Here is a 72,089-nt window from a genome sequence, read left to right on the forward strand (position 1 = left end):
TTGGCTACAAGATCTGCGAATACAAAAGTGCTCACATATTTTGCAGCAACATAGGGCTGTTGAAATTGCCCCCATTGAGGTTTCATATACCAGAAAAATCTTCATATTTAGCCAGTATGGAGCCTATAGATATGAATCTGTCCTTGTTTATTTATAGACTTTTGATATTTCGCCTTTTATGAAGAATGGCCTCAAGGCATATTACAATAATTAAAAGTAAAACAGACAAAATGCAGTTGAGATAAATTACATTGGTGGCTGGTTCTACAGTTGACATAGGAAATCCAGGATATATAACTTCAAGCAAGGAATTAGAATAGGAGGAATGGGTAATAAACAGTAAAAGATGTAACAGTTGGCAATAGTTGACCAAAAACTCAATTATTTTCTGTGGAATGCCAGAACAACGCATATTTCAGCTAAACTCAAAAATACTTTATATTACACTAGAAATAAATAAGAAACAAACATAGGCAGCATTTTTTTGCAAGACACAATTAAGCTGCAAGTAATTGAAAGGTTTACAGGAAATTTCAACCAAAAAATGTTAAGACCTATGCAGTGATCAGCCTAAAATAGTAGAGGGGGAGCCATTCGGACATTTCCAAGGCATCGAATAAAACTAGGTGAAAGACTGAAGTAAGACACATGTTTGGCTTTTAACGTTTTACTTAATAAAGAACATCAGCCTGGAAAAGGGGCCCAAAAATGCTGTTTCCTTGGAAGCTTTAGATGTGGGTTGCATGTTGGGAGGCATTAAAGCTGACAGCTTGTATTGCTATAAAACAAACTTGCATGGCTGGTGATGACATAGTTTGTGTGTTTCTTCATTGACTTTCATTTATTCAAGTTGGAATACAAGCTTTGTGCATTTTGTTTCTGTGCTGTGTCTGGATTTTAGTGTAGATTTTAGTTCCAAAATTAAAATAATTTTCTAGTAGTGTGTAGAGGAGCACCGACGGCTCTTTGACACGCTGGAGCCAAGTAGGAGCAGTGGGTTGGTAATGATAACATTTTCTGTTTAGTATGTGCTTTTGTAAACGTTCTCTGGAAATGTTTGTGTGCGTGTATTCACTTTTTTACTTGTTCCTAAACGTCGTTCATTAATCTTAACTTTGTGATTGCCATAAAACATTTTAATAATTTCTAGGCCGATAACAGGAAGAGGTACAAGGAAGAAGACAATGAGATCGCCGATGATTTCAAAGCAGCAGAGCAGGCCTGGCTTAAACACAAACAGCTCAATGAGTCCATCATTGTAGCACTTTTCCAAGGCCAATTCAAATCCACAGTGCAGTGTCTTTCATGTCATAAAAAATCCAGAACTTTTGAGGCTTTCATGTATTTGTCTTTGCCACTTGCATCTACAAGCAAATATTCACTGCAGGTAAGATAATTTAGATGAGAAATTACTTTCTGTTATTTTCTGTTTTGCCCTAGCAAATTTCTCCTGCTCTTTTGGGCTTCCAGCTCAATCAGTACCCATTCCTAATGGGGCTTTGATGCTCTATCTTCCACCTAACCCTGAGTTTTAATCCTCTTCCCCCCCCCCCCCCCCATATCTAATTAGGGGGTGTAGAGTCATTAGTGCATATGTACCATCATCAGTGTGAAAAAAATGTGCCATGGACCACCAAAGTGAAGGTCAGTTTCCAACAACCACACAAACTCAAAGAACCACTGCTGTTCCAAACTTGCTTCACATCTACCATGTGTGAAAATAATCATCTGGTCACTAAGGGGATTTCTGGAACATATAGTCTTTTAAATAAAGAACTTAAACTGTCCTATCCACATATTTTGAGTTGGGAGAAAGATTTGTATTGTGAGTTGGGTGAACGGAGATGGGATTTATGTTTTGCATTTGTTTAAAAGTGCTTCTTAGCGTCAATAGTAGAAAACAGTAAAAAAAAAATACTATACCGATGGTATCTCACACCTACCAGATTATATTTGTTGTCCCCCACCTTGGATGAGTCCTGTTGGCAAAACTGTGGTTGGGAAGGTACCTTTTTACATACGTGGTGGGCCTGTTCTGTGATAGCTGGATTCTGGGATGATGGGTGAGATTGTGGGGACCACTCTTTTTCTACAGATCCCGTGTCTTGTTCTGTTGAATATACCCAATTTTGAACATGAGTCTGAGATGGTCCCATTGACTCTTCACATAATCTGGGCTGCTAGATAGGAAGTGGCCTTCGGTTCCGCCTCTTCAGAGTTATTCAGCGCTTAGCCCGGATTTATTATTTAAATTGGCTCACTGCAATCAAATTTAGGAAGCTGTTTGCGCTTGAGAAATTATGGCACCGATATGTATGTATGGGAAAAGAAGTGCTAAATTGCTGGCCTGTGAGATCTGTGAGGATGTGCAGTAATGCCTCAGGGTGGGGAAATACAGATAAGGAAAACACTCATGAGTCTTAGTCTTCTACCTGTGTAATATGTTCTGTCTTTGGGCCTCAGATGATATTGATATTTTTTAGGATGGCTAAGTGTACAAGAGGGGTGACAGGTTTGAATTGATGGAGTGGATTTTTGTATTGTTTTCCAAGCAGTGCTTTGTAATACAATTTCAATTAAAAAATAATAATAATAATCAGCTGCAGCAAGTACAGCTTTTCATCGTGGTTTTGTCTGTTTGGGTTTTAGTCTTTGGGTTTGTCTGCCATTTAATTGGTTTTGTCTCGCCACTTCTGCCAGGACCACTGAGCTGGTAACTTTCCTTCCGCTCTGCACAGTTCCAGCTTCCTGGGGCTTAGGGACTGAAGTGAAGTTCCTTGTGAAAAGGCAAGGTGTTAGACAAGTTATATGGGCTAATTCTCAAATGGCAGTCATGAAAGAGAGAAGCATCTAACAAACTGGATCACTTTGTTTTCTCTGTTAACATCATTCCCCCTCGGGTTACCTTTTCTTTGCTCTGACAGGAGGATTCAAAAGAGCGGCTGCTAACAGGGGTTGGTCTTGTTTTGAAAGATAGTGCACCTTTTTTTTTTTTTTTTTTTTTCTTCTGCTGAATTCTTGGGGAGGGGAAGCTTCTGGGATGTGGGCTGCTGCTGATCCTTCCTGCTGTAAAGATTGAGAGAGAGACAGGGTGTGAGACACTTACAGACTTAGGGGAGCAATGCAATGTCATGCGCGCAGAGAACGGGTAGCCCAACTGGACGCTGGTTTTTTGAATGCACGCACATCCCCTGTCTTGGGCGCTCGATGTAATACTCCAATGAGCTGACACGCTAAAAGGGACATGCAGTGGATAAATTGCACATCACTAGCGCGTCCATGGCATCGAGCGCCATGGGGAAGTGGCTGTGCGTAGGTAATGAAAACGGACACTCAGTTTCCGAGCATCCGTTCTCCTAACCCGTTCTCCTAACTCCTAACCACACGGGTTAGGAGAAATTGACTAAATTGAGCTTCCCTTTTCCTAACCTGATCCACTGTCAAGATTCCCGCCCCCCCCCACCGCCATGTTCCTCCTGCTTAGCATCGCAATGATATTAAGTAGGAGGGACCACAGAAAAGCTGTATTTTTTGCTTTTCTGAGCCTAGCTTGGGGTGCCTCAAAACTTAATGCCAGCCCAGAGCAGGTGTTAATTTTTGAGGGTTAAAATGTGCGCGTCGGGTGCACATTTATTTATTTATTTTTTCATCCGGGGATGGGGGGAGGTACTAACTAATTTCTCATCAACATGGCATTTGCATTTGAGTGCTGTTAGCTACGCACCGGTATGGACGCGTGTTTTGGACGCAGTTATCCCATATTGCATCATCATATGTCTAGCGCATCCAAAACGCGCATTTAGCAGCATGCTGAGCTCAGCACCCGATTTTACATCAGCCCCTAGGACTGGGAGCTGGGTGAGAGACAGAGAAAAATGATTTTGATTATGTGACTTTGAAGAGTTGTAAGTTTAATATATTAAAAACAATTAAAAAATATTAGTTGTAATAGACACCAGATGTGTGAAAGTGCCTTACTTATGTGTTCACTCTGTCCTACAGTATTTAGCAAATGCCTTTTATATGATTTTGCCATTTTTGTCCTGAAGCAGGGCATTGTGTACATTGTAACTTTCAGTTTTCATTGCAGCCCTGCTCTGGCCCACCCAGCGCTTTAAACTTCACAACACAAAATTGGGCTGTCTCTAACCAGGCCCTCTGGAACTGCCCTCCTTCCTCAACCTTCCCAAACTGCTTCCCCCTACCCCCTTGTAGGAGGGAAGGTACCTGTCTCTTGCTGGATTGCCCATCACTTTCAAAATGGTGCCACTGTTTCACACTTTGACCATACATGCAGTCAGTGTTAGATGGCAATTGGCACAATTTTGATAGGAATGAGCAAGCCAGCAAGAGATCAGCACCTCGCCTGCTTGCGGAGAGGCACAGAAGCTATGTGATGGTTGGATGAACAGAGTCTAGGCAGCGTTTGTTGTGGGAAGGGAGTTTTCTGAAGAGGCTGGCATGCCGACCTGTGATGTAGGGTTGGCACACTAGCTTTTCTCCCCCTCCTTTCCCCCCCTCCCCCCCCCCAAATCTAGTATCATTAACTTCCTCACTACCATGTGACTGTGATAAGGTCAAAACATTTGTTAATAGGAGATATGAACTTAGATGTTCATTATTCCCCTCATTTAAATAATTAGCATATGCTTAATTTGTTTTTAAACCACATAACTGCAGCTTTTCTGGTGCACCATCAGATTAAGCAGTCTCCTTTCTTTTGCCAGTGTGCTTTAGCTCAGCCTTTGTAACAATTGTTCATTGCTAGGGGCCAGAGACCACCCAAGTACTCCAAGAATGACCCCTAGATGTCATAGTGCAGTGACACACTCCCTCTCACTGGGGACTTTTAACCCTGGCTAGCCAAAGAGCAGAATCTAGATTCAGAAAAGAAATTGAGATATCCTATATGGCAGAACTTAGCACATTCTCTCTTTAAATTTACTATTTCAGAGATAACATTGTACTTCATTTTTTATGCTATGATTTTCACATACTCGTGGTGGATAGGGTACAATTTATAACAATTGAAATGCATTTGCTCTCATAAATCTATGACCTGTGTAGTATTTTATATAACTTGATGAATTTTAAGCTTAACTTTGAAATTAAATTACTAAAAATGTAGAACTAATATACCTTTCAGAGCTTCAAAACTTAATAATGTATTTGTTTTCTAGGATTGCCTTAAGTTATTTTCCAAAGAAGAAAAACTTACAGATAACAATAGATTTTATTGCAGTCATTGTAAAACTCGAAGAGATTCATTGAAAAAAATAGAAATTTGGAAACTCCCACCTGTTCTTTTGGTGCACTTGAAACGGTAAGACAAATTTCAATCTAACATGGAATAGACTTAGTTTTTGGGTACTTGCCAGGTTCTTCTGGCCTGGATTGGCCTCTGTTGGAAACAGGATGCTGGGCTTGATGGACCCTTGGTCTGACCCAGTATGGCATGTTCTTATGTTCTTAACACAACTTTTAGAACAGTTAAATCCAGAGGAGCTCTGCAAATGTGTTCCATTCAGAGGATCTCCTGTACCATATTCATCAGGCTATAAAAGGCATCATGAAGAATGGCCTCCATAGCCTGCACAGGAAGGGCTCTGCCAGTTCTGAAGTGCCAATCCCCTCTTCCCATGGAGCCATACATGAGACTAGACTAGGCAAGCTGCCATTCTTATAAACAAAATCACTGGCCATATCCATAGTCATGACTTAATGGAGGAAGAGTCAACATGGTTTTGAAAAGAAGTTTAGATTTTATTTTTATTTTTTTTGAAGGTATAAATAAAGGTGAGCCAGTTGACATAGTGTATTTGGATTTTCAAACTGCATTTGACAAAGTGCTCCATGAGAGAATCCTCAGAAAATTACAAAGTCATGGGATAGGAGGCAGTGTTCTGATGTGGATTGGTAACTGGTTAAGACCGGAAATAGAGGGTAGGCCTAAATGGTCAGTTTTCCAAATGGAGAAAGGTTGTTAGTGGAATACCACAGGGATTGGTATCGGCCTGTGTTAGTTAAAATTCATAAATGATCTGGAAAAGGGAACGACAAGTGAAGTGATAGATTTGCAGATGACACAAAATTATTTAAATTTTGTTAAAATGGCAGTCAATTGTGAGGAACTGCAGAAGGACCTTGTGAGACTAGGATCCTGGGCAACTGAATGACAGATAAAATTTAATGTGGAAGAGTGGAAAGTAATGCACATAGGGAAAAATAATCCTGGCTATGGGTACACAGTGCTGGGTTCTATATTGGGAATCACCACACAGGAACAGGACCTTTGGAGTCCTTGTGGACAGTGCGTTGAAATCCCTGCCTCAGTGTGCAGCAGTGATCAAAACAAATAGAATATTAGAAATGATCCAAAAAGGAAGAGAGAATAAAATGGAAAATATATTGCCTCTGAATTGCACCATCGTGCGACTGCACCTTGAGCATTGTGTGCCGTTCTCGTCACCCCATTTCAAGAAAGACGTAGCAGAACTGGAAAAAGTGCAGTAGAGAGTGACAAAAATTATGATAAAAGGAGATGGAACATTTCTCCTATGATAAGAGGCTACTCAGGCTAGAGCTCTTCAGCTTGGAAAAGACAGCAGAGAGGGGACATGATAGAAGCTTATAAAATCACGAGTAGAGTGATTATGGGTAAATAAAAGGGGACATGATCAAGGCAACTAGTATAGTGGAGTTTAAAGAGGTTTGGAAAAGTTCATAATGCATTATTAGCCAGGTAAATTAAAAAGGTTATCGCTATCCCTGGGAGTGAGTAACAAGAATTAAATCTACTTTATGAGATTGGCCAGGTTCTTGTATCTTAAGAGACAGGATGCTGGACTCTATGGACCTTGGTCTAACCCAGCAAGGCAATTCTTATGTTCTTATGTTTCTTGCCATACTATTAGTTTGCTCCGCTGCTTCTGTGTTCTGTTTTATTGGTACAATGCATCTACTTTGTTTCATGCTGACAGGAACCAGGACTTAGGACCTAACTGATGAAATTATGGGTGGGGTAAGCTACTTGTAGGTATTTCCTTATCCCCAGAGGGCTTACAATTAAGCTGGTGCCTGAGGCAGTTGAAGATGAAGTGACTTGCCCAAGCTCACAAGAAGTTGAAAAGTTAATTGCTGGTTTTCTTTTTTGATAATTACAAATTCCTAGCGTGTAGCCAGATGGACTCAGGACCAGTGGGTTATGTGTTCCTCTGCTAGCAGATGGGAGACAGAGTCAGATTTCAAAGCTGATGTCCTCCTAGATATCCCCCTGCTCAGTAACTCTCCATCTCCTAGCAGATGCGGACACTATCCCACACACTAGCACAGTGTTAGGAAAATTACTGCAAGAAGACAAAATTTACCTTAAAGAAGATCGAGCCCCGCTCTCCTGCGGTGATACCGAAGGATCCCTCCCCCAGTTGAGAATTCCTGAGGTGATTTCCGATATCCCTCAGAGGTGTGCCTTGAACTGTACATGGGGGATCATCAAACGAAATTAACATGTTGCTAATTCATTCTGTACTTTTTTGTAGATTTTCTTATGAAGGAAGGTGGAAACAGAAGCTTCAAACATATGTGGATTTTCCATTGGAATCTCTTGACTTGTCACAGTATGTTATTGGCCCAAAGAATAACCTTAAGCGATACAACTTATTTGCAGTATCAGTAAGTAATCTTAAAGAACTCAACTGATAAGTCTGGAGCTATTTTCTATATTGTGTTTCATGTCAAACTCTCTCAAAAATTGTCTTAGTCGGAAATGTTGCAGTAACATTGCCGTCAGCTGCTGATTTAATGGGAAGCACTAAGAAGCTGCAGCCTAAGACAGTCCCCCTATCCCTGTGAGCAATATGCCTTCCTGCAGACTGTAGCTAGGGATTCACTCGTGTGAGGACTACCAGCCTGCTCGTCGTGTGAGAAAGCAGAGTTGCTTTACCTGTAACAGGTGTTCTCCAAGGACAGCACGATGTTAGTCCTCACAAAACCCGCCCGCCACCCTGCGGAGTTGGGTTTCTCCTATTTTTATTTTAATTAATTCTGTGTTTAAGACTGGAGAGGGACCACATGTGGACGCGTGGTATAGGGCATGCTGGGCGTGCTCAGTTTGCCTAGTCAAAGTTCTAGGAACTTTGACATAAGTTTTCCACATTGGGTCTCCATCTGATGTCACCCATATGTGAGGGAATACCATCCTGCTGTCCTCGGAGAACACCTGTTACAGGTAAGCAACTCTGCTGAAGACTGGCATGGGAGAGATGCCAGCCTCAGTCCTACAGAAAGCAATTCTACTATTTTTGTACCAGAGACTCATACCAGAGATTGTGGTTTCAAACCCTTCAACCTTTACATCAACAGCAGTTTCAAAAACAGACCGTGTAATAAAGAAAGGCCTGAATTAAAATCTGCTCAGCAATGAACCCAAAAACCAATACTTCATGTTTGACTACAAGCAATCCTTTTCAACCAAATACCTTCCAGTGGGGAGAAGGCTGCAATTTGTCTGTCACCACCAGGGACCATTTGGTCCTAAACATTATTTTCAGGGTGTACAGATTAAACTTCCAGACCCTTCTGCTTAATGTTTTCCCACTCTACATTGGATTGCCAGGGGACAGTTGCCCATACTAAAATAAATGCTGACCTCTCTGCTGTTGGCATATACCATAGTACCAGTTTCAGGAGCAGAGAGGAGCAAGGGATTTTACTCAAGATACTTTCTAATACCCAAGAAATCCAGGTGATTTTGTCCTGTCCGGGACTTACGACAACTAAACACTTATCTCAAGAGGAAAATGCAAAATGAATGCTCTTGCTATAATTCTTCCTCATTTAGAAATTAATAATTGGCTAACCACATTGGATCTCAAAGATGCATGCATGCATAATCCTTTCCAGCCAAGCCACAGGAAATATCTCATATTCCCACTAAACGACAAACAGTTTCAGTGCAAAGTTCTCCCATTTGGCCTTTTGGTACTCCCAAGGGTATCCATAAAATGTCTAGCAGTGGTAGCCCCCTATATACAGAAAAAGAACATATCAGTTTTTCCATCCTTAGCTGATTGGCTAATATGGAGCATATCCTTAGAATCCAAAATATGTGCAACATTCACAGTTCACACACTTCTCTCACCAGAGTTTGTCCTCAACTACAACAATTCCCATCTAACACCATCTCCATCACCTGGCGTTCATAAGAGTGTGATTGGGCAGCTGGCTACACTCACAACCCAGGAGACTGGACAAGTTCTTTGTCCTGCAGGACTTTTGCCTTTGAATTGAATTTTCCCGCGATCCCTGACTAGAGGGGAGGAGCCGGAGGGCATTACAAAATCGGCGTCCTTGCAGCGCAACGCCTAAGCCGCGTGCGCCCAAGGGGGGGCACCCGGCTTTGCCCGGAGTAGCTCGGAAGTGATCTGAATTGATTGGGGAACCAGCTGCCAGGAGTCCATTGGTTAACAACAACGGTAGACAATACTGCACTGATAATTGCGGACATAACTCTCCCGTGAGTACTATACAATAATTTTAACTTTGCTTGTTGTCCACTAAATTATATATTTCCTCTCTGGGATGCCCCATACAAAGAGGAAAGCTAAAGTTAAAGCTTCTTCATCTACACCAAAAGTGGATTCGTATCAAGCCCGGATAGAGGATTGTTTCGCATTAACACCATCTTTAGCACCAGCTGGGGTCGTGGGAGGATTCGGCCAGGAGCAGGAGCTGAGCCTCCAGATAAATGGAATATCATTAAGCCCTGGTGCTCCAGCTACACCTGCGCCTCCATCCGGTATGGGAGAGAATGTGACTCCTAACGAGGAGTCCTTGATAAAAAAAAAAAAAACTACGTACATTCCATTAGGTGACCAGAGGGGAACAGAAAGTTTATCCTGCTCCCCGGTGATCCCTGGAATACAGGGCCCCAGGAACCAAAAATGATGTCCCCCATACTTAAGGATGATATTAAGAAGGCTCCAATGGAGGAAGGAAAGGTGGAGACCCAAATGGGAACAATAAGTGGAATTTCAAATACAAGACCTCAAAAGTTTACTTTAGAAGAGATTGGGACAATGATATTGTTTATGCAAACATCAATAAGCAAATTAACATCCAAGGTTCATAATGTTTTGAATAAGAATGTGGAAATACAAAGCAAAATAGAAGAATTAGATAAAATGACAAATGTACTAGAAGGGAAAATTGTTGAGTTGGAAAAAGTTCAAGTCAATTTATTAAGATCAGAAAAAATGCAAGCAGATAAATTGGAAATGTTGGAAAATCAAACTAGGAATCTTAATCTTAGAATATTAAATTTTCCCAAGACTAAATTGGCACCTCCAATGGATCTGTTTAAAAGCTATCTAATCAATATATTAAAATTTTCAGAGAATGCTTTACCCACTATCTCAAACATGTATTATGTTCCCCAATCACAGCAAACAGAAAGGCAAGGTCAAGGAATTCAGCCTGATGTTGATTTAAATTTGAATCTTACTCAGTTCTTGGAGAGTTCATTTGAAATGACCATAGAAAATAGAGCTATTTTAATAGTGCAGTTTGCTTTCCAGACAGAAAGGGATTCTGTACTAAGAATGTTTTTTAGATATAAGAATATACATTTTATGGCCAATATATCAGGATATTTCCTGATATAGCTCGCTCTTCACAATTGAGAAGAGAGAAATTTATGTCCATGAGACAAGAAGTTATTGATAGAGGGGCAAGATTTATTTTAAGGTTCCCCTGCCACTGTTTGATTATACATCAGGAATCCAAATATTTGTTTAATCTACCGGAACAACTCAGATCCTATTTGGATTCCCATTCCTAGAAACTCCATGGTGAAACAGTGCATTTAATTAATGGTATTTTTTTTTTTCTTTTTGAACTGCTTCATTTGACTGTTGTTACCCTTATTTTGGACTCTCTTTTCCTATGATACACATGGTTAATAAAATTACAGAACAATAGTTTGTACTTTAAAATTATGCTATATTGATGATGATTTTCATTTCTGTAAAATTTGACCATGTTAAGATGTTAAAAGTAATAAAAGTTAAATTAAAAAAAAGAAAAGTGTGATTGGATCCTCAAGCACAGGAAAGCCTTTCTTCCTGTTCAAAGAATAAACAAGCTAATACAATTAAGTTCACTTCACAATGAGAGATATCAGTATCTGCATAAGAAGATATATGGAAATATTTGGTCACATGGCAGCCACAGTTCTTGTAACTACTTTTGCATTGCTGCACATGAGAAATTTACAGTGACATCTAAAACACCATTGGCATCAACATCCCCCAACCATTGTCATGCAAGATACCAATCTCACATCCCCTCATGCACACTCTCAAATGGTGGAGCCAACTACCCACAGGGACCTACCTTCCATCCTCAAATACAACAGTCTTGTAAGAAATTGTCTTGTTTCATGTGAACAGCATGAGTAGCGTTTGGTATGCTGCTTATAGGGAACAGAGCTCTGAAGTTAAACAGTGATAAAATGGCATGGAAAAATGATGGTATATACGAGAAAATGAGCTAATGGAAGTGGTAGGAAAAAACCTATTACTCTGTAATTTGCAAGCTCCTTTGGGCACGGAATTAGCTGATACTTTGACAGAAGTGCACCAAGTGGGTAGCAGGTCATTGAAAATGTAGAGGTACTGAGACCTAGGTGGGACTTTGTTTCTCAGACTGACTGACTGCCGAAGTAATGTGTGTCTGTGAAAGAAGAGATCAGCTTTGCTCTTACAGGCAAAGAATATCTCTGAATCGACTGGGGACAGGATCCATGTTCATCAACTGCAGTTTTCTGTTTCTGCAGTATTTTGTTTGTAGGTGGGAGGCAAGAGAGAGCCTTTTGAAGGCTTTTAATTTATATCTGATTTGGAATCAAATAAGGGGAGTGACTTTTCAGGAAAGCATACACTAGTTTCTTGATGAATTTGCTGACCAGTTTAATTTCTCTTACACAGAATCATTATGGAGGGTTGGATGGAGGACACTACACAGCCTATGGGAGGAATGCTGCAAAGCAAAGATGGTTTAAGTTTGACGATCAGGACGTGTCTGAAATTTCAACGTCATCTGTGAAGTCTTCAGCTGCATATATTCTCTTTTACACATCTTTTGAACTGCGAGCTGCTCATATAGCCACATAAAAACACCCTTGGTTAGAAAACTGGTTACGTCATAAATGCTGAACAGAGACTGCAAATGCATAGTGAATATGCAAGATGTTACAGCTGTATGGCTACATAGAGAAACTACTTAACATAGTTGCTGCAGTTTCTCTGCAGTAGTGTATTTCAGTTCAGTGACATTTTAAGGGTGTAAACGGACCAAGAACACTGTAACTGAAATATATATAAGAAAGCATATCCAGTATTTACTAATGTTTCTCAATTCTCTATGCTCCAGCATTAAATTATAGCCTCCTCTTTTGATGTGTATCAACAAGTAGAATGTCCTGATCTACATTTCCTGAAATTCATGATTATATGTTGATTTTCTAGTCTACTGTTATGGCCTTTTCACCTTTATAACCTTAGGCTTGATACTACTGTGAATATTCTAAAATAATATAAACAGGTAGGAATGTACATACTGATTGCCTAATTGCACACTAAAAGTATGTATATATCAAAACAGTGCTCTTTTTGTGAGATAATCTATTATAGCTCAACAGGTTGCTTTCATTTAACAGTTCATGCTAAGAAAACCTGCAGTGCTGAATTCCTTATGTCAAGCAGAGCTGTATTTTTCTGTTGGTCTTTTGCAAAACTTGTGCACTCAATTTTCTTCAGAATAAATTTTATCAGATTGTTTTTTCTTGTTAGTACTTTATTTTGTAATTCAAATGCTGGGCAGAGATGTCCAGGTTAATGTTTTTTGCCACCTGTGAAATCCTATTTCAATTTTTTAAACTTATACCATTAAACTCAGTTACCTTAAAAACTACCCAAAACTAGCCGCTTTTGTTTTAAAGTAATTTTCAAACACACATACAGGCTAAAGTCTGCAGGTATTTTTACCCACTGACTATCCAGAATTTTCAAAGCAGATTTATGCGCATAAATCCACTTTGACAACTCGTAGGCGTGTGCAGAACTCTCCACAGTGTACATGCAGAAAGTTACACTGAAGAGCAGGTATAACTTTTTGTGCCTGTGGATTTTCATGCATAGTATACCCATCTCCATACCGCCCCCTCCTCTGCCCCCCGGAATGTCTATTTACTATGCACTTAAAAGTATGTGCTCAGTTGTGTTCTGGGCATAATTTTATGCACATACCTGCCAGGGCTATTTCCCGTCGATAGCAGGATGAATTAGCCATACTGTCATGGGATCTGTCAATCAGATCCGGGAGGCGGAGCTTTACCAAGCAGAGATTTAGATTTTAGCTATCTTCGGCGGACTACCTCAGCAGAGAAAGCCTAGATCAAGGAGAATGGAAGCTGTCGACCACAGCATTCCAATTGATAGTAAACCGTTGGGGAACACCAACCATGGACCTTCTGGCAAACCGGTCCAAGTACCCAGTTTCTTCAGCTGCAGGCGGGAACCCCAGTCCCAGGGAATTGATACCCTGGTACAGACCTGGCCACAGGAGACTCTTTTATATGCCTTCCCACAGTGGCCCCTATTGGGCGCGATCATCCATAAGATAGAACACCACAGGGGACCAGTACTTCTAGTGGCCCCAGACTGGCCAAGAAGACCATGGTATGCAGACATGCGAAGACTGCTGACAGGGAACCCCCTGCCGCTACCTCCACACAGAGACCTGCTCCAACAGGGACCGATCCTCCACGAGGATCCAGTTCAATTCTCTCTTACAGTCTGGCCATTGAGAGGACTTGCCTAAGGAGAAGCGGATACTTGGGGGCAGTAATTGACACCCTACTCCGAGCACGCAAGTTCTCCACATCCCTAACAATCATAAGGATTTGGAGAGTATTCGAAGCTTGGTGTGAGGACCACACCACGCTCGGTCAAAATTCCTGCGATTTTTTTTTTTTTTTAAATTCCTGCAAAACGGCCTACAGAAGGGATTATCCCTCAACTCCATCAAGGTACAGGTGGCTGCATTGTCATGCTACGGAACCGAGAGTGGCAGCATAGCCTCTCACCCGGATGCCTCCCGCTTCCTGAAAGGAGTCAAGCACATCCGACCACCCCTAAAGTGGCCAGTGCCTCTTTAGAACCTCAACCTAGTCCTAGATTTCCTAGCAGGAATCTCCTTCAGATCTCTCTGCGGCCTGTCTCTCCGACTATTAACACTGAAGACAGCCTTCCTGGTGGCAGTCTGTTCAGCCCATCGTATATCCGAGCTACAAGCACTGTCCTGCCGAGAGCAGTTCCTCAGACTCGCCCCGGGAACCATCCAGTTACGCACAGTTCCGTCGTTTCTCCCCAAAGTGGTGTCTCACTTTCATCTCAACCAAACCATCTCGCTACCATCGCCAGATGAGCATAAGAATTCGGAAGAGGCTCGAAGTCTATGCCATCTCAACGTCGGCAGGCTCCTAGTCCGATACCTGGAAAAGTCGGAATCCGTACGAAAGACGGACCATCTATTCATCCTTAGCTGGGGGAAGCGGCCTTGCGAGCAACCATAGCCCACTGGATCAAAAAAGTCATCAAGGCAGCCTACGTAGAAGCAGGCAAGCCACTGCCTTTATAAGTCAAGGCCCATTCTACTAGAGCCCAGGCAGTGTCCTGGGCGGAAACCAAGACACTGTCACCTGCCGAGATCTGCAGGGCGGCGACATGGTCCTCCCATACACACCTTCTCCAGGTTTTACCGCCTGGATGTTCAGGCTTGGGAAGACACAGCATTTGCAAGGGCAGTACTGAGTGGGTCACGGGCAGCCTCCCACCCGGTTCGGGAGTAGCTTTTATACATCCCATTGGTCCTGAGTCCATCTGCTACACGCTAGGAAATGGAGAAATTACTTACCTGATAATTTCGTTTTCCTTAGTGTAGACAGATGGACTCAGCATCCCACCCATGGCTGCCGATACTCATGGAATTCTCGGGGGACATCCCCGGGAGCGAGTGATTCGCGAGTAAGCCATGCTTACCTTCATCTAGGACACCTAGCCTTCCGGGTGTCGACGTTTCTAGGTTGAGGGCACTGGCGGTCTCCAGCTATAGCCAATTCAACCAGTTCAAGTTATTCAAATTAGTCAGTCACTCATATATCCACAATGCTTTTCGAGGAGAATACTGAAGAGCTGCACTTCCTGCAGGGGTATATGTACTAGGGCTGAAGTCAGATTGAAATGTGATCCGTCTCCAACTGCTATCAGGAGTACACTATACCCATTGGTCCTGAGTCCATCTGTCTACACTAAGGAAAACGAAATTATCAGGTAAGTAATTTCTCCAGTGTGTTCTAGGTTTCTGCTTAAATAGCACAGATATGCAGATTGATTTAAGAAACTTGTCAGCTCAACAGCAAGGGGCTTATCAGGAATAGGCAATCTAATTGCTTCAGGGGGGGCATATCTTGACTCCAGTTGTGAACAAATGCCTCGCCTCCAACCTTTTTACCTCAGCAGCCACTGAGTTGCTAGAGATTGTCTGCTTCATTTCAGCATGCAAAGCAGCAGATAAGTTGGTGCATACTGTACAAGGCCAGGTCAGATTTGTTAAAAATGTATATTTCTTATCATGGGGTGAATTATTTCATATTTATAATTTGCTCCTCCCCAAAGGCCCAAGCATGAAAGTACATAATATAAAATAATTCCCAAAGTATAGTATTGGAAGATTTCTTTAATTTAGCAGCATCAAGAATGATTGATTGATCTTGGATTTTATAGCAGATTTAAGGTTTGGCACACTGAGGGGCTGATGCAAAAAGATGCACGTTAAAATGGGTGCTAGTATTGAACGCCTGTTTTTTGTAACGCACGCACAGCCAGGTCATCTGGGCACCTGATCAAATATTTAAATGAGCTGCTGTGGTAAAAAGGACACGCTAAGAAAGAATTGTGCATCCCTAACACCTAAATGGATCAGGTACCTACAATTGCAACAGTTCAGGTTCTATAATGCAATGACTTGATGGAAAAAAACAAAATTCTGGACTCACAATAGCAAGGGGCAAAATCGGCCTGAGCATGTCTATTGTGCATCCAGAGTGTGGTGGTTTGTTTTTTTTTTCATCAAGCCATTACATTATACCATTATTCTTAAACACCGCAAGCAGTAGATTTAATATTGCAACCACAGAGGACAGAATTTTTAAATTTCTCTTGAGCCCTTGACTCACAGATTGACTTAATACCAGCACCACGTTTGCCACGTTAAAAAGTGTGCCATTAGGTGCCCAGCGATTTTTCTGAATCAGGGGTAATAAATAATAGCCTCATCTCCATGGAACTTACATGTGATGAGCACTATTGGCTATGCATTTGTTTGGGCTCGGGTTATGGACACGCTAATCTCCTTATTGCATCGGGTGATAATGTAGTGCATCCAGAACACCTCTCCTACCGTACATAAATCTGGGTGCTAGGCTGGGTGCACTCTATTGGATTGGCCTGTGAGCTCTTTCACTATGTTTTCTTACTTTACTGTATTTGACAGTATTTCCATTAGGAAAGTCACTATTGCTAGAACTCGGAATTCAAGATAAGTATTGTAGTTTACAATGTCCAAAAAGTGTTGCATCTTATAGGTCAGAGGTAACAAAATCCCAGATTAATTCAAACAAAGTAAAATACCACTATTTGGCCCTAAATGTGCTTTTCAAATACAGCAGATGCAATGAAGGATTTTATGATGGGCTCTAGAGTCTTTATTTTTCTTGTACCTTTTTTTTTCTTAGATGTTTTAAACAATTGAATTCCTCTTCACAACCATTCTGTACCTAAACTGGAGTCCTTTCATGCCCTTAACTGTAGGTTAGTTTAAGCCACTGCAGAATCATCCATTGCTTTCATAAGATGTGCCTAGCACAGATTCCATAAACAAATACCTCCTATTGATAGTGGGGTGCCTTACATTTCTTTACTATTTATGTGCATTTTATATTCTGCCTTCACTCAATCAGTCTCATGACGGATTACAGATGCCAGGAGGCATGGCCACACAACCTCTTCTAATCTGTATTGCTAAGAGTATCTTCTGCAGGTTTGGGATGGGTGACTTTGCCCTGAAAAGTCATCTGGGTTCTGTGAGTGTAGAGCAAGAGAGGTGACCTCATAAGAAACAGGGCTCTACTAGTATTACCTTCTCCAGAACCTGCGGGGAGCAAGCTACCTCTTACCTTTAACTACCACATTCTGGCAGATTGATCCTTCATCTAGAAATGAGAAGAGGCGGCATCTGCTATAGGGTAGTGTTCAGGTCTAAGAGGCTGACTGAGGAACACAACAGAACAATATTTTTTTTTAACATTCAAATACTCGGTACTGGTGGTAGTTTTGTGGCATCAAGCATTCTTGAGTACATTCCAATAATGTTTGTTTATCCAGCTGCAATTTATTTAAAATGTATCACCTGCCTATCACAGCAACTTGCCAGCCTAAGCTCGTAACACAATCAGAATGAAATAGCTGTGCATCGTATAATGCACAGGAGAATTTATGCTGCACAAAGTACGGTAAGAAAGGTGAAACGTGGCTGAAACCACAACCAATGACTAGCAGAGGAGAGGTGCTTTTTAATGATAGAACTTAACTTATTCACACAGCTGTGCACATTTTCTTATAATGGTGGGGAACATGTTGGCACATTAAATGGCTGACAGGTATAAAAGAGCATGTAAGCATTTGATGTTTGTACTGTAGACTCTGGAATATTAAAGAATCTTGTGTCGTCAAAAGTGTACCATCGCTGTGTCACAGGGTTTTTACAATATGCAGTATAGTGGCCCCAGTCCAGATCACCAAAATGATTCTGCAATAAAAAAATAAATAAATAAATTACAAATATTGTTTTTCCTTGCCTTAGGCAGGGTAAATATTCAAGCAGCCTGTAGCATGAATTTTCAAAGTGCCCTTATGTGCATAAGTCTGCTTTGAACATTCTCAGATTTTCCCAGTACCTACATGCAGAAAGAAACACGCTGCTCGGAGCAGGTGTAACTTCCTCTGTCCCCATTTGCATGCACACTTTTGAAAATTGAAAGTTATGTACATAAATCCTCCCCCACCCCAGAATGTCTTTTGTGAGTGCATATAAAAAATATTAGTGTAATTGGGTTTTGTGTGAAGTTTTACTTGGTCAAACAAAATGGAAATGCAAGAGTCCTAACACTGATCTCATCATAACCCGCCCTGACCTACTGTGCTGGGGAGAAGTGAAGGGAGAGTTCACAAACTGGGGTCCTGAGATAAAATGCTATTTGTGGTAGCTCAGGCGGGAAGCTGTAAGTGCAAAATTATTTTAAACCTGCAGCATGAATGAAGTAATATGGTTGCTGGGTAAATTAATGAAAATACAAAGCAATAATTATGCTAATTTTTATGTCCACTTATAAGTATAGTTATTAAAGACACAAAGTACATTTCTGTTTTTTAGGTCATTTTATGTAGGGATAGGTCTTGGGACTCTGTTAGGGCTGTAGGTGGGATTTGAATGAAAATGTTTTGCAGTCCCTTTATGCCCAACTTTCATTTCACACAGCGTCCTGAAGCGGGTGAAACACTTGTGCACTATATTTCTTTCAAAGACAACACTGCCCTTGTCAAACTTACCACCACAGCATACAAGTGATATCTTGGACACCTTTGTAAAGATGGAGAAAGAAAAGGCGTAAAGTCCAAATTGTTTACTGGAAAAGTGACATCTGTTCTCAGTTTTCTTTTATATTGGCCTTCATATTCAAACCTGGAAAGAAGGAAGATCTATTATGCACATGCACTATGTCCTACAATAGTGAGTGTCATCTCTGTAGGGGCTTGTGGCAACAGTGATAGGTTGATGATGTTGTATCTGATATTTGCCTTTCATGTTTTTTACATAAAGGAGTCTTGCAGTCTTATAAATAAATAAATAAATAAAACATACACAAAAGACTATAAAGGTGAATTTTAAGAGCCCGGTGCATGTATCAATTAGGCGATGCACGCACAAGTAGGACTTGCACATGCCGACCTAATTTAAAAGCTGCCCAGATGTGCACGTATCTCCCGCAGCACATACATCTTGCGTGTCTGGGCACCCAGATCCAGTGCCACGTAAATTTACTTCTGCTATGGAGAAGGTGCAACAAAAATGAAAAAAAAAAAAAGCCCAGCAATGTTATTTACACGTGTCGCCCTTTTAAAATCGGGCCAACTGAATATACAAGTTCCAGGTATGTATATTGGGTGAAATCAACTGAGCTGGGATAAAATGGATGCTCATATTGAGTGCCCATCCACGGCTCCTGGGCGCCTGAAGAATTTGAGCATTAGGGACACAGAACTCATCCCTAGTGCATCCTTTTTAACGCAGCTCATTTACATATTGCAGTAGCTGCCCAGGAGGCATGGCAGTGTGCACATTAGGAAAATGAGCACTTAGTATGAGCGGTCGTATTGCATCGGCCTCGGAGTGCTTCTGAGGACTCAAGTTTCTTCCTAAGGTAGTTTTTCTCAGTTTACTTTGAATCAAGCTATGGTATTGCCTACTTGTTATTTTTCCAAGTCCTCATTCTAACAAACCAGAGCAATCCCTTCATACCCGCCCCCCAAAAACAAACTCAGTCTGAATTTCAGACTGCAGAGCGTCTTGCTACACTGCTGCAGGGATTCACCTTCCAAATAAAAGTTCACCAAGTAAGAGCAACAATACATTTCTATAGCACAGCTCCGCTTTGCCTTGGATCAGGAAATCTGTGAAACAGCTACCTCTGTTCACACTTTTCTTAAACATTTAGGGGTACATTTTAAAACACAGCGGGCGCGCGAACAAAAGTACGCTGGATTTTATAAGATACGCGCGTATCTTATAAAATCCGGGGTCGGCGCGCGCAAGGGGGTGCACATTTGTGCAACTTGCACGCGCTGCCCGTTCCCTCCCCCCGCACCTTCCCCTACCTAACACCCCCACCCCCCAACCTTTATCTGAAAAGTTACTACTGCCTCCGGGCAATAGTAACTTGCAGGCCCCGACACAGGCCGCTGTGTCGGGGCACTCGGCCACGCCCCCGGACCGCCCACATGCCCCCGATCCAAAACCGCGGCCCCCGGCCGCCCCTTTTTGCAAGCCCCGGGACTTATGCGCGCCTGGGGCTTGGCTCGGCGCGCGCAGGAGGGGGTTTAAAAGGGTTACGCCCCTTTTAAAATCCGGCCCTTACTGTTCAGAGAGAAATTCTCACAGACGCAGTAAATTCTGTCAAGCAGTACTCAAGAGCCTATTTAACCAATTGTTTCAGCTCTCCCACCATCCTCTATTCAACCAGGTTGCGTGTACTTCTAATACAGCTCAAAAAAGCAAATATTTTTATGAACCCTCGGCTCACGAGTCCCCCACTTCTGTGTCTGAATTTTGCTCCTGCTTGTCCACGGAAAATGCGAAGTTGCTTAACCGTAGCAGGGTAAACCAGCCACACAATATAGAAACATAGAAACATAGAAATGACGGCAGAAGAAGACCAAACGGCCCATCCAGTCTGCCCAGCAAGCTTCACATTTTTTCTCTCATACTTATCTGTTTCTCTTAGCTCTTTGGTTCTATTTCCCTTCCACCCCCACCATTAATGTAGAGAGCAGTGATGGAGCTGCAACCAAGTAAAATATCAAGCTTGATTAGTTAGGGGTAGTAGGGGTAGTAACCGGTAGGGTAGTAACCGGTAGGGAAGGGTAGTAATCCCACCCTTCCCCCTGTCCCGTGGCCGCTTTGCACGGGGATAAGACTGAGGAGGCTTGCACTGGGTGGCTGCGTGGAACTCCTGCACAAGCTTAGGAAATCTCTTTGTCGGCACCATCGGATGATTTGTCCTGCTGTCAGGCAGGTAAGCAACTTTACCAAAAACTATTTATTAGAAAGAACTATAAAATATTAGAATACCTTTTATTTATTTATTTATTTATTTATTTATTTAGCGTTTTTCTATACCGGCATTCATGATTAGAAACCACATCATGCCGGTTTACATAAAACAAGGGGTGAGAACAAGAAACGAAAAACAAGTGCAAGGAGAACAAAAGTTACATTACAACAGGGTCTTAAAACTGGGAAGAGAAATTAGAATAAGAATACCTATCCTAATATTTCTCAAGAGTAAGTCTCATTACCACTTTCCATAAATTTTAATCAGTTTTTAGATTTATAGATGCAAGGGTATCAAAAGCTTTATATTTGGCTCTAAGGAAATGAGCATCTCTCAGCTGTATTGATTATTTTAGGCTTGTTACATGTTCTTATTAGGAATGGTTTTATGTATGCTGCCTAGGAATTTTATGATAGATGATTTATAAATGACATAAATATACTGCTTATTTCATTTACCCTGCTTTTTTCGGTTTGTATGCCAAAAAAATGTGCAAAAACTAAATTATTTTAAGAACATAAGCACATGCCATACTGGGTCAGACCACGGATCCATCAAGCCCAGCATCCTGTTTCCAACAGTGGTCAATCCAGGCCATAAGAACCTGGCAAGTACCCAAAATCTAAGTCTATCCCATGCTACTGATGCTAGAAATAGCAGTGGCTATTTTCTAAGTCAACTTATTGCACAACTCTAATTTAAAACCAGGGTGCTATTAGTATGGTTTTAAATTAGCTTCACAAAAGTTTAGGTTTCGCACATTTTTTGTCAGAAAAAGCAGGGTGAATGATATAAGTGGGAAGCTGCTCTCAGCTGAGAGATGCCCCTTACCATATAAATAGCCCAATACAAGGCTTCTGATAACCTTTGCATCTAAAAACTGACAAATATTCATGGAAAGTGGTAATAAGATTACACTTTTAAAATATTACAATAGATGTTTGAGTATTTTACAATCCCTTTTTAATAGTTTGAGAAAACAACTCGCACCATGATAGCATTTATCCAGGGCACCATGGGTGGAGTTTTAGATTCTGTAATTGCTTAGCGGTTTTGCTTTTTGCAAAACAATTGGAGCTCTGCATTTCAGAGTGCACCAAGGTTGCTCTAAATATGTGAAGCATTGCAAGTAGTTATTGGCATGTCTTCAGAAATGGAAATGTTCCAAGAAAATATGAATGGTACAGTACCTTTTTAAGTGCAATATTATGATCTTTGGTGCAGAGGATATATAGGCTTTTACAGAAGTATCTTGCTTTGTTTCACAGAAAGAACAATGCATTTTATTGCCCCAGGTCAGAGTGTCTTGTTGGAAGAAATTGTGAAGACATTCCTGCCAAGTGGAAATATATTTTAAGGAAGAAACTGTAACATAGTATCATAGTAATGATGGTAGATAAATACCGGAATGGTCTATCCAGTCTGCCCAGCAATTTACTTATGATAGTAACTGCCGCTCCATGCAGGTAACCCCCAGGTGTTATGTTAAGGATTGTGTAGAATCATCTTAACAATGATTCTGCATAATCTATATGCTAGCTCTAACGTGGTGTAAAATTACAGTGCAATATAAAATTGGAATACAAACTGCTTATAAGCCATTGATTTCTATGAAAAGGAGGTCAATTAAAATTAATTAGAAAAATAAGAATGGTATCCTAGATACTTAGGAAATAACATAATACAATAGTACATTCACATATTGCCTTTTTTTTTTTTTGCCTACCATTTTGGTGGTTGACAAACAGCATATTTAAATTAAATAAATTATGTAGGTTAAAGCCTGAATCAAATACCTTTCACTAGTAGGCACTGCAAAGTCTTTTGTAGGCAAAGTGTGCCAATAAGCACTAAGGGGCAGATTTTAAAACCTGCACGCGGGCGCAGATTTGTTCGTGCAACCCGGCGTGAACAAATAATCTACGCCCGATTTTATAACATGCGCGTGCAGCCGCACGCATGTTATAAAATCCAGGGTCGGCGCGTGCAAGGGGGCGCACAATTGTTCAACTTGTGCGCACTGAGCATCGCAGCCTGCCTCCATTCCCTCCGAGGCCGCTCCGAAATCGGAGCAGCCTCAGAGGGAACTTTCCTTCCACCCCCCTCCCCCTTACCTTTGTGGAAGAAGTTACGCCTACCTCCAGGCACAGTGGCAAATGGCCACTGTGCCTGGAGGCTCTGGCCACGCCCCTTTTTGCAAGCCCTGGGACATATGCGCGTCCTGGGGCTTGTGCTCGGCTCACGCAGGGGCAGCTTTTCGGGGGTTACACGTGTATCATACACGCGTAACCCTTTGAAAATCTGCCCCTAACTGTACAAGTTAAGTTGATCATTTTGTGATGTAAGCTATAGGCAGACCCTCTGGTTTCCTGCGGCAGATTTTTCAAGGTTCTGGGGCAAGGGTTAGCAAATTCTGTGCTAGATTTAATGAAGTTCTGCTGCAACTGTATGGCAAGTTTGCATAGATTCACACAGGCCTTATGCAAAGAGAGTCCATTTGTGGTTTTGAAACTCTTTAGAGTATATACAAATACAAAACTTAAAATACATCAAGATATATGTGAAAACCTTTTAACTGTGAACTGTCATTTGTAGCATACACAAGCTCCTACAGGGAAAGACAACACGGATTTTCTCTGGAAAGTATAAAAAGGATGGCTGCGCTATTTCAATTCAAAACACAAGTGACTTTGCTACACGTGCCCTCGGCATGTATTGGACCCATGGAACTGGACACAAAAAGGGGCTGAATGAACACAAGCTGGTCAGCAAGGCTTCTATGACGTGAAATGAATGCCCCCCTCGGCCAGCTGTGGGACAGCGGCAGCTGCAGACTTCCAAAAACGCATCCAAGTCTCTGTAGCTGGTGCATGGATGGCCACAGATGGAGGGGCAAAGATCCTTTGTATAAACATATAATTCCTGCATGAGGTGATGTCTCTTTAGAAGAATTTCATCAAAATCATCTTTGATTTGATTTAAGAGATCTTTGCGAGCTCACGCATTCTGACTGCTTTATCTGTCTACTCCAAGTTCACCCCTCCTCTCCCCTCCCGTTTCCTTCAGTAGGCTCTGTATCACCTACACAGACTAAAAGATTATTTATGCCCTATTTCAACTAATGTGTGTAACCTGGGAATCTTATTTGATTCTAAACTCTCTCTTAAGGCACAGGTTACATTTGTTACAAAAGCATCTTTTTTAGGATTTTACCCTGACATATGCCTTTTTTTTTTCCTGATTTTAAGGCTGTATTGCAGGCTATTCTCCTTCCCTATCTCGATTACTGCAATTCTTTATAGACAGGTTTCCCTGCCCTGCTATTATAGTTTATTTAGCATGCAGCAGTGCAGCTTCTGTTGGGTTGCATCACCTTGCTTCTCCCATACTGAGCTGTTTGCACTGGTTGCCTTTTAAATGGCATCTCAATTTTAAGAGCCTTTACGCTATTTATCACGAGTAGAGAAAATGTGCCTGAGTGGTTTAAAACAGTGACTACACACTGTGTTCTGACCAAATGCCTGCGCTCTAAAGGATAGTTGAATTTGGTGGTTCTATCACTCATAACAATTGCCCTTGCCGAGTCACGGTCTAAGATGTTTATGGTGGCTGGTCGTGTTCTGTGGAATGCTCTTCTCTTTGATGTGCAAACAGAAGAAAATAATGTGTCAGAAAAAGGCGTAGGCATTTTTATTTTTCCCAGACCTTTTCTATTGCTTAATATGAGAGCAAGAGTTAGAAGTAGTCTGTGTTAGGCATGGGCAGGATTATTATTATTATTATTTTTAGTATTCATCTGAGCCAGGCCATTTGGCATGTGTGGCCAAGTGAAAAAGTGCACCCTCTCCCTGAACACAACCTACACCGCCACGAGCTGGGAGTCTCGGCTAAAGGTAGGGGGCTTTGAATTTTATTTTAACCTATAAGTTTCCTCCTGCTCCTTTGGCCTTCCGGCTCAGTTGGAACCAGTACAGAGATCCTGGTGCCATGAGCCTTCATTTGCAACTACAAGGGATCTTTTTACCCCCTTATTTTATATCCCCTCCTACCTTTATTTAATCCAGTCATTGCAGTATCAGTCCTGGGCTGGGGGCCATGCACCCCTTCAGAACCCTGCAATCATGGGCCTCCAATCTAACCACTAACCCTCTCCGTCACACCTTCTCCACATACAATTAAACAACATGCATTTATAATAACAGATTTTACAAGAACATGACCATTCTGAGGTAAAAAACAAAATCACTTTCACAACATGCATTGCTATGGGGCCAATCAGAAAACCCTGTAAAAAAAGAAAAACGCATTTGGAACCCAAATGCGTTTTTCGTAATATGTGTTGGGTGTAGACATGACCCTCGCAAAGCCATAACTGAATTACAATATAATAAACCTCCCAGACCAAAACACTGCAAACTGCCAGCACTCAAACAGTAACAACCTATCTATGAAAAGACAACACTGTAAATTTTACATCAGGCCCTAAAACACGAATACACCCCCTATTAGGAACACAGAACAAACCAGGCTGCTATAGATCACTACATAGAAACTACAAACCAGCAGAACACTTCCCCTTGTTCACACATATAGAACACAGATAGATCCTCATCAAATACTGAATAAAGAGAGCATATAGGGCAAATAGAAACATGCAGACAAAAACTGAACTGGAAACTGCAACAAGCCAGACTCTATATGCAATACAACTATGGAAAAACAGAAACATCACCATTCCTCATAAAACATCAAACAATAAAATCAAGAAATATAAATCATAACAATAAAATCATACTAATAAAAATTATATATTTTTTTTAAGTTGAATAGAATAGAAATTTAAAATTCATGACTTTTTCCAAATGCTTATAAAATATTTCAAAACAGGTGATACATCAAACACCCAATAATTAAACTAAAACTAAATTAAAATCTCCTGCTGTCCACATCTTTGATTTCCAGATGTCCTGAGATTTTCATGGCTTAGGTGGAAGAGGGTTATTGCATACATGGTCAATGATACACACACATGCTCATTCAATCTCTCTCAAATACTCAATCATGCACACATGCTTGATTGATGTCTCTCACATGCTCAATTATATACACATATGTTCACTCATGCACTCTAACATGCTCAATTATACACACATGCACACGTTTGTTTGTTCTCTCTTGCTTGCCACTCACTCGTTTGTTTTCTCTCATATGCTCATACACACACACACACACGCTTGTTCATTCTCTCTCACATAGAGGGGTACATTTTTTTTAAAAGCGCTAGCGCGTACTTTTGTTTGCACACCAGACGCAAACAAAAGTATGCCGGATTTCAATAGATACGTGCATAGCCGCGCATATCTTTTAAAATCCGGGGTCAGCGCGCACAAGGGGGTGCACATTTGTGCACGCCGAGCCCTGCACGCGCTGCCCTTTCCCTCCGCCTCTCCCCACCTTCCCCTCCCTAACCCACTCCCCCAGCCCTATCTAAACCCTCCCTACCTTTATCGCAAAAGTTACGCCTGCTCAAGGCAGGCGTAACACGCATGCGCCGATGGCCCGCTTTCATGCCATCACCTGACCCGGGGGCTGGTCCGGAGGCCTCAGCCATGCCCCCGACACGCCCCCCTAGCAAAGCCCCGGGACATACGCGTGTCCCGGGGCTTGCACGCGCCACCGAGCCACGCGCAGGGTTTATTTTTTGGGGTTTTTTTAAGGGTTACGCATGTAACTTATGCGTGTAACCCTTTTAAAATCCGCCCCAGTCTTTTTTCTGCTGTCATGTTTCTATATGACCCATCTAGTCTGCCCATCTCTTCAATTAATTTAGCATTTTAATTCCTATTACCTCCTTAGAGATCCCCTGTATGCTTTCTTGAATTCAGATACTGTTTTTGTCTCCACCACCTCCACTGGGAGGCTGTTCCACCCATCCAACACCCTCTCTGTAAAGAAATATTTCCTAAGATTACTCCTGAGTCTACCCCCGTTCAACCTCATCGAATGAACCCTTATTCTAGAGCCTCCTTTCCGTTGAAAAATGCTCATCTCCTGTGCATGGAAACATTTAAGATTTTAATGTCTCTATCATATCTCCTTTATCTCACCTTTCCTCAAGAGTGTACATGTTTAGATCTTTAAGTCTATCCCCATATGCTTTAGAATGAAGATCACTGACCATTTTAGTAGCCGCCCTCTGGCCCGACTCCATCCTGTTTATATCCTTTTGAAGGTGCGGTCCCCAGAACTGTACACAGTATTCCAAGTGAGGTCTCACCAGGGACCTACATGGGCAGTATCACCTCCCTTTTTCTGCTGACCATTCCTCTCCCTAGGCAGCCAAGCATCTTTCCCGCTTTTACCATCTCTTTATCTACCTGTTACGCCTGGAAGAATTCTGCACACAAAAAATTTAAAATTCTGCACACAAAAACTTCAAATTCTGCAAAATTCTACATACTTTATATTGGTCAAAATAACACAATATACATGACAGTCTTTAAGTAATTAAATCAAAATGTAATACAGAAAAAAGTAATAACTTTTATTACTTGAAGATGCAGAGTTTTAAATATTTTGAGCAGAATCTCCCTAGAAGTTCACTGTAAGATCTTTCACCCTCTTCCTATTCCTTTGGCCAGTCTCCTTTAACTTTGTCCTCTTAGACCCCAGCTCCTTCACCTGCCACTATCTCTCCCCTCCCCCTCTAGACTCAATCCCTTTCACTATCTCCACTCCCAGAGTTTGACCCCTCACACAGGCTCCCTCTGTCCCTCTCTCTCTTTCACTCACTCACACACACACACACACACACTATCTAGGTGCATATACACCCCCCCTCATACATGTTCCCTCTCTCTCTCGCAGGCACACATTCCCTTATACAGGTTCCTTCTCTCTCTTGCACACATACTCACACAGACTCCCTTTCTCTGTCATGCATACAATCTCACACAGGCTACCTATGTCTCTCTCTCTCACACACATTCCTGCACACTGGCTCCCTCTCTCACTCACACCCTCCTTACACATAGACTTCCTCTCTCACACACACACACACACATATATATCCCTTCACACAGACTTGCTTTCTTACACATACACATGCCCTCACATTCTCCCTCTCTCACAAACAAGTACCCTCACATATCAAAATCCCCTTTTCACACCAGCTCCCAATCTCTCACACACAAACACATTCCTCTACAATCTCCTCACATAGACTCCCTCTCTCTGGCACCCACCCTCATGCACTCTCACACATGCCCTCTCTCTCACCCCCCCAGGCTTGCACTCTTACTCACACACACACAGACTTACTCTCACTAGGGCCTGCTCCTTTTTCACTGCAAGAGGAATGGGCTATGCTTGTGGCACGCCAGAGCCTGCTCCTTCTTCGCCACGAGCAGGATGGGCTCCGCTCACAGCATGCCTGGGCCTGCTTCATATTCATCACAAGAGGGATCGGCTCTGCTCGGGGCACACTGGGGCCTGCTTCGTCTTTGCCGCGAGTGGTACGGGCTCCATTCATGGCACTCTAGGACCTGCCGAATTGTGCTTAGAAGAATATCACTTCCAATACTGTACCTTTCTCTTTGATGTTTTGCATCCTAAATGCATTATGCTACATTTTTTTAGCATTAAGTCATCGCTGCCAGACCTTAGACCATTCCTCAAGCTTCTCTCGATCTCTCCTCAGGTTTTCCACACATTCCTGGCTGTCCACCCTGTTACAGATTTTGGTATTATCGGCAAAAAGACAAACCTTCCCCAAAATGTGCAGTCATACCCACACACTCTTATACGCTCCCTCACATGCTCAATCACATCCACACAGTCATGCTCTCTCATATGCTCAATAATACACACACGCTCGTTTGATCTCTCTCCCATGCGCAATCATCTACACACACAGAGGCTCATATGCTCTCTCACATATACAATCATCTACACACACAGAGGCTCATATGCTCTCTCACATATACAATCATCTACACACACAGAGGCTCATATGCTCTCTCACATATACAATCATCTACACACACAGAGGCTCATATGCTCTCTCACATATACAATCATCTACACACACAGAGGCTCATATGCTCTCTCACATATACAATCATCTACACACACAGAGGCTCATATGCTCTCTCACATATACAATCATATACACACACAGAGGCTCATATGCTCTCTCACATATACAATCATATACACACACAGAGGCTCATATGCAATCATCTACACACACTCACACTCGCTTTTTATCTTCAACGCTGGAAGCAAAGGGGCAGCAGCAGCCTCCTCCTCAGCCCTTAGGGCCCACCAGCCTTCCCCTTGCTTGTAGTCTCCAGGTTTGCTGCTCCTACTTCTGATGGTGGGGAGGGGGGGCTGGAGGTCACTGCTTCATGGGTCCCATGGGCTGCCCTGCTCCTCACTGTGGTGGTGGGGAGGGAAAGGCTATGCTTCTTATGGGCTGGACTGGTTCTCACTGCTGGGGCGGGGGGGGAGGCCAATAAGGGTCTGCAGCCTGAGCTGCTCCTCATTGCCGGAGCTGAAAGAGGAAGCCCAATCTTTTTGTGGTCCTGCAGGCTGCGCTGAACTTCCCTGCCAGGGCTGAGAGAGAGCAAAGGAGGCTAATGCTTTTCGCAGCCCCCGTGGGCCAGTCTGCTCTTTATTGCTGGTGGAAGGAGGGGGCCAGTGCTTATTGTGGCCCTCTGGGCCGCACTCATCTTCACTGCCTGAGCAGGAAAAGGGAGGAGAATGGTGACGTTTTTAGCCGCCCCCCTCCCCGTAGGCTGATGTGCTCCTAATTGCTGGTGCAGGAGGAAGCAGGTGCTTCTTGCACAATGGCATGTCTGATGGATGATGCCTATGGCCGAGGCTGGCTATGGCCCTGGTATTCATGTTTTCAAAGAGGATGCGATATGTATGACGATGTTTTTATTGTAATCTGCTGAGGGTATGTTTTCAGGACTGGCAGAATATAAATGTTTCAAAATAAACAAATGAGAAGAGAGGGGCTAGGGTAGGGAGATGAGTGCATCTACGTTCATCTGTTCTGTCTGCTCCAGCCTCAGCCACCGAGAGATAGGCAAGGAACCCTGTGGCTTTCTTCAAATGACTGAATTAAGAGATGGAGAAGCTTCAGGAATATTGATTATGTTTAGGTTGTAATTGATGCAGACTAATAATGCAGTTTTCCCCCTGCCCCCCCCCCCCCCCCCAAATTCCAGCCACACAATTGCGGGAGGCTGGACTCCTTGGTTATAATGAAAGTGCATATGTCATGGCAATGTTTTCACTCTTTGGGTTTGTTTAGAGCTAGCACTAGGCCTTTTGGGTAGAAACCTTTTCAATAAAAATGATTTAAGAAAAGAATACACGACAGGGTGGCTAATAAGCATTAGTCCTACCTCCAGATAACAGTGGATCCTAGAAGGGATAGGGAGAGAGAGGACGGTGAATGCCTCAGTCTTAAAGGTGGGGCTTTGACAGGTGAGACACGTGATCTCATAACGGAGTTGTCCCTGTAACAGATGAGTGATGACTGAGGATTCAGAGCAACAGTGTAACAAGCTGCTACTTTCTTTTCTGCCAGAATTTCGTCTTTTGCGAGACTGTAAATACAAGAAAAAAAGTACAATAAAAGTGGTTAGTTTTTAACATTAGTAAGCAGTTGTAGTGGTGGTCCTCCAGGTCAAGTACGGTTATCTTTCTAAAAAAAAACAACAAAAAATGAAGCTTTTTTTCTAGCTCTGTTTTTCTATATCTGCTTAAGTTTTGTTTTGGTTGGGTTTTTTTTCAACAGCAGGGCTGTGAAAATGTCTATTTTACCCCACCGTGGAAAGCAAGGGCTATGAATTCTACCTCAGCTACTTGTAAATCCTGAGCTTTTGCGTTTGTTTAGATAATTACACTTGATACACTGCTCTTCAAATATCAAGGGGGTTAGCAATAAAAATCATAATCACAAATACAGAAGCACATCAACTCACAGAATAAGAAAACTATTAAGTCTACAAACAACAACCAACACATTGAAATTAATTAAAAGAAAGACTAAAAAGCCAAGCTATAAACATATTTATGAAATTTAGAGTAGTTAGTTTCTGACCTAAACATCAAAAGGTAATTAATGAGTTCCACAAGAGAGGTGCTTGAAAGGCAAAGACAGAATGCTTTGTCAGCTCCAATTTCATGTGAAATGTAATTTTAAAAAATCCTTTCTGTGAAGAATTTAATACTCTAGCAGACAGTAATAATTAAAAAGACTTGAAAGGTAGCACGGTTGGTTCCGTTGGAGTAGTATAAACACCATACATAACAACTTCAACTTAATCCAGAACAGGTAGCCAACGAAGCTGCTCTACATTAGCAGATCTATGATCATATTTCTGCAAATTGTAAATCACCCTGGCTGAGATGTTTTGCACCAATTGAAAGCAATTTAGTTGACTAGTCAGGAAACCTAAGTAAATATTGCAATAATCAGGATGTAAAAAGATCAAAGAATGTACTAACATTCAAAGATCACACTTGTGCAGATATGGATGTAAACAAGATATGATTCGCAAAAAATAGAAACAATGCTGCACCATAGAATAAACTTGTGTCATAGCCAACTTTGTGTCAATGCAAGGCAGTCACATTCTCCTTTAGAGGGATCCCAACACAGCCCATCTCAGGAGGATTAAGGAATGATTTCCTCTGCTAATCCAGAGTGCTTCCAATTTATCTGGATTAACTTTGTTCATGAGTAATGACCCAGTCAGAGATACAATCTAAACATTTGTCGTAATTCATCAGGTTGTCCATCAATCCCAATTTCTCAAACACACTGACCTGAATGTCATCTGCATAAAAAATATGTTGTAGCCTACATTTTCAATAAAAAAGTGAAAGGAGCAAGACATAAATGGTATTACAGCAAGGCTAGCACCACAGACCCTTGTGGAACTTCATAGGCAGAAGACCTAATTCCCAAGACAGTCGACCCCCAGGAAACTTGAGAAGACCTATTTGTCAAATAAGAGACAAACCATGCAAGAGCAGTTTCAGAAAGCCTAATTCTGAAATTCTTTTTAACAGCAAGCCATGATCCACCAGTTCAAACGCAACACTCATAGCTATATAGACAACCAAAGCATCATATCCCTTATCTGCTTCAGCCCTAATTTCATTTAAGAGGGCTGTCTCTGTGCTGTAGCCTGGCCTGAAACCCAATTACAAAAAATGAAGAGCATCTGAGAGAATATAATTTTTTTCTTATTTGCCAAATTGTTGTATTGTGTTTACAATGTTTTTATGTATATTATGTATGTATCCTCTTACCAGCGTCGAATGATTTATTGAAGGCAGTGGGCTATAGGATTTTTAAATAAGCCAATAAGATTTCATACCTAGTGAATGTTTCTAGCAAAGGGAATGAAGGAGGTGGAAGAAGGGAGGGAGAAGCTGTGGGTGCCTGCTGACCTTGTACATAATCTAAGTTGTACTTTCTGTAATACTAAGGGGGGAAAATGTGGGGGATGAAGCAAAAACTGCTTTCTTAAGACTGCAGACAATCATTATAACTATATGATAGTATTTTTCTCTCATAAAAGACATAATCACGTTAATACAGAGCCCCCTCCCCCCCCAACCTGGATAGTAGGATAGCAACACTCTCCCTGACTTGGCATGTGCTGCCAGCCCACATTTGCATTTCAGTCATTTTTTTCAGCCCCAAGTGGCTTTGTGCCTTGGGCAGCCACCTTTCTTGCCCACTACTAATTATAGACCTGCATGTTAGTTCATTAGTGGTTGGCTTTGTCTGGCATTATTGCTGAAATATTATAGCGCTGTTAAATCTTTCCCCATCTGAGATTTAAAAAGGTTATGTGAGATTAGTTGACAGATAAAGGACCCATTGACCCATCAAGACTCCTCAGTTGTCTCTACCTACTATGTCTCTATAGGCACTAGTCCAAGACTTGAAATGCAGCCACCCATGCAGAATTTTGTAATCACAACAGCTGCAGGCAAACAGCGAGTGAAGAGGCCAGTGCAGGCCTGCAAAGGGAGCAGCTGCAGTGAGGAGCTGGCTTGCATGGGCTGAAAGGTGGTAGTGCTTTGCCATGAGAAAAGAGTTTATGTGGGCCAGACAGAGAAGACATACTTCCGGTTGGCCAGAAGGAGGAAGTGCTTTACCGTTCTAAGAGACAGTTTGCATGGGATAGGAGGAGACATTTTGCTGTGAGAAGCAGCCGGAAGACCAGTAAAAAGCCTCCTTCCATGCCGCTGGCTTCCGGAAAGTGAGGGAGGGAAGCAACAGCAAGAAAAATGAGAAGGGAAAGGAGTGGAAAGGAAGGAGAAGGGGAGGAAAGGGAGGGGAGGTAGAGGGGAAGCAAAGGGAGTGAGCGGGGAGAAGGAAAATGGAGTGAGATGGGAAAGAGGAAAGACAGAAGTGCAGAAAAGGGGAGAGAGGAAGAGTTAAGAGAACAGGAAGGGCAGTTACTTTGAGGGGGAAGGGATGAGAAGGAAAGGAGCAGTGGGAGGGAGCGAGGGGAGTGGGGTAAAGGGGAGAGAGAAAGTATTTTAAGGCAAAAATATCAATAAGTTCACCAACAAGAGTTGGTGGCTGCAGTCTGAGGACAACAAAATTTTGTAAGCCGGGGGGGGGAGGGGGGAGCTAACTCTTTCTCTGGCCTTCTCCTTGGCTTGCCCCTAGTGCTTTCCTCTAGAAATGTCCCCAGCCGTGCCTGAATTGTGCTGTCAAGATAAAATGGGCACAAGTGCTATAAAAGTGGCAGGACCAAGCTAGGTGCTCACCTTTCCAGTTTCTTCATGCAGTCCATTCAGCACATAAATCAGCAGCTCCTGCGCGTCATGTTGAATTTTCCTTCCAAACGGTGGGTGCAGGTTACTGATAGCCAGCTGAAATGCTTCAGGTGATACATAATTAAAATCACCAAACCACATAGTCTCCATCAAATTGGCAAAAGTATTAGCAAGATCACCTTTGCCCCTTAAACGACAAATTAAAAAATAAAGTTTAAGTTTAATCAAACTTTCAGAGTAACTGCAGGACAAATTTAGCATTACCAGCAGTTGTTGCTATCTTTAAGTAAAATGTAGCCATTAAAATGCTAATCTGCTATATGTAAATATTTTAAAATAAAACCGGTGTTAAAGCAGATTGTTCAAAATGTTTGCCCATTTCTTGGTACTCTTGCTCCTCTGTGTCTTCTTCCTAGATATCCTTTCTCTTAAGTACTGATTGCTTAGGGAGGGTAATATTCAAACAGACTGCATAGGAAAGTTGGCAAAAATGCACCTAAATTGTCCCAGTTTTCAAAGCATAAGGCCATTTTGAAAATTATCCTACCAAAATGGCCCTGCACAAGTTACACCTGTTGTTTGGTGTGTGTACATTTTTCCTGGAAACCTTTGTGTATTCTGCCAGCTTCTATAAGGCATGCGCTTAAGTGCAAACTCCTCCTTAACAACACCCCCTAGGAACACGCTTGCCCTGCCTGGATAAACTCGTGCACAAACATGTCACATGCGCAGAAGTTTACTCACCTTTTGGGTGGGCAATTTTACTAAAGACCATTTCTGTATGTAAAACCCTTCTTCCCTAAATGACCAAGCAATCTGCAGCATGCTGGCATCCCATGGCGAGAGAACTTGTGACAGCTCCATCGGATTTCAGCAGAGCTGTAGCTGGTGAGGGCAGTAACTTCCAGAGAACACCCAAAGTAATTGCCAGATGTCAAAATCTACTGCCACTCCAATTTCTTATGCTTTTATATTTAAAAAAAAAAAAAAGTGCACCTTTCCTTACAGTAGCACTCTCTTTTTTTTTTTTACCAGATATTTCTGAGTCCACCTGGCAGCTGTGAATGTTGCATGCATACTTCATATAATTCAAACTTGGAGTTTGGATAAGAATCAAAGCTGTACCCTGATATTCTTAGTCATAATCATTAGGAGGGGTGGCAACTTTATAAATGGTGCTTGTGAAAGCTATAAGCACTGGTCTCTTCATCTAAATGAAATATAAATCAGAATGAGGAAGGGAAAAGTTAATTTTTTAATTTGTTTCTCTTGTTAATTGAATGACTTAAAAACTGGGCCCTGTAGCTGAGGCTGTGACACAGAAGACTCATGTTTGACTTCTGGCCCTTGAGTATGCCATCTGGATTGGGGAGGGTGATGATATAAAAAGGGAAGAAAGAAGAAAAAATAATTCTGCAGCCATCTTTTGGTTTATGTGATTGCTTTGTTATTATTTTATGTTAGTTTTCATTGATTTGTTGTTATGTAATTTTATCTATGTATGCATCTTATGTGGAACACAAGTCCCTTTAAATTAAAAAAAAGAAAAACATTTCCTGTTATAACTGCCGGCAAGAATTCTGAGACCTGCTTTTGGTAACGAGCCTAGTGATGGAGAAGCATTCCTTTATAACTCTGGATTCTGAGACATGGCCCTGTGATCCCCCCTAGCACTTAGCGACAACTGCAAAATCCTTTCAACATGGGTAATTGTACTCCTAAAGCTTTTCGTAAAGTGATACGATTTTTTTTATTTTAAAGTAGTTACTTTCTAATCCTTGGTAAGTTTAGGATAAAGCATTTTAATGACGGCTGCTCCTGGCAATATATCAACAGGCCAAGCTCTATACCAGCCCAAAACATTAACAATACCAAAGCAACCAGGCAGAGGTTAAGAAGAAGACTCTTTTTACATAGCATGCGGTACTGTACGTGACTCGCCCCTTTACCAGCATGTTCATTTCTAACCATCTCATTACCTTGGCCTAATTTCATATCCCCTCATGCCATCTTGCTTAGTGACATTCTTGCTTCTCCATGGGGGCACGTTACTTACCTAACAAGAGCAGTCTGGTAGCTTCCAGAGAGAAAATATTCCACCAGAGGGGTCGTGCTGCAAAGGCATTGTAGAACTGCGTTCATGTAGCAAGTGTTACCTAAGTTGTAGAGGCCGGTAACGCCTCTATTCTTTGCATGGTTGTATCCAGCCTCTTGCCCAGAATCGCTGTCATATTTGAGGCTTGAACTTTCTGCACTGCATTACCATAAAATAAAAAAAAAAACACAGAAAAGCACATTGCGGCATTGGATGCACCAGCGGATTATATGAAGGCAGCTACAAGAAAAACACAGTGGAAAAAACAACAACAACAAGTGCTATACCTGCCCATTACAACATATGGGGGCGCAGCCAAATATTGAATGACTCAGTCACCCAAGAAGAAACGATAACAGCATTTCCTGCAATGTTTCAGTTCTAATTGTATCATGGACTTTTTTTCCCCTTTATTAATGAAGGTTTGTAGTGCCAGACCACTGGTTTCAATGATTATTACAACACAAATATGATGTCACAAATGTAGCCATAGCGGTCTTTCAGATTATTATCATTCATCCAGCTGTTCAACATCTAAAACAAGTATAATTAAGCGTGACCTCACTGAAAAGTCTGCACAATCCTTTTGACTAGGATGGGCTAACAAATTAATTACACTACAGCTTTGAACTGGTCAATAACTTTCCTTCAGCACAGGGCTGTGTGGGCATTATTGGTGTTTTGAAGATTATTGCAGCTGTTGCAACTGGGTCTTTTCTTATCCTTGCAGAGGATAAGTTATGCAGTACATTTCCCCAGTTAACATTAGGAGGGTATTAACATTTGGAACAATCAAACAACTGCTTTTCCCTGTACATTTTGAATGGGAATAAACCCACTTTAATGAATGCACATAATGTGCCCAAAATGTTTGAGTGCTTTCTATTAAGAGGCTACAGTCACCTAGGATTGTTGGCTCACTGTTAGTGAAGTGAACTGGCAGGTCCAGTCCCCTTGTAAGTAGGGATTTGTAATTTTGATTTTCTTAAAAGCAGTGAGCCTCTGGTCCTCCAGGGCCACCCACCCACAAGTCAAGTTTACACAATATCTCGTATGAATATGCATGAGATAGATTTGCATACAGCTGAGGCAGGGTACATGCAAATCAATCTACTGCACATTTATTAGGAATATCCTAAAATCCTGACCAGTGTGTGGCCCTCAAGGACCCGGAAGTTCCCTACCCCTGTTTTAGAGAAATCAATGGGAAAATCAGAACTACAAGTCCATGTATACAATGTGGAAAAAATGAGGGCTATGTCAGCCCTGGCTGACCTGGAATGAGCTGACAATCCTATAGTCACCTGCCCCAATTGAAATATGTAATTGAAATGTAAGCACATTAAAAAAAACAACCACCACCTAGTATAAACATAACATACGTCATATTCTTGGGTGCCATGTTGCATCTGCAGGCAGAGTTTACTTTTGCTTATGTTCAAAAGGTATTCTAGTCTTTCTTTGATCTGAATGAGGAAACCATTCCTGTTGAAGAGGAAAACATCTCTAAGTTTCACAAACGTTGATACAGGTATAAAGAGTAACATTTTTTATTTATCGACTACCTTTAGCATCTATGTGTTCCACGTAAATTTATTTTAAATCACACTAAAGCAATTCTTATTTAAGGGGGAAAAGTGAAAACATATTCTTCCACATTTTTACTGAAGGGATTGACTCTCTCCTTCAAAAACCAACCATTGCCCTGCACCTACTAAGGAGGTAATTTTCAAAGGAGTTACACATGTAAATGTAGTATAGTATAGTAGCAATTTTCAAAAGCCCATTTACACACTTAAAGGTGAATTTTAAAAGCCAGACATGTGCATTAATTAGGGGATGCCCAAATATGCTGGGCTCACGCGCACCAAACAGATATTAAAAGCCACCCGGATTTGTGTGTGAATGCCACAGCACTCGCATCTTTGTAAGTTTTCAAAAAGGGCTAAGGGCATGGTCTGGACGGGGCATGGGCATGAAGCTGAGATGTGCGCATAAATATTCACACGATCCAGTGCATGCCGAGGCCGCCCAACCCATAAATGTACTTCTGCTACGGATGACATGTAAGTTATAAAATAAAGATAAATAGGCAGATTGGTGGAGTTCTAAGGGTCAGGGATAACTGGGTGGAGTGAAGGCTATAGACCAGTGAGCCTGACTTCAGTGTTCGGAAAATTTGTAGAAACTGTTATAAAGAATAAAATCACAAAACATTTAGATAGACATGGTTTGATGGGATACAGCCAGCATGAATTTACCCAAGGGAAATCTTGCTTCACAAATCTCCTACATTTTTTCAGGGGGTGAATAAACATGTGGACAAAGGTGAACCGGTAGATGTGGTGTATTTTAATTTTCAGAAGGTGTTTGACAAAGTCCCACATTAGAGGCTTCTAAGAAGACTAAAAAGTCATGGGATAGGAGGCAATGTCCTTTTGTGGATTGCAAATTGTTAAAAGAGAGGAAACAGAGTAGGATTAAATGGTCAGTTTTCACAGTGGAAAAAGGTAAATAGCGGAGTGCCTCAGGGATCTGTACTTGGGCCGGTGCTTTTTAATATATTTATAAATGATCTGGAAAGGAATACCATGAGGTGATCAAATTTGCGGATGAACAAAATTATGCAGAGTAGTTCATTTTCAAGCGGATTGTGATAAATTGCAGGAGGACTGGAAGATTGGGCTTCCAAATAGCATATGAAATTTAATGTGGACAAGTGCAAGGTGATTCATATGGGGAAAAATAACCCTTGCTGTAGTTACACAATATTAGGTTCTATTTTAGGAGTTACCACCCAGGAAAGAGATCTAGGGGTCAAAGTGGATAATATATTGAAATCATCAGTTCAGTGTGCTGTGGCGATCAAAAAAGCAAACAGAATGTTAGGAATTATTAGGAAGGGAATGACAAATAAAATGGTGGATGTCATAATGCCTCTGTCTGTATTGCTCATGGTGAGACCACACTGATTACTGTGTGTAATTCTGGTCACCACATCTCAAAAAATATATAGTTACACAAGAGAGTGCGCAAAGTGCAGAGAAGGACAACCAAAATGATAAGGAGCATAGAATAGCTCCCCTATGAGAAAAGGCTAAAGAAATTAGGGCTGTTCAATTTGGAGAAGAGACAACGGAGGGGGGAATATCATAGAGGTCTACAAAATCATGAAAGGACTTGAACAGGTTAATGTAAATCGGTTGTTTACTCTCTCAGATAATAGAAGGATTGGAGGCATGCCATGAAGTTAGCAAATAGCTCATTTAAAACAAATCAAAGAAAATTATTTTTCACTCAGCGCTAAGCTCTGAAATTCATTGCCAGAGGATGTGATTACAATAGTTAGTGTAATGGGTTTAAAAAAAGTTTGGAAAAGTTCCTAGAGGAAAAATCCATAAACTGCTCTTGATCGGTAAGGAATAGTAGCTTGAGATTTATTTAATGTTTGGGTACTTGCCAGGTACTTGTAACTTGTATTGGCCACTGTTGGAAACAGGATGCTGGGCTTGATGGACCCTTGGTCTGATCCAGTATGGCATATCTTATGTTCTTATGTAAACCATGGGGGTTGGAGGACCTAACTGGATGAACTGGGGCCAAACTGTAAAAACTGAAAATGGCGTCGGTGCACGCCCCTTTTAAAATCTCCAGATTTAGATGGTAGAAACGGCATTTGCACGCACTTGCCCACTTAAAAATGTGGCACACATGTGCATGCAGCCAGGCTATTTTATTAACATGCGTAAATATACTGTTGCAAGTTATAAAACCGTGTCCCTGGGCGTGGACCGATGCATGCACGCATATATGCGCCTGCGCACCGGTTTGAAAGTTACGGTCCCTAAGTGTACTTACATGGGTAAAACCTATTGACAATTCAATGGTATATACTGTAGCAATTTTTAAAAGCTTACTTGCAGCACATGTAAAGTGCATTTACACATGTAAAACCCAGTTTTAAGCAAGTAAATCCTTTTGAAAATTACCTCCTAAATGATGTGCAAATTGGTGTGTTACTTACTGCAGAATATTTTGTGACATTTCTTAACAGAGAATCACTGGAAAAAAATAAGTTGGTATCTTAAATTGCATTATATTTTGATAAACCTGTCACAAATATGATAAATTGCGCTTAATGCAAGTTTTCACTGCAATTTGCCGTCTCGGATAGTAGAATGTTTCCATTACAATTAGTCATACCAAATTAACAGAATTGGACATCATATTTGACATATTAAAATGACTCTTTGGGATGGATGATCTTTTTAGTCTTGTTCTCTATGCAGATTGTATGGGGATATAAGAGTAGATAAAGGGACCGAGTAACGTGAGATTTTAACTGCCAGTGCTTTTCATGGCCTTCCCCCATAAAAATGGGAAGATAAGGTTTGCCTCTATTTGCCTCTTATTTTTCTGTACTAGACTAGTCTTAGAAAATAACCTTACAGAAAAACATGGCATCATCAACATCAGCACTGTGCAAAAGGCAAGCAAGCTCATGGGATCAAAAAAGGAGAAATGAAATAAACTAGTAAAGGATGCTATTTGTATTTGAAGAATTGTGTTACTGTTTATGAATTGATTATGATCTGTGTTAGACTGTTTTGATACATGTTGTACATTGCTTAGGAAGATTTTTATCAGTTAGCCCTTCAACATACAAATCAATTTTTAAATAAATAAATGTTTGTACTTTTAAGAATGTTGCATAACAGGCTCTCTTCATAACAAACCAACAGACAACAAATGTATCTCATCCAGTGTCCTAGCCATGACCATCGCTGGAGAAAATGGTGCCCAGCAGAAGGGTTGTTTTCAGCTTCCTCCTTCCCTCTTGGATTGCCTCAAAAGAGCAGCCTGGCACCTCCTCTCACTCTCCCCCATCCCATGGCTTGGTGCACAGGGCAGTCGCCCTTCTTATCCACCTTTTGTGACAACCCTGGTTCTAGTAGCCATACTCGTCTTGCCAAAACTTAATTCTGGATCATATGTGGTCCCAGAAGCACATGAAAAACCTCACCATTGTGTCTGACTAATCTTTAGCTTGATCCAATAAGAGGTAAAGCTTGAATGATGTAGATTCAGGGGTAATTAAAGAAGGAGGGCCAGTACTAATTCCCTTTCTAGATCCTATTCTGTTCTGTTCACCTGAGAGGTTTGAATCGGCCCAACTACATTCCTGGATGTTGACCTTTATTGCTACCTGAAAGCGTTTTAAGGCTGCCTTCATGGTCCAGTGTATACTAATTACAATATTTGTGGAACATATGACTTTTTTCTACAAGTGTAAAATGAGCATATGACTCTTTCCATCTAAAAATTAGTCAGATGATACATACATATCTAAAAGCCAATAGCTTATTTTTTCTTTAATTTAACCCCTAATCCAGCCACATCCCCTTTCTTCCATTTGCCCTCCAAATATTGATCTCCAACAACCTTACATCTCATGGTATTAATATAATAGCTTATGTTCCAAAATTATCCTTACCTTTGATGCACACATTAAAGGCATTTATCCCTCTAAAACTCTGTATGGAGCTCTTTTCTTAATTTAAAAAAACACATTTAGAACAGAATACCGACACAGTATATACAAAGAATTGGATCCATCATCTGACAACTGTGAAGCCGTAAATCTGATTATGAAAGATAATTAAATAATGTCACTGCCTTTCGCAGTGAATTATCTAAGGTTCTAATCCACTAGTTCTATACACATTTTTATCTTCTTTATTTGCTTTTCTGCATGTTTCTCCTTACCTACAGGAGCTCCTCCCTGCTTCCTTGTAGCTCTTCTTCCTGCAACCCAAGTACTTTAAAAGTTCCATTTTTAAAAAAAATTTTCTTGGCATCATAATCACACTAACATCATAATCCAGTTGCTAGGTGACCGCTGGTGCTTTGTTTACAATGCAATTCATTTCCTGGTCATCTCTTGCTGCAAAAATACAACATAATCATTGCTTGCCCAGCTGACTTGGCAAAACTGTTCCTCACAAATCCCTCCCACTAACATTATAATTTATGTACAGAAAATGGAAACAACTTCTTAAGCTTTTCCTTGAGGTGTTAGATTGGAAGTAAATAGGCGATTGGATTTAAACATCTAATTTGCTCTGCACTTATTGCTTGTATGAAATGTAGTTTATAAATATTTTCCTGTCTAAATAAAACAGAATTGTTGTGCAACCACAGCTTTGAGAGCTGAATGAACTGGAGTAGCTGAGGCAGACAGAAATGCATAGAGCAAACCTTCAGGGACATAATATAGCATGAGCTATAAAAGATAACAAAAAAAGGAGATAACGCAGTCTTTAAACTAGATTATGGGGGATAGTCAACAGTCACTCCAGAGCACATGGTTCAGAGTGAGGTACCTTTAAAATGTACTTTTAAACAGGGAAATTAGAGAATCCTGACAGAAAGCATGAGGAAAAAGCCAAGGTAACTCAGATTAATTTAAAGAGCATTCTGAACTACCTGTATCCCATGGGGCAGGATCTGTCTCTCTAGGGTTCTCCATTACCTCCCAGACACCTGCAGCTGAGGGCCGGACTGAGTGTGAGGTCCTGTGAGCCTTTCCCTCTCTCCATGTCCCCTCTGTTGTGGATAGGAATAACAAGAAAACATTTAGGTATCTCTATGTATATACCACAAGTATGAAAAATAAGATCAGAAAGTTAGATTGTGTGACACTACATGAAGACATAATAGGCATTTCAGAGACCTGGTGGGAAGAGAATAACCAATGGGGCACTGTGAAACCAGGGAACCAAATATATTGAAATATATATCTACTATGTTAAGACTATCAATGCAAAGATTGCTGGGATTAGTACAGTGTAATACCTACTTTTGACCAACAGATGTCTTTCTAATGCAATAATACATTTTCCCAGATTATATTTCTGTTTTCTCCCTTATACAGCCTCAAAAGCTCATGCTTTAATAAATTGGTTAGTCTATAAGGTGCAACTTGATTCCTGCCATTTTTTAATCTAAGGCTTTGTAAAAGCTTTGCTTTTTAGGGTAAAACAATTTCCAAGTACCCTATTATATATATGGTTATAGAATAGAATTTACAATAAATTACGAAAACAGTAATTTGGAGACAAATGTTTAAAATGTAAAATTTCAGAACTATCAAGTTCTCTTTTCAGACAAATCGTACCCTCATCCTTTATAAAATCATGTCAGATTCTCTGTTTAGATTTGACTAGGGCTCTTGCTTGGCTACTTGTGACGTGCTGTATTGTCCCATGGGGCATTTTCCAGCAATGGAAGGTTCAGTACAAGTTCAGAGGGTGGATGTGTTTATCCTGAGGGAGTACTGACAGTGGAAAGTGATTTTGCTGGCGATTGAAGAGGATAAGGATTTCTTTGTTGGGACTTTTTGTGACTTAAAACTTGGGGCAGAAAAGATGGGGATAGTAACTTTTAGGTATACATGTATGCGCATATGCCAGCTAGCGTGAATGTACACAAGTATTTTATAATATGTTATGCTCAGGCTTGTGAACCCTTGGGCCGACGGGAGGATGGTATACCTTAGGAGATGGGTCCGTAGGTTCTCCCGTTGGATGGTGAGGCAGGAACAGAAGATGCGAGCAGCTGACCCTCGGCACTGGAGACTGAGGTAACTGTGGAGGCAGACGAGAAGTCGTGACATCGAGGAGACAACTGAGTCTTCACCACTGGAAGCCCGTGGTCCCCCCAGGAGGAGCCCGTAGGGACCCGGGCTGCTGGGACTTAGGTGGGCCCTTGGAGACGATGGTCCAGAAGAAGTCCGAGGTCAAGTGCCAGAGGGTCGTCGCTTACCAGTCCGAAGTCACACACCAGGAATCACCGCTTGCCAGTCCAAAGTCACACACCAGGAATCATCGCTTGCCAATCCGAAGTCACACACCAGGAATCACCACTTGCCAGTCCGAAGTCACACACCAGGAATCACCGCTTGCCAGTCCGAAGTCACACACCAGGAATCACCGCTTGCCAGTCCGAAGTCACACACCAGGAATCACCGCTTGCCAGTCCGAAGTCACACACCAGGAATCACAGAGACGAGACAGGAACCAAGAAGCAAGGAACCAAAATACACGAAGACTCACATAACACATTAGCATTCTTATACTCTATAGGAAACAGAGGCACACGGCCTTATAGTAAAGGAAAAATGTATTAGCATTGGAATGTAGAGAGCCTAAAGGTCTCTACTACAGAGTTCTGGTTTAACCTTTTCATGGGGGGTGAAACAGTGACAGTGAGGGTTTTCACTCCCCCATGTGGGTGCATAAGATTGTTGGCTCCTAGTTCATAAAAACCATCTTAAGGTGTGGGTGTTTTAGTTGTCCCTCTGGGACAGCATGTTATCTTGCTGCTCCTATTTTATGTTCCTTAAGAGGGGTGTCTAGATCTGAGTCCTGAGTAACATGAAGAAGGAAAAGGGTGCCTCTGCCTAATTTAACCATGGTTTTAGAAACCTTGGCTTTTTGCACCCATCCTGCTTATGGTTTAATTTTCTTCTGAAAGGATTTTATTTCTGCTTTTACTGAATATCCTAGGGCCCAGAAGCTCAGATTCTTTACTATCAAGAGGAAGGGTGTTTTTTTGCAGAGAACGAGCCACAGGATCATCTGTATCCTCAGAGAGAGATAAATATTCATTCATCCCCACAATGAGTTAGGAATGAGAGGAGAGGTTCATGGTACCCTTTATGTGGTACACTATCATCCAAAAGAGATCAAGGATGGAGCAATCAGGAACAACAGAACTGGAAAGAGGAGAGGTAAGAGAAATGGGAAATTGTTATTCTACTTCACCCACAATTCATTGGGAGGGAGACTGTAAATTGCCCTAGCTAGTGGGAGAAATACTAAACAATCTTCACTGGAATTAACTTGACCAGCAGTATACATTTAACAGAAGTGAGAGATCAGAAACTTACTATAGAGCTGGAGCGTAAACATGGACTGCGAGTTATCCAGAGCTGTAAAGAATTGCTTTAACCATGCACACTAATCATCAGTAAAAGTTAAGCTGGAAATATCCAACATACTCATTATTACTGTTTACCTTTATGAGATTGTTAGTACTATTTTCCTTTGAATTAAATGAAAGCATGAGAAGTGAGGAGCATACAGGATCCAGAAGTATCTTCCCTTGTGCATTCAGATAAAATTAACCTCAGAAGAAACCTTTATTATCTGAGACTGTGTTTGAGTTGTGGTTTTTGGGGCCCTATTGGGGATTGTTAGCCTAGAGGTTACATGAAAGATAAAGAAAATCAGTCTGTTTTGTAAGTTAAAAGAGAAAACCATTACTCCACCCAATATTGCAGTTCAGTTGAAGAAGGATTTCAAATTTCCCACCTAAATTCTGTCCAGAAAATCTGCATTCATTTTCAGGTAGAGTTCGTGTGATCTTTGAATTCCTTAGGTTAATTTCTCTGTCGTTCTGATGATTGATGAAGGAGCTGCTGCTTGGGAAGCCTTGTTTCCAGCTCTCTGCATGGATCCAGGATCACCTTGCTTCCCAGAGGGGAATATCCAAATCTCACAAAAAGAAATAATTTTCCCTCTCTACTCCAAATAAAATCATGACGAATCTTCCAAAACTTCCCTGAACTAAATTAGTCTAAACAAAATAAAACTTATCTAAGGAAATCACTTTAATTCTCTTGCTAAGAAACACAACCAAAGGCTATGCTTGATCCTGCTTTCAGAATAGGAAAGCAGCAACATAGACAGTGCTGGGGGAAGAGCTGGCTGTCGTGATACATGTGGGCACCAACGACATAGGAAAATGTGGGAGTGAGGTTCTGGAAGCCAAATTTAGACTCTTAGGTAGAAAGCTTAAATCCAGAAGCTCCAGGGTGGCATTCTCTGAAATGCTCCCTGTTCCATGCGCAGATCACCAGAGGCAGGCAAAGCTCCGGAGTCTCAAGGCATGGATGAGACGATGGTGCAGGGAAGAGGGATTCAGTTTTGTTAGGAACTAGGGAACCTTTTGGGGAAGGGGGAGTCTCTTCCGAAGGGATGGTCTCCACCTTAACCAGGGTGGAACCAGACTGCTGGTGCTAACCTTTAAAAAGGAGATAGAGCAGCTTTTAAACTAGAACAAAGGGGAAAGCCGACAGTCACTCAGCAGCACATGGTTCGGAGAGAGGTATCTTCAAAGGATACTAATGATGCATTAGAATTAGGGCATCCCGACAGTGAGGTTCCAATAATAAGAAAAGTAGTCCAAGTGCCTGTAACTAAAACTCACCTGAGCTAAAAAATTCTAACTTATCCCTATCAATTAAAAAGCAGAATGAAAATACAAACAAAAAACAAACTTTGAAATGTTTGTATTCTAATGCCAGGAGTCTAAGAAATAAGATGGGAGAATTAGAATGTAGAGCAGTGAATGATGACATAGACTTAATTGGCATCTCAGAGACATGGTGGAAAGAGGATAACCAATGGGACAGTGCTATACCGGGGTACAAATTATATCGCAATGACAGAGATGAGCACCCGGGAGGAGGTGTGGTGCTTTATGTCCGGGATGGCATAGAGTCCAACAGGATAAACATCCTGCATGAGACTAAATGCAAAATTAAATCTTTATGGGTAGAAATCCCTTGTGTGTCGGGGAAGACTTTAGTGATCGGAGTATACTACCATCCACCTGGTCAAGATGGTGAGACTGACAGTGAAATGCTAAGAGAAATTAGGGAAGCTAACCAAATTGGTAGTGCAGTAATAATGGGAGACTTCAATTACCCCAATATTGACTGGGTAAATGTATCATCGGTACATGCTAGAGATATAAAGTTCCTGGATGGAATAAATGACATTTTTATGGAGCAATTGGTTTAGGAACCAACAAGACAGGGAGCAATTTTAGATCTAATTCTCAGTGAAGCACATGATTTGGTGAGACAGGTAACAATGGTGGGGCCGCTTGGCAATAGTGATCATAATATGATCAATTTGAACTAATTTCTGGAAGGGGGACAATAAGCAAATCCACGGCTCTCATGCTAAACGTTCAAAAGGGAAACTTTGATAAAATGAGAAAAATTGTTAGAAAAAAACTGAAAGGAGCAGCTACAAAGGTAAAAAGTATGCAAGAGGCGTGGTCATTGTTAAAAAAATATCATCCTAGAAGCACAGTCCAGATGTATTCCACACATTAAAAAAGATGGAAAGAAGGCAAAACGATTACCGGCATGGTTAAAAGGGGAGGTGAAAGAAGCTATTTTAGCCAAAAGATCTTCATTCAAAAATTGGAAGGATCCAACAGAAGAAAATAGGATAATGCATAAGCGTTGGCAAGTTAAATGTAAGACATTGATAAGACAGGCTAAGAGAGAATTTGAAAAGAAGTTGGCCGTAGAGGCAGAACTCACAATAAAAACTTTTTAAAATATATCCGAAGCAGAAAGCCTGTGAGGGAGTCAGTTGGACCATTAGATGATTGAGGGGTTAAAGGGGCACTTAGAGAAGATAAGGCCATCATGGAAAGATTAAATGATTTCTTTGCTTCGGTGTTTACTGAAGAGGATGTTGGGGAGGTACCCGTACTGGAGAAGGTTTTCATGTGTAATGATTCAGATGGACTGAACCAAATCACAGTGAACCTAGAAGATGTGATAGGCCTGATTGACAAACTGAAGAGTAGTAAATCACCTGGACCGGATGGTATCACCCCAGGGTTCTGAAGGAACTACAAAATATGAAATTTCAGACCTATTAGTAAAAATTTGTAACCTATCATTAAAATCATCCATTGTAGCTGGAAAGTGTTCTAAACATCAAAATCACAGAACATATAGAAAGACATGGTTTAATGGAACAAAGTCAGCATAGCTTTATCCAAGCCAAGTCTGGCCTCACAAATCTACTTCACTTTTTGAAGGAGTTAATAAACATGTGGATAAAGGTGAACCGGTAGATGTAGTGTATTTGGATTTTCAGAAGGCGTTTGACAAAGTTCCTCATGAGAGGCTTATAGGAAAAGTAAAAAGTCATGGGATAGGTGGCAATGTCCTTTCGTGGATTACAAACTGGCTAAAACACAGGAACCAGAGAGTAGGATTAAATGGACTATTTTCTCAGTGGAAGGAAGTGGGCAGTGGAGTGCCTCAGGGATCTGTATTGGGACCCTTACTTTTCAATATATTTATAAATGATCTGGAAAGAGGTAATCAAATTTGCAGATGATACAAAATTGTTCAGAGTAGTTAAATCACAAGCAGATTGTGATAAATTGCAGGAAGACCTTGTGAGACTGGAAAATTGGGCTTCGAAATGGCAGATGAAATTTAATGTGAATAAGTGCAAGGTGATGCATATAGGGAAAAATAACCCATGCTATAGTTACACAATGTTAGGTTCCATATTAGGTGCTACTACCTAAGAAAGAGATCTAGGCGTCACAGTGAACAACACATAGTTGGCTCAGTGTGCTGCGGCAGTCAAAAAAGCAAACAGAATATTGGGAATTATTAGAAAGGGAATGGTGAATAAAACAGAAAATGTCATAATGCCTCTGTATCGCTCCATGGTGAGATTGCACCTTGAATACTGTGTACAATTCTGGTCACCGCATCTCAAAAAAAGATAAAATTGCGATGGAGAAGGTACAGAAAAGGGCGACCAAAATGATAAGGGGAATGGAACAGCTCCCCTATGAGGAAAGACTAAAGAGGTTAGGACTTTTCAGCTTGGAGAAGAGATGGTTGAGGGGGGATATGATAGAGGTGTTTAAAATCATGAGAGGTCTAGAACGGGTAGATGTGAATCGGTTATTTACGCTTTCAGATAATAGAAAGACTAGGGGGCACTCCATGAAGTTAGCATGTGGCACATTTAAAACTAATCGGAGAAAGTTCCTTTTCACTCAACGCACAATAAAACTCTGGAATTTGTTGCCAGAGGATGTGGTTAGTGCAGTTAGTATAACTGTGTTTAAAAAAGGATTGGATAAGTTCTTGGAGGAGAAGTTCATTACCTGCTATTAATTGACAGCCACTGCTATTACTAGCAACAGTAACATGGAATAGACTTAGTTTTTGGGTACTTGCCAGGTTCTTATGGCCTGGATTGGCCACTGTTGGAAACAGGATGCTGGGCTTGATGAACCCTTGCAGCCAGCTGCAGATAAATCTCAGTACTACATCTCTGTATCTCTCTCTCTGTCCTTCTAATCAAACAGCTACCCTTTATACCTAATTAAGAAGGCTCATTAGCAATTGATCCTTTGCCCCTTGTTGGCTCCAGGCAGGTATTGCCCACCTAAGCTCTGATGCAAAGATATCTCATTTGTCATTTCAAATATAACTGTATTTCAAACAGGCTGATACAGAAAAACCCACGGGAGGGCCGGCGAGTGCCCGCTCTCCTGACGTGCTCCCAGGCCACTCTCCTGGGCGCCATTCAGTAAAAAAAAAAAAATATGTAAATGAGGGCCCGCGGTAAAAGGAGGCGCTAGGGACACTAGCGCATCCCTAGTGCCTCCTTTTTGACAGAAGCGGCGGTTGCAGCGGGTTTGATAGCCGACGCTCAATTTTTCCGGCATCGGTTCTCGAGCCCGCTGACAGCCATGGGTTCGGAAAACAGACGCCGGCAAAATTGAGCGTCCGTCTTCCAACCCGCGGGCTGATTTTAAATTTTTTTTATTTTTAATTATTTTTTTACTTTTGGGACCTCCGACTTAATATCGCCATGATATTAAGTCGGAGGGCGTACAGAAAAGCAGTTTTTTCTGTACACTTCCCTGGCGCCGGCAGAAATTAATGCCTACCTTTGGGCAGGCATTTATTTCTGAAAGCAAAATGTGCGGCTTGGCTGCACATTTTACTTTCTGGATCACGCGGGAATGACTAATAGGCCCATCAACATGCATTTGCATGTTGCGGGCGCTATTAGTTTCGGGGGGTTGGCTGTGCGTTTTTGACGCGCTATTACCCCTTACTGTATAAGGGGTAAAAATAGCGCATCGAAAACGCAGGGCCAAACGCGGGCTAACAGTGCGCTCCACCGGAGTGCACTGTACTGTATCGGCCTGATAGAAAGTTAATAATAAATTCTAGTATCTTCTCCATGTCCATTTGGTTTCAGTGTAGTCTAACAATTACTACAATGCTGGCTTTAGCTATAAGGCCCCCTTGGAATTCCAATGGGAAATGTAAAAATCATTTACATTCAAGGGACAATGACTCTTTTGTTGGCTTCAAAGGAATATATGTATTTGCATTCGTCTGTAATCAACAAGTGGTTATCTTCTTTGAAATTTAATTCACCATAGATGGGCAGGGAAAGAAGCAATGTAATAAACAACTAGCTTACAAAATGTTCATGTATTGTTTTGTCCCCATTCTATCTAATGTACAGAGAAATAGGAGATACAAAAGTCCATGGATACTTTCCTACTTAGGTACCTTGCAGGCAAGACAGGCTACTGAAAATTGATTCCCAATGATGTTTCTGAAAGAATAAAAAAGTCTTGCCTTTTATACTGATGTTTTATTATTCATGAATTTTGTTCAGCAACTTTGGACAAAGTGCAGTGCAAATGAATAAGTAATAATGTAGCCAGATCAAGAGGTAAGACATATTTGGGCTGAACATTATTACCAGATGATGGATGCTGATAGTAGGATTGTGTATTTGTTTGAAATTAATACAAAAATACAATGAGCAAAGCCATTTTTGGTTTGTCCTGAATGGATGAGCCAAAAAATGGTCTCCTACAATAATACTCAAAAATTTTGGGATAGTTTGGAATTCATGGCATTTAAAAAAAAAAAAAAAATGGCCTCCTGCGGTCCTGGAAACTCTCTCCCTCCCTGGTCACCTCTGACCCAAAAACCTCATCTAGCCTGCCCAGAGCTCAGTCAATACCTCCCCCCAGTTTCAATGTTCCAGAGTTCGGGAGCTCCCATCCCAGTGCTGACATATTTCCCTTCTCGCATCCTGAGTGGAAAAGAGCAAGAACGATGCTGACTCACTCTCACCAGATCCCGGTCCTTTAAAAATGCACTATCCACCTGGAGGATGATACCGAAGCGACATCACTTCAGTGCCTTCCTGCAGTATGGCTGGCACCATTTTTAAAAGACTGGGATCAGGGGATGGGGAAGGAGCTCCCAAACATTGAAATGGAGGGGGAGGGGCTCCAGGCAGGTTCTGACTAGACCAGATTTGTTTTAGGGCTGGAAGTTGGGGTTGAAGGCCCCAGGTTCATGTTTTGCTAGGCATGAGGGGGATTTCCAGGGCCACAGGAGGCCCATTTTTAAAAAATTGGTTTGATTTTGAAGGGGTTTTTTTTGGGGGGGGGGTGGGGTTCACATTTAATGTTTTTTTCTTTTGATTTGGCACATGACCAAACTGAAAAAAACAAAACATTAAAATAAACCTAAAAACAAAACAAAAAAAAACCCAAAATGAAAAAAAGCAAAACAAAAAATGAGGGGCTTCACATCCATAGCCGATACACAGGCTTCACTGGGTAATCCCATGACCTATTGCTTGCCCTAAAACTTCTCTTCGGACTGTGCTTCTGATATTTTGGGGCAGATGTGACTAGAATTGCCAACTGGCTGCAGAGTTTCAGGACAAGCTGATCTGATCTTGGTTTTACCCCTACTATTTTCATGGATTTTTATCCTAACCTTTCTTTGAGAATTCAATAGAGAAATCAGAACTGTAAGTCTATGCAGGCAATGGGGTAAAACCAGTCCTATATAAAAATGGAGCCAGTTGGCAATCCTAGATAGATGTGACACAACTGTTTATATGGATATAGAATTTTCAATATATCCTCTGGAGGACAATCAAGGGTTTATACTATAACAATGATGCAAAAGCTCTTTGTTTTTGATGATCTTATTCTCTTGTGAGTGCCTCTGAATGCATCCTTTGGAACATCTAGAAACTAATTCCATAGAGATAGGACAGATCTGGCACTGTTCACAAATAACCCAGATGGTCAGAGAAAAACTGTCACAAATAAGCAGAGAAACACAGATGCATATATAGGGATAATTTTATATTTTTCTATATGTTCAGCAAGAAATACATTTGCATTCTATATTCCCAGAGAACAGGTTCCTGTTTTTTGTCATGATTTTGTCCAATTTTTGACAAGCTCAGTCATGAAAAGGACCGTTTCTCAGTCTGGAATCTAGTCAGCAGTCATGTCTAGATGTAAAATTTCTGTGGCTGGTTACTGAACCAAGCACTGGCTTTTCTTCCTAAGAATCTTCTCAGCAGGATCTCCAGCCTTCATTTTCTTAATTGCTTCCACAATCTAAAATTAAGACAAATCCCAGGTTTTATTCCATTAGGATCACAAGATGAGTTTTGGGTTGGCTTTTTATCATTGCCTTCTTAGGTCCTCATTGCAAACTAACGTTTTCCTAGAATGATGCACAAGCAAGATCTTCATTTTGTACAAGTCTCCACAAGGAGCCAGAATATTTTCTCTGCATATTTATTTAAAATCTTAATGTAGAAACTTCAACAGTCAATAATACACACATTTCCATTTCTATGTAAATCTTTGTTATACCATAATAACTCACAAGTAATATTGGTAACAGGACTGCTTGCCACCGTGCTTTCCTGGATAGATTTGGGAAGGGAGGTGGGGGAAGGGTATTTACTGTTAGGCTGCTGCTCTTTTGGGCTTATCTGCTTAAAATGATTACAAAGCAAATGAGGAAGATGATAAACTATCCTGGATAAGGGGTTAATATTATACTGTATAAGCGGTCATGCAGCTGGGATGTGGTCCTTGCAGACAGGACTAGAATCACTTGCAGGCTGAATGGGCCAGCTGTACTTTTCCTGCTCTCAAGCCCAGTAATGTGGTTGCTTTGTTACTCCATTTAAATAATAGAATTAAAGGTTAGCAAACAAATTGCAGGCAATATCTCCTTATTCAATCTATTGCATCTGTGACTAGCTTTCAAGAGTTATACTCCCAACATCAGTATCCAGGCAATGGGGAGTCTGAATCATAAAATCTAACCACAGATATTTCAAGGTAATTCAACAGAAAGGTATTATCTGCAACTTGTCTAATATTCTGAATTATAGATAATGTAATATCGTACTACAGAAAATGAATTATCTGGCACTCTTATTCTGTTACTATATGTTACTTAAGATTCATACTTATTTGGATGAGTTTAATGTCCAATGTTGGGAATAAAGCTTCACACTTACATCTTCTGAATAAGGGAAACCACCACACTCAAGTTTAGAAAATATTATCTTCTCATTTATCTTGACTTCAAAGCTTCCTGTAATAGAAATAAAATATAGCATATTTGAAATGATATTATAAAAATCTACATTTTTGTCTGACAAATATTCAGCAAGGTAGGTAGTTTGTACTCAGGCTTACTTTGAAGCACAAAATGTAGAGTAATGGAAATTAAGGATATGCAGTGAATAAATGTTCATTTCATTTTCTGGTGTTTTATTACTTTTATTTTCATTTTATTATTTCATTTCATTTTTCAATTTAGCATACACTATGCTGTTAGCACACATTAATTCAATTTGGTGTATGTTGAATTGACTTAGAACGAGCTACCTGAGATTAGCATGTGCTAAAATGAAACAAAACGTTTTAGATTTTTTTTGTGTCATATTAGAAGGAACACAAATGAAAAACAATTTTGTTACATTTTTTAATATTGATTTTAAATGATAGCATACCCAACTGAACATGAATTATTGAAGTGTACTGTTAATCTCTGTATCTATAGTGTTTACTTAATCATATGACAAATTTCTGGTCAGCACTAGATAATTCCATTTTAGAATTGTTTGATTTGTGATGTCACTGCTGCTTAGTCATGCACTAAGTGACATCATCATTTATTATAGGTTCTTTGATCTGCAATGGATCAGAATACAATAGGAATAAAGTCCTGTAATTTTTTCTATTCTAGATACTATGATAATTTGAATTTTTTTCCTTACCTTTTCTGCCCTTTTCCCCAGAAATCACCGCATCAGGAACATGCTGCTTTATTTCATTAGCGAGTTCCTGATAACGGCTTTCATAACCTCATCCACCACTGCAAACCAAAAAAAAAAAGACATGCTGAGTTTTGGTTTTTGCTTAGAATGACAATTACTCAAATAAGTTCTGGTGTGCTATTTCTATGCTTTTATTTAGCTGTGCAAACATAGTAAATAATAACAGAAAAAGAGCAAATGGCCCATCCAGCCTGCCCAGTTATTCTGTCCACACTGCCAAGGAGATATCCCAGATGCCAGGCACACAGCAGGACACATTCTCCTCTTCCTCCTTAAGGAGATGAGCATACAGCACAATCGTACTGATTTAATTCATGTAAGAAAACTGTCAACTAACAAAGACCGAGAAACTTCCCATTATCAGCGTCATATTTGCAAAAAAATAGAACAGAAGTACCATTTTGAATTAGGGCTCGGTGGGGTAGAAGCAACTGGGAATCATTTATCTCCTATTATGGACCCAAAGGTCCAAACTAAAATTAGCACCAGGGGTGCTTTTCTGGAGTTTAGGGCTTTGGGGGGGGGGGGGGGGGTTTGAGTGTCAAAAAAGGGGTTGTAATCTGGGGCTTGCTGCTCCTTTAAAGATCCTGGTGTGAGGTCCCAGGAGCATCAGCAGATTCCCGATGAAGACCGGCCCGGGGATTCGCTGCCCAGGCCGGCCCAGGAGAAACCACGTGGTCTGCCGAGCGCGGCTCTGTCACGGCCGTGCTCGGCAGACCACGTGACTAGTGCGACCGGCCCACCGGGGGATGCCCGATCCCCCAACAGGCCAATCTGCCCCTGGCTGGTGGTCTTGGCGAAAGTTAACTACTACACCTTTTGAGGTGTAATTAATTTTTCATGGCTTACCATGGATTGTGAGGTTTATCAGGATCCACATTAAACCATTTCAATATTCATAAGTTGATTTGCATTCATTTGCATGCAACACAGCTGAGGTTTGCTACATTGCTGGTAAGACAGCTGTGCACATTACCGATAATGCACAATTCATTTTTAAAGCACATTATTGCAGCTTTGTAAATGGGCCTGTACTATAGCTAATTTGCCACCAGAACCTCTGGCTACATGACCAGCAAATCTTTTTCTTTTTACCAAGTGGTTATCATACCTAACCTGATTAGCACTGCAGCACCCCAGCAGTGAGAGGGATGAAACATGAAGAGCTTTCATCAACTCAAGAATTAAATACAAATGAAAAGGGCAACGTTTTGCTTCTTTTCAACTGACAATTGAATTACCAAATAAAAGTTTATTAATCTGGTTTACGCTGCATTGAGGCTTTCAAGCATGATATAGACTTAATTGCACGTCACAGTGAAGACATTAAACATAACTTTAAACAATTTGGAGACTTTTCAGTGAAAATAATAAGGATCTGATTAATCTCCTTTACAGAGAATAAATAGGAGGAGAAGAGCCTTTATGAAGCAGATGCTTAAATCACACACGGGCAGATTCAGTAAAGTCCACGGGAGAGCTGACTAACGCCCACTCGCCTGTGCGCGCGAGTCTGTATTTAAATTAGGTGGTGCGGTAGAAACAGGCAAAAGGAGGCGCTAAGGACACTAGCGCGTCCCTAGCGCCTCCTTTTAGCCCGGAGCAGCGGCTGTCAGCGGGTTTGACAGCCGACGCTCAATTTTGCCGGCGTCGGTTCTCGACCCGCTGACAGTCACGGGCTCGGAAACCGGACACCAGCAAACTTGAGCGTCCGGTTTTCGATCCGACAGCCGCCGGCCCATTTAAAATTTTTTTTCAACTTTTTTTTACCCTTCGGGACCTCCGACTTAATATCGCCATGATATTAAGTCAGAGGGTGCACAGAAAAGCAGTGTTTACTGCTTTTCTGTGCACTTTCCCGGTGCCAGCAGAAACTAGCGCCTACCTTTGGGTAGGCGCTAATTTCTTAAAGTAAAATGTGCGGCTTGGCTGCACATTTTACTTTCTGTATCGCGCAGGCATACCTAATAGGGCCATCAACATGCATTTGCATGTTGAGGGCGCTATTAGGTGCCACGGGTTGGACGCACGTTTTCCGCCCCTTACTGAATAAGGGGTAAGGGAAAACGCGCGTCCAAGGGCAGGTTAACAGTGCTCTCCATCGGAGCGCACTGTACTGTATCGGCCTGACAGTAAGCTCCTCAGCAGAGTTCTGATTTCAAGGATCAGATGTGTTACAGAGTTTTTCCATTTGCATCTATAGGGAAAATGCTTAGAGGTAGATTTTAAAAGTCTGGCACACTCCAAAATCAGGCATGTGCCAGTTGGGCTGCCCAGATGCACGCATAGCTCACTCAGTCTCAAAAAGGGTGTGGTCTGGGTGTGGGCATTTCAGGGCATGGCCAAGAGATGTACGTGTAAATACTTACGCACCCAGTGCACTCCCAGATCCACTGCCACGTAAGTTTACTTCTGATATGGAGGAGGTGTATGTTGTAGAAACAAACAGCTGTTTTGGAGGAGTTTAAAGGGTCTGGGCTAGTGCAGGCTATTAAACCAGGAGGGTTTGGAGGACCTAGCTCTTAACTGGGCAAACTGGTGGATGAACTGGTGAAACTGAGAATGGCGTGGACGTGTGTTGGTTTTAAAATACCTTGACTTGTGCGGTAGAAATGGGATTTACATGCCTAGACGCATGACCACTTAAAATTAGGCGCACATGTGCGCATGCGCAGGCTATTTTATAATATACATGCATATGTGCATGCAAGTTACAAAACTGCCCTGTCCCTGGGTGCACACTGAAGCACACTCGCCAATGTGCGCCTGCGCACTGCTTTGAAAGTTACTTAGTACGTAGATCCCCAAAATGGGTTATCCTGTATTCTCTGAAAGCTCTCTGGGGCTGATGACCAATTGCTTGCTGTCTGGGAATATGACCTCATTTTTATGCTGCTATTCTATTTGCTGTAAAGCGCTTTAAGTGAATTTTGTACCATAAGGGAGCACTGGTAGCAGACAGCATCGAATCTTGAATTAGCAATGGGTGAAGCCGATAGCAGGTGAAAGTATTACTTTACTGCTCAATGAGGGTCTTGCAGAGGCATGCAAATAGTGTTTGATGATTTAATGGAGAAATTAATTACCTATTCATTTCGTTTTCCTTAGTGTGGACAGATGGACTCAGGCCCATTGGGTTTATGCTCCCCTGCCAGTAGATGGAGCAAGCTGACATTACTCATATTTATACTCATTGTAAAGCTGACATACCGATATTTATACTCATTGTAAAGCTTGTTGCTATGTTATGTTACACTGTGAACCGAGGTGATGTTACTTACGTGCCCCGGTATATAAAAATTCTTTAAATAAATAAATAAATAAATAAATAAATAAATTACGGTATATATAGCCCTGCAGTGACGCCACAAGTAGTGATAATGATAATGCTCTCAATATGCTTATGACACACAAGTATGATGATTACTCTTTAATATGCTTATTACACTCAAGTATAATGGTAATGTTTTCAATATGCTTATGACACGCTGTGTATTATTTTCCTTCCAAACAAAATAATACTGTTTTTGCAATGAGAATTTTCTCTCTTCTATCCCTCAAGCAACACAATACTGTCATCAAATGTTCTTGTTATCTCAGTCCAACTAGAGCCTCATTTCACCCTGTCCCTGAAAAAGCCATTATACTTGTGCAATGAAAGTTTTAATATGAATATGGTTTTATACATGGATGAATGATTGTGTGTGAGAGATACATATATGGTACAGTTGTAGTGATTGGAGGGTAAAGCAAGACTGAGTATGATAAGAGAATATTTTTAGTTATGGAAGTTAATGGGTATAGATAATATAGAGGAGTGGTCCATTGGATGCTATAAAACATTTTTGTAAAAGACTGGTGTTAAACAGATTGTTGAAAATAAATTAATAGTGTGGCATTAAGTATTGCCTTAAGACCTCTGATTTGTTAGCTGTTGTTTACTGATTTTTCAGAGGACATGCAGGTGTATGTTTACCTTAATAAGTTACATAGACAAACAGACGCTTAAGTTACAAGTTATACAATTTGTTTGATGAATTCTACTATGATTACTTCTATAGTGCTACAAGACACACATAGCACTGTACAGAAATACACAAGACAGTCTCTGTTTACTGGACCTTTCTATCTAGTCAAGACAGACAAACAAATAAGAGGCTCGAGTTAAAAATAGACACTAATTAGTAAAGTATTGGCCCTCTAAGAGCCCATCTAACAAAATAGGACATGGGGTGGGTGGATGGGACTCAGGGATGGTAACTTTTAAACAGGCAAGTGCAATTGTGCGCGTTCATTGACCCGCCACCAGAGACGCACCCATAACCTACAAGCGTATATGCGCGCATGTTAGGAAATAGGCTGGAAGCGCGTACATGTGCACCCAAATCCTGCATCTACCACAAGGGGCGCATGCCGATGCTCTTTACCATTTTCCCAGTTCATTCCCAGTTTGGGGACAGGATTTGCAAACCCCCTAATTTAATAGCCTCCCTCTCCCCGTTAGCCCCGACCCTTAAAACCCTAAATTTTTTTGTTTTAAAAGTTACATGCCAACCACAGCAAAAGTAAACGTACGTAGCAGGGGACCCTGGAGCGTGCCCGGACGCGCAAATATTTATGCGCACATTCCTGGGCCAGGCCCTGACATGCCTATGCTCCGCCCAGACCATGTCCATGCTCCGCCCCTTTCTGGAAACTTTTTCTTGTGCACACAGTGGGAGATACAAGCGTCCTCGGGTGGCTTTTAAAATCCACTTGGGACGCGCCGGTCCAGCTTGCGCATGTATCTGCCATGTTTGGCGCGCACAGGGCTTCTAAAATTCACCTATAAGTGAGACCCTTCATTAGCAGATCGGAGGCAGTCTTTCTGCCTCTAAAATAAGGACTAATTCATCTCTAGGTGGACACTAAAAATTCTGGAAATTAAGACATAAATCCTCTTTCACTTGAAGCTTCCACATAACGTAGCTGAAACCACGGCAAGCCGAGACAGAGAATTTGGTTGAAACTAATACCTTTATCGAGCCTGTTTCCGGGCTCATCCCAGAGGCTAAAATCATTTCTTAATAAAATACTCATACCTCTCAGACCAGATTTGAACATTAGAGCCTCTCTGCACCTAAATTACAGACCAAATCATCTGTATTCTGAAGTAATCCTCTACCTTTTCATTCTATGCTGTCCTTCTTGAAAAGCTCCGCCTTTTCGTATGTGACAATACGATGGGACGGGGTGCCGAGTGGTGGAAAAGAATGTCTCAAGTTGCCACCAAGTAGCGTAGCCCGAGTTCCTATGGGCAGACGCTGCACGGCTTGTTCACAGCAGCACAGAGAGGAGGATTCCCAGTGCTGTAGGATACCCAGGTCTTTGCAGCTGGGCTCCTAGAAAGCTACCACAGCAGCTTTGCATTTCAGGATAATCACAATATGTGAATGGTTTGGGTTCGGGAATCAGATTACAGTTGATAAATATTCATGATGGACAGCTTGAAAAACCAGGCTGCCTGCAGCTCACGAGGAGCTGAGCTCTCTATCCATCAAACATTTGCACCTGTGTTTCCTTTAGCAGTAGAGCCGTATTGGTCCTGAAGAAGGCCGGTTCCTTTGCAAGCTGTGATTCCTTTTATTGGACCAACATAAGACTCCTCCAACGCTGATGATGTACAGACATTTTTTTTTAGTTGTAGGTTTAGTCCTCGTGTCTTGGCAATGGTCATTGCATCATCATATCCAGGGTTTACTTTGTTGACAGACTTTGGGGTTAGGGAAGTGAATGGGGCCAGGTCCGGGGCGGATGTGAGTTCTCACATACACACTTTCTCTCTCACATATAGGGGCCGATGCAATAACTGTGCGCTGAAAGCAGGCGCTGAACAGTCAGTGCCCATGTTCTTAACATGCCCCATGCAATATTTAAATTAGGGGGTCGCATTACCAAGGAGGTGCCTCGGTTGCTTGCGTGCTTCTAGCTCCTCCTTGATAACTGGAAGCCCGCGAATGTCGGCCGTCCGTCAGTTAGGAAAACAGACACTGAATTTATCGGTGTCGGTTTGTCTAAACGCTGCACAGCCAGGGGTTCAGGAAACGGATGCTTGTCAACCGAGAATCCATTTCCTGCACCAGACTGCTGGCGCTTTTTCTTTTTTTTTTAACTTTTCTTTTATTGTTTTTTGTAGAGAAAAGCAATTTTTTCTGCTTTTCTGTACTACTTTTAGGAGTGCTCAGCAATTAACATCTGCTCCGGGCAGGCGTTAATTACTGCACGCAAAAAATGTGCATCTTAGAAGCACATTTTTTTTTTTGCATGCAGAGTGAGTAGCTAACAGCCTCATTCACATTCATCTGCATGTGATAAGCGCTATTAGTTTCACTCCGCATTGGACGCGCATTGTGGAGGCGCTAGCCCCCTTACTGCATAAAGGGATTACCTGATGCCTATACAACGCGCATCCAAGTGTGGGTTATACAGTGCGCTCGGCTGAGCACACTGTATTGCATCGGCCCCATAAGGTATATATGCAAACACACCCAGCAGCAGAAAGAGTGAGGTTGACAGGCATTCACTTCACCCCTCCCATCCTCTCTTTTTCAATTGTGCCAGGAAATTGCACAAAAGTCAAGGCCATGTGACTGCCCTCATCTCCAGGGTAAACACGGGCTGTGCTCCGTTTCTGCAAGAAGCTGAAACCCATTTACTCCATCAGTTCTGTTCTATATTTGCGGGGTAGTCTGATCTGATTTACTGCCAGAAAAAAAGGTGGCAGATCACCATTCTTGATGGTTCAGGCAAAAATTAAGCCCTGGGTAACAGACACAAAAGGGGATCGCTTGAGCACAAGTCTGAAACTTTTGAGCTGTAGTGTTATCGAGGCCAGAGATGAAGCCTCGACGACTGAGGTTATTGCACACAAGCTGCAAACCTGTGCTAATGCAACCTCTTTTTGTGTCTGTTTTGTGCTCTACCCGTTTCCCCCTGAAGAAGAGGGAAGGGGACCAGATTTGGGAGTAGAGTGGCTTTTCTCTGCGCTCTCTCTCCTCTTGCAGCCTGCTTGAAGGGGAGGGACTGAAGCTGCAGGACACCCCTGGCTGCTCTGCCTCTGAAGTCTGAAAAGAAGTGGTGGGCACGGGTGGTGGCAGCAGGGCACTAATCCTCCTCCGTGCAGGTTTATAATCTCAGTCAAAAAGCCCAGAAGGGATCCTCCTCAGCCTATGGTTTACAGCTTCCATTTGGATCCCAGCCACACGGAAGCAGACAGCGGTACCCGGTGTACACGCACGAGCCTTTGAAAAGAAGAGGCTCCCCTCGCCTTAACGCTAGCCCGGTAAAAGGCAGCCCAGCCTGCAGCAGGGTGGCACTTACCAGTATTCCACATGCACCTTCAGTGCCATTTTTTCGCTTTGCTTCTTCGCCTTCCCTTGCTGCAGCCCTGTTCCCGTGCGTGACAGCAGAACTGGTGTCCGGAGAATGCCGAGTCACCCTGGAACATAAACGCAGCCCTGAACAGTCGCCGCCCAGTGCTCAGTTACCGCCCTATAGCTTCTCTTCTCTCTCTCTCTCATGGGAGTGTCGGTGATTTCCTAGCCCACGTTTGCCTGGGTGGAGGTATTTGGGCATGAAAATAACCTTTAGCTTAGTTTTCTTGAGATTGTGATGACGGTGAGATTTCCAACTATAGCGAGCAGAATTTCCTGCTCTTTCCTCTGGGTGTGTCCGGCGTGTTTGGGGATTTGTGTATGAGAGAGAGAGAGTGTGAGAGAGAGAGTGCGTGTGTGAGAGAGAGAGAATGCGCTCCTGATTGTCACTGCAAGCACGCCCTGGCAGGGGGACAGATTTAACTTGACTTCAGGCCAGAAGCTATTTTATTTCATCTTTCTCTCTCTATATAGCTAAATCTAGCAGCCTTGTGGAATTTGAAGGCTAGTTTAGCAGCTAAAGAGAGGGTAAATCTCCAGCCTGTGGAATTTATGTGATTACTACTTAGGTACCCCAGCAATATTCCTTTAAAAATTGTCCTTACTGAGATTATTTGTTTAGTTTCCTTTGCAATAAAACATCTATGAAAGGCTAACAAATTGTACACACCACCAATAAGGAATGTAATTTCTTAAATCATATACAATTTTTTTTGAGTTATTAATAGTAAAGTATTCTGTTCTGTAAAAAGACATTTGATTTAGAAAATCCAGTTTTACATGAGAAAATAGCTAATGGTATTTCCTTCAAGGCTACATAATAGGGAAGTACATTCAGATAATCCAAATGGTGAAACTGATGTGAGTGAGTCAATTTTCAGTTTGTTTTAGGTCATTTGAACTGAAAATCTGCTCAACCCCAAAATTCTGTATTATTCATTTTTGCTAATGGTGTGAATAGCAACCAATATTTTCTGAAACGAATAACTTGAAAATCAGAAAAAAAAAAAAAATCAACCCAAAAATGAAATTGTTGGAAAATGGGCTGAAAACAAATGAACTGAACTGAAATAAAGAGCTCCACATCACTATCATATAAACTCCAAGAATGCAAAAATTTGTAAGTAGTAGAATCGGGACAATTTGTTGGGGTTTTTTTTACATTAATTGGAGTCTTTAGAGGAAGAAACTGTGTGAATGAAAGGAGCAAAGCACTTGCAGGCCGATACAATACAGTGTAGCGCACTGTACTAGCTTTACCCCTTATTCAGTAAGGGGTAAAGTGCGTCCAACCCCCCCGAAAATAATAGCACCCGCAACATGCAAATACATGTTGATGGCCCTATTAGTTATTCCCGCGTGATACAGAAAGTAAAATGTGCAGCCAAGCCGCACATTTTACTTTCAGAAAGGTAGGCATTAATTTCAGCCGGCACCGGGGAAGTGTATAGAAAAGCAGAAAAAACTGCTTTTCTGTACATCCTCTGACTTAATATCATAGCGATATTAAGTTGGAGGCCCCAAAAGTTAAAAAAAAAAAAAAAAGTAAAAATTAAATAAATAAATAAATAAAAAATCAGCCCATGGGCCGCGGGTCAGAAGACGGACGCTCAATTTTGCTGGCATCCGTTTTCGAACCCGTGGCTGTCAGTGAGTTTGAGAACCAACACCGGAAAAATTGAGCGTCGGCTGTCAAACGCTGACAGCCGCCGCTCCTGTCAAAAAGGAGGCGCTAGGGACGCGCTAGTGTCCCTAGTGCCTCCTTTTACCGCGGGCCCTAATTTGCATAGGCCACCCTCCTGAATCGCGCGCCCAGGAGAGTGGCCTGTGCATGTTTTTCTGTATCGGCCTGTTGGTTTGTGCATGGCTGGTATTACTTGTTTTGCTGCCCTGTGCATATGATTTCTGTACTGCTCCTCCTCCCCCGCGCATGTACACACACACACACACTCTCTCTCTCCATGGATTCTAATGGAGCCTTTCAGAGACTTCTCTTTTTTTTTTTTTTTCAATAAGTCTGAGAGCCTGATCAACACTTATAGGTGGCCATGCAGCAGATTTAATGTTAGTGATGAACAAATGTGGGACAGTCATTACCTGCAGTGAGCTAGCAGTTCATTGAGTAGAGGTGAGAGGAAGGGTTTTCCAGTGGACTGTCCCCATGAAATATTATGGTAATGTATTCTCAAATCTAAAAAGTAGGGCTTAATTTGTAGACAAAAAGGAAGTGGAACTGTTGAGCGGTGTGTGTGTGGCCTTGACGACTGACTTTATTGCTCCTAAGTTTCAAACTTGCGTTAATCCAACCCCGTTTTGTCTCTGCTTTTTGCTCTGCAGCATTTGCTTAAGTAGCAACTGTTCTCTTCCTGCTCCATGTAGAAGAGGGGTGGGAGGGATCAAGAGGAGGGAAGGGGCTGGGTGATGCAATAGAGCGACTTCTTTCTGCTCCAGGTTCACCCTCACCTCTCCTCTTCTCCGCAGGTCACCTGAAAGAGAGGGGCTGGAACCGAACACCCCTTCAGCTCTGCTTCTTAAGCCTGAAAAGAAGCAGCACAGCTGCATTCCAGGTCCTTCCTCCACAAATTAAGCTTTGCTAAAGGCACATTCTGGATGTTTTGTAATCACAAAACAGTTCTGACCCAATACAAAAGCCTCAGGGCTGATGGGTGTGTCCTGCATATGACATCAGAAAAATATCCAATCAGTCAACAAAACCCAGCAGTTATCAATATGTAATACTGGTGCTTCATTAATATTCTCTATAAGGCAATATATTTCCAACCTTTGGGGTGTCTGGCTTTATTTCTCTGGCTCAGTGTGACAAAGTGAGGGTAGTGAGCCCTTGAGCCACTGTTAAGTTGGTACTGCCTATCTTGTGTAAGCTCAAGATATGTCTTAATAGGTGGCAGCTGATACACCACAAGATGATATCTTCTGCCTGATCAGCCACCTCCCCTTTAGGTTGAGCTCACAGGTTCTGGCAGCTGGCAGAACTTTCTAGGCCGGACAGGAGCAAGCAAAGTCAGTGGCTGGGCTGAGGTCAAGGCAGGCAGAGAGCAAAGTGAAGTCAAGGTCGAAGCTGAGGTCAAGGCAATGAGAAATCAGGCCAAGGGGAGAAACACAAGAGGACAGATAGGAGAATATAAGGCTAGAACAAGCAGGGTAGGCACACCGAGAAACAAAGAGCGATGCAAGGATGAAACCAAGACCACACTGTAAGAACTAGCACTGCAGCAAGAATAGGAGACCTCTTGCAAAGATACTAGAAGTTGGCTCTCAGCTTCCTTTATACAAGGCAGGATGTGATGTCACCTGCCCATGTTACAGGAAGTCTAGCTGGCATGTCCTATAAAAGGGGCTCAGGAACTGCAGGAAGTCCAGCCATGATCCTGGGATGCAGCATGCTGCTGGAGGCATAGGCAGCAAAAGGGGGGACACAGAGGCCATAGCGCCCCCCCTCCCCAAATTCAGGCAACCCCCTGCAACTACTGCTCTGTTCTCTTAAATTTCCTTCGGGCTCCCCTACTTACCAAGCTGATCTGGAAGCTGAAAAGTGCAAGAGGATGAGACTTCCTCTGGCTAGAGTGCTGCAGGAGATTACCAGAGAGTGAGACCTTTCTCTGGCTAGAGTGCCATGCTTGCTGGCCCTGCCCCACCCTCCTCAGAACAGGCTCTGCTGGCTTAGCCTCTCTCCAGTCCTCACCCTGGGGACTCTGATGCCATCACAGACCAGCTCTAGGTGCTGGAAGGAGAACAAATCACAGCCAGCAAAAAAAAAGTAGAAACTGCAACTTAATTATCACCTTATGGCAGGGTGAGAGCAGCAGAAGAACAGAAGACAAGGCGAAGGCTATGTTTTATCATCAGTAATCTCTTTTTTTGCTGCTGTGCTGTTGGGGGTCATTCTCTGCCCTACTTGTCAGGCCTCTGTGTGAGCTGGCAGGGGCTGATTTCAGAGAAGGACAATGGCAAACTGACTGACCATGGACAGAGCAAATGGAGACAGTGAGTGCCTGAAGCTGAAGGAGGAAGTGTAAAGGTGCTGCTGCAGGCTGGAAGAGGGATGGGCAACAAAGGCAGGAGCGTTACATGATGATGCTGTAGTGCCCTTAGTTAGCCACTCCAGAGGAGGGGATACTCGCTTTGGGACCGATGCAATAATTTTTGTGGAAAGCGGGCACTGACTTCACCATGTGCGCTGCAACCCCCCCCCCCCCCACCCAAAAAAAAACAAACAAAAACAAGGGCTGACATTTTTACTGACATGAATTCCTTTCCTGGACTTTACAGACTTGTCAGTTTTTGCTTGACTTTTACTGTCTGTGCACTTACGGGGGATCTGGCTCCTGAGATTTACCAATCAATGAGAATCTGATTCTTCTCCAACTTCCATCCAAAACCAAGCCTTGTATGATATCTGCTTAATTGGCCTTCTGTCCCTCAGATTTATCGGCAATCCTGGCAGATTTTGCTAATGTTTTTAGGATGTTGAGGCCTATGGCTCCTCTGATTAGACTCAGCACTAGGATGGGATGTTCCACAGTTCACCCGTAACACTCTTAGGAAAGGCCCATTCATGCTTTTCCTTCTGTATAGGAGATGCACAGTAGCCTTAAGGGTTTAAATCAGGCCCACAAAGTTACGCTCAGCATGAGCATTTCTTGCTCTGAGAGCAGCACTCTCGCTAGTTACACACAGGCACAGACATTTCCACGGAGCTGCAAGTCATATTTTGAAATTCCTTAGGAGCAGGTGCAATCCTCCAGAAAAACTGAGCTTATTATCTGGCTGCTGTATACACACCTCATCAGGCTTTATGGTCACCTATAGCATTTTATGATGTCATGAAAGGGCTTAGGGTGGGACACGATGTACATCAATCACGTCAATAACTACATGAGTAAGACACTCCATTAAAATGATAAAGCATAATTCACCACTGGGAGTACTTTAATTGCCTGCTGTAACATGCTTAGGATGTACTATGGATAAAAGGCTTAAATGACTCAATTTGGGAGAGATTATAATGTCCAAGTGAAGTACAATTTGCAATATTGCAATTTTGCTTTAAGATTATTAATTTTTTAAACTTTAAATATATATGTCCTACTTATGCTTTTATCAAATGGCTGTGGCATTACATTGAATCCCATGGAGACAGAAAGACAGCAGGCGGGCAGGAGTTGGCACATGGAGGAGGAACTGCCACAGGGCTGGGACAGATGGAGCTGCCAAGGGCCTGAAGAAAAGTGCCCATGAGCCAATTTCTGCCTATGGGATAAAGTTTGCCCACCCTGATCTAGAGTAATAATATAACTGATGAAATAATTTTACAATTCAGGTAACAAATCAATCTGTTTGACCATAGGTAGCATACATCAATACATTTTAAAATGTCCTTCTGCATTTACTGGACTTCATTAGTAATCTAGTGGCTACAACGGAAAGAAATAAGATATGCCAGGACTGTTGGCAAAATGCTAAAGGACTTCCATCTTACAACCAAGGCTGTAGCAAGGGGTGAGTATGATGGGCAAACAATCGGGGTGCCATACCATCACTGCGAGTCCAAGAGGGGAGCTGAGAGCAAACCTTGCCTGGGATGCCATTTTGTCCAGCAACTGGCCTGCTCACAACTTAACCCATGGCACAAAAATGTACCATAAACACAGCTGGCAAGTGTAACTGCTTAAATAATTTGCTGCAGTACAGATGTTATCATGAATTTATTCCTTTGAGGTATCTGAAATAGTAAACTTTGGCAAAACAGCCCCAAGAAACCAGTCTGACCAAAAAAGAGGTAAAAGCTGTGATGGACCAGGGATTCTGCTCTCTACAGTGCCTTCATGTTTTCCTCAAAATTCTGGCAGATTATTTTCCTAGCACTTTTTTTTTTTTTTAATGGTTAATTGGGAAAGCCAGGTTATGCCAAACACCATGTTTTCAATCAGGCTTAATCCAAGGTTATACTGAAAGTCAGTGGGGATAATGTGACTGCAGAATATCCTGTTTCAAAGGTGTGGTGTGTCATTCACATCACATAATGAGAAAGTTTACTCTGGCTACCAACGTAGTCATATTTCGCTGAGGCTCTGGCTGGAATCCACAGTTTGAACTCTTAAAACTAATAAACTGGATACCTTAATTCACTAGTATAGCTACGTAATAAGTGCTATAAACATTTCAGTTGCATTGCTGTGACTGTAAATTCATATCACAAGATATCTTTACAAGTTTATGAAACAATAATATTGAAATTTAAAAAATGGATCTGTTAGCTCAGCATTTCTCAACAGGTGTGCCATGGCTTAGTGCAGGTGTACTGCAAAAAAAGCCCGGATAAGAAAGAATTAAGGTGCAACTGCAATCTTCCTTTCTTTTCCTTCCTGGCCTGCAGAATGTCCTCCCACCAGTAGGGGGATCAGAGAGCATTGCTTATCTGCTGCTGCTGAATTCTCCTCTGTAGTTGAAACTGCACAGGGCACTGTAGTCTTGTCAGACCAGCTAGACCCCCTACAATTCCAGTGACAGAAGGAAGCCAGTAGAGAAGGAAGAAGCCGCACCAGGGAAGCACTGCTCACAGACTCTGCCAATTCCAGAAGGTATAAGCAGGAACGATGCTAGCATTTTTGTTGCTCTGTGTCAATAATTACTGTGCTGTCCCCACCCCCATCAATTCATTTAGTGTCTATCCTAGCCTGCCCAAAAAAAAAAAAAAAAGCGAGTTCCCTCCCAGCAATCTATATTTTTAAAAACTGACACCCACCCCCTTCCCCACTCCAGAACCCATAGTCAAAGGAAGGGAATAAGGTACCCTAGGGTAAACCTTACAGCCTTGCACATACCACTCCACCACACACACTTCTACACTCTTTACAGACACACAATTAAATTATGCATTTATAATAGATTTTACATGAAAAAGAACATTCAAAAGTACAATCTTCTGTGACAAAAATATCACTTACAACCTGCATATTACATTCACATTCACTGCTGTGGTGCCAACCAGAAAGTTCTGCAAAAAAAGGCACTTGGAACTCCTATGGAATTAGACTTTTGTAATGCATGGTTGGGTGTAGGCTTGGCCCTCAAAAATGGAATTCCCATTCAGTGTAGTAAATCTCCCATGCCAAAACAACCCAAACAGTAACAACCTTATCTATGAAAAGGCAACACTGCACATATTACACCAGGCCCTAGAATACTGACGTAACTGAGTTACGTTGTAAGGTCCCTGTTTTCCCTAACAAGACTGTAAAAAGATTCAGATCAGACAGTCCATCTCACAGCGGTCAAATCAATTTACTTTACTCAGAGGCTCGCTCCAAGAAAAAGTCAGGTAACAGAGCCTGACTTTGCACTTACAATTCAGACTTAAATAGACTTTCTTACTTCTGCTTTCTTACATAGAAGGCAAGGCATTGAGAATTATCTAATAAAATGTCAGCTGCAGTACTCTCTTATTAATTCATTTTCATTTTTTTTGCACAGGATTCCCCTGGGAGTAATATTACAACAGGGCATTCTAGAGAAGCAAAGTTCCTAGATGAAATAAATGACTGCTTCATGGAGCAGCTGTACAAGAACCAACAAGTGGGGAAGCTGTTTTAGCCCTAGTCCTTAGTGGAACACAGGATTTGGTGCGAGAGGTAACTGTGTTGGAGCCGCTTGGCAATAGTGATTACAACATGATCAAATTTGACTTAATAACTGGAGGGAGCCCATTAAAGAAATCTACGATGACAGCATTTAACTTTCAAAAAGGTGACTGTGATAAAATAAGGGAAAATGGTTAGGAAAAAACTGAAAGGAGCATCTGCAAAGCTTAAGAGTTTAGCTCAGGCATGGATGTTGTTTAAAAATACCACCTTGGATGCCCACAACAGATGTATTTCATGCATTAGAAAAGATGGAAGGAAGGCTAAAAGGTGAGGTAAGAGAGGCTATAATATCTAAAAGAACATCTTTCAAGAAATGGTAAAGGAATCCGAATGAAGAAAACAGGAAATGGCATAAGCACTGATAAGTCGGATGTTATTTACATGCCCCGGTATATAAAAATTCAATCAATCAATCAATCAATCAATAAATAAATAAATAAATGCAAATAATTAATAAGAAAGGGAAAGAGAATTTGAAAAGAAGCTTGCCATGGAAGCAAAAATTCATAAAAACCTTTTCAGGTACATTTGAGGTAAAAAGCCTGTGAGGGAGTCAATTGGACCATTACATGATCAAGGGGTAAATGGGGTACTTAGGGATAACAAAGCCATAGCAGAGAGACTAAATTAATTCTTTGCTTCGGTATTCACTAACAGGTCTATCCTGTAAAGTGCGGCCGCGTTTACCCTGCTCCTAAGCCGCGTTTTACTCACTTTCCGGCCGCGTTATCCCTTCCTGCGATCCCGAATCCACTATAACCTACTCCTACCGCGTCCTAAAATCCCCAGCCAACCCCTTCCGCACGCGGCATGGATATTGCATGCAAACGAGCGAATTAGCTATTCCCTAGCATCCCGTAACCCGCGCCCCGACTATCGCTATCTTTCCCTGCCGTTTTGTCGCGCGTTTAACCTGCAAACTTACCGCCTACCTGACCCCTGCGGTAGAGGCAGGGGTAAGGGTAGGTGGCAAGCTTTCCCCCAGCCCCCGCTCACCTGCCCCCGCCGCGATCGTGGGTGCCGGTCTCCGTGGCAGCCCCAGTCCTCTCCCCTCCTCCCGAAGCAAAAAAAAAAAAAAAGCACTTAATCATACTCAAACACAATAAAAAAGAAAAAGCGATACAGAGATGATCGAGAAAATGTAATGCTGTGGGACACATAAAAACCTGTTACAGAGTACGTGTGCCTGCCACGCTCGAACCCAGAAGGTATTTAACAATAAGAGTCCATACTCCAATGAGAACTCCACTTGAATCTCTCAAAAAGGTTTTTGTATAATCTCTATCCATATAAAATATATTTGCAGCTTAAAGTGTTAAAAAACAAAAAAATGTATAAATACCTGTCACTTTCCGAATCCCCCAAGCGTGCGATCATCCAGGCGGCGGCGGCGGGAGCCGGGGGGGGCGCACGTTAGAAGAAGGCGGCGGTGTGGGCGGGTGGGCGCACGTTGGTTTCAGGCGCCTGTTCATCCAGGCAGCGGCGGCGCGGGGCGGGTGGGCGCGCGTTAGAAGAAGGCGGCGGTGTGGGCGGGTGGGCGCACGTTGGTTTCGGGCGGGTGGGTGGGCGTGCGTTAGAAGAAGGCGGCGGTGTGGGCCGGCGGGCGGGTGGGCGCGTGTTCGATCCAGGCCGCGGGCCGGGTCACACAGGCGCGCATTCATCCAGGCGGAGGGAGCCGGCGGCGAAAGCGGCCTCCGGCAGTAAATGAATGCGCGCCTGTGCGACCCGTGCGATTTCGGCGCTCACGGCGTGACGTCACGACGCCCGACGTCACGGCACGTGACTGCCTTGAGCGCCGAAATCGCACGGGTCGCACAGGCGCGCATTCATCCAGGCGGAGGGAGCCGGCGGCGAAAGCGGCCTCCGGCAGCCCCCGCCGGCAGTAAATGAATGCGCGCCTGTGCGACCCGTGCGATTTCGGCGCTCAAGGCAGTCACGTGCCGTGACGTCGGGCGTCGTGACGTCACGCCGTGAGCGCCGAAATCGCACGGGTCGCACAGGCGCGCATTCATTTACTGCCGGCGGGGGCTGCCAGAGGCCGCCAGCTCCCTCCGCCTGGATGAATGCACGCCTGTGTGACCCGGCCCGCGGCCTGGATCGAACACGCGCCCGCCGGCTCCCGCCACCCGCCGGCCACCTGAAACCAACGTGTGCCCCCCCCCCCCCCCCCCCGGCTCCCACTGCCTGGATGAACAGGCGCCCACCCGCCCGCGGCCTAGATCGAACACGCGCCCACCCGCCCCCCGGCCGCCTCAAACCAACGTGCGCCCCCCCCCCCCCTGCCGCCGCCGCTTGGATGACCGCACGCCTGGGGGATTCGGAAAGTGACAGGTATTTATACATTCCAGTTATATTATATATTTATATATTCCAGTTACATTATACATGCCCTTCTCCCCTCCTCCCGGAGCAAGGCTGCTTTTCGCGCCCTGCTTCGGGAGGAGGGGAGGGGGGACTGGCAGTCCCGACTTCCTGGTATCTGTCATTTCAAATGACATTTGAAATGACAGATACCAGCGTGGCGTGAAGCGTTAGGCCCGCGCACCCAGGATACTGTATAGGCGCTCTATCCAGTAAAATGGGTTGCGCGGGCCTAAGGCTTCACGGGCCCTTCTTAGACACGGTTTACATTTACATAAAATTAGTGTTCAGGATCGAGCGGTAGGTGTGCTGCACTGTGCGTGCGGCAACCGCGGGTGCCGCAGGCACTAACGCAGCTCTTCCTACCGCTCGGTACTGGATAGACCTGTAAGGAAGATGTAAGAGATATACCCATGTCAGAAATGAAATTCAAAGGTAATGATTCAGAGGAAAAAACAAATCTCAATGAACCTGGAAAATGTACTAGGGCAAATTGACAACCTAAAGAGTAGCAAATCACCTGGACCAGATAGTATACATCCCAGAGTGCTGAAAGAACTGAAAAAATGGCATTGGGGACCTGCTATTGGAAATTTGTAAACTATCAATTACATCATCTGTGGCACCTGAAGACTGGAGGATTGTGAATGTATTGCCAATTTTTATAAAGGGATCAAA

At 42.2% G+C, this 72,089-nt stretch overlaps 2 protein-coding genes and 1 pseudogene across 3 annotated transcripts; 1 reads left to right on the forward strand and 2 right to left on the reverse strand.

Annotated features, from left to right (window-relative positions):
* Nucleotides 1–1,012: 1,012 nt before the first annotated feature.
* LOC115082345 (ubiquitin carboxyl-terminal hydrolase 8-like) lies at nt 1,013–12,836 on the forward strand. The gene is made up of 4 exons (XM_029586582.1): nt 1,013–1,387; nt 5,181–5,323; nt 7,539–7,671; nt 11,985–12,836. Exons 1-4 carry the CDS (start codon nt 1,340–1,342, stop codon nt 12,168–12,170), a joined length of 510 nt encoding a protein of 169 aa, XP_029442442.1. The 5' UTR covers nt 1,013–1,339; the 3' UTR covers nt 12,171–12,836.
* Nucleotides 12,837–17,669: 4,833 nt separating this feature from the next.
* On the reverse strand, nt 17,670–41,773 carry LOC115082349 (putative ubiquitin carboxyl-terminal hydrolase 50). 2 transcript variants are annotated; one of them, XM_029586584.1, is made up of 8 exons: nt 41,691–41,773; nt 37,307–37,409; nt 35,886–36,083; nt 33,821–34,016; nt 30,424–30,627; nt 22,198–22,340; nt 18,726–18,858; nt 17,670–17,925 (listed from the first exon to the last, which is right to left on the reverse strand). In XM_029586584.1, exons 2-8 carry the CDS (start codon nt 37,324–37,326, stop codon nt 17,734–17,736), a joined length of 1,086 nt encoding a protein of 361 aa, XP_029442444.1. In that variant the 5' UTR covers nt 37,327–37,409; nt 41,691–41,773; the 3' UTR covers nt 17,670–17,733. The 2 variants fall into 2 exon arrangements, with proteins under 2 accessions (XP_029442444.1, XP_029442445.1); XM_029586585.1 differs by lacking the exons at nt 37,307–37,409; nt 41,691–41,773 and adding an exon at nt 36,212–36,321.
* A 10,174-nt stretch (nt 41,774–51,947) lies between these two features.
* On the reverse strand, nt 51,948–61,485 carry LOC115082346 (annotated as a pseudogene).
* Between the last annotated feature and the right edge of the window lie 10,604 nt (nt 61,486–72,089).

Source organism: Rhinatrema bivittatum, unplaced genomic scaffold (genome assembly GCF_901001135.1).
Source record: "Rhinatrema bivittatum unplaced genomic scaffold, aRhiBiv1.1, whole genome shotgun sequence".
NCBI lineage: Eukaryota > Metazoa > Chordata > Amphibia > Gymnophiona > Rhinatrematidae > Rhinatrema > Rhinatrema bivittatum.

Coding starts and splice junctions, on each gene's coding strand:
- LOC115082345 (XM_029586582.1), top strand. CDS start 1,340: ATGTATTTGTCTTTGCCACTTGCATCTACAAGCAAATATTCACTGCAG. Junction 5,324..7,538: donor CTTTTGGTGCACTTGAAACG/GTAAGACAAATT, acceptor ACTTTTTTGTAG/ATTTTCTTATGAAGGAAGGT. Junction 7,672..11,984: donor ACAACTTATTTGCAGTATCA/GTAAGTAATCTT, acceptor TCTCTTACACAG/AATCATTATGGAGGGTTGGA.
- LOC115082349 (XM_029586584.1), bottom strand. CDS start 37,326: ATGGCACCCAAGAATATGAC. Junction 30,628..33,820: donor TGCATGAAGAAACTGGAAAG/GTGAGCACCTAG, acceptor TTGTATTTACAG/TCTCGCAAAAGACGAAATTC. Junction 18,859..22,197: donor ATAATATTGCACTTAAAAAG/GTACTGTACCAT, acceptor CCTTCTTTCCAG/GTTTGAATATGAAGGCCAAT.